This window comes from Cinclus cinclus, chromosome Z (assembly GCF_963662255.1).
Source record: "Cinclus cinclus chromosome Z, bCinCin1.1, whole genome shotgun sequence".
Taxonomy (NCBI): Eukaryota; Metazoa; Chordata; class Aves; order Passeriformes; family Cinclidae; genus Cinclus; species Cinclus cinclus.
In genome coordinates this window covers 16,677,505-16,749,593 of record NC_085084.1, presented here as the reverse complement: position 1 = coordinate 16,749,593, position 72,089 = coordinate 16,677,505, and positions in this window count along the sequence as shown.

Sequence of the window (72,089 nt, the reverse complement as noted above, 5' to 3'; positions counted from 1 at the left end):
TCTACCCTCTTTAGCAGGAGTCTTATAAAACTTCTCATGATTAGGGAAAATTTTAGAGCTGAAAATATTTCAATTATGCTCCTACAGAAATAATAGTTACTTATTTAAAATATGGATAAAAAGAATTTATAAGAAATAATCCGAGAAAAAAGATAAAAAATATTATGGGAATAGAAAATAGCATCAATATGTGATTATTTGCCTTTCCCATGTGGTGAAATCAGTACTTTTACTTTCATTGCTTCAGTTTCTGACTGGTCAATGTTTCCTTTCCCAGCAACAGCCAACATGAATATTCACCCTGGCATTCCCTTAAATAGCTCCAACTATCAGATATCTTTTGATAAGAAATACAAATTCTTTCATTCCCAAGTTGCTAGTAGTGGGAGAATATATGGAATTTTGCTGCAGGAAACCAGGACATTGACTATAAGTCTCAGAGGAATGAGGTGGGGAGCACTGATGAGAAAGGTGTGGCGAGGCAGTCCCTGGCCATCAGGAGCTCTGCAGCAGCTTGTCTCCCAGAGCTTCTCTCTTCTTTGCTGTTATGATAATTTTCTGTCCTGCTGAGAAATTATGTAGCATCAACCGTCCTCTGAGTCATTAACTCCTTCCCTCAGTTTGTGAATTGCTGAGTATAAAATGGTTGTAGCAGGATAGTTTGATCCTGTGAAAAGATGCCGTGAAAAGAAGCATCATTTTGTTCTTCCAAAGCATACTGCACAGCAAAAAGAGGCTGGATCCTTTTAAACCTTTTGTTATGTACTGTTGAATCCCATTCTGTGACAGTGAACACATATTTCCATACAATAAGACATAGATTACAGGGGAAAGCAAACTTTTTAATTGAACAGACAAGTGTGCAAAGTACATTTTTAATTATCAATGTAAGAAAATAAACTTTTACTTTCTAAAAATTACCTGTATCATCTTGCAACAAAAATGTCAGAAATGCAGAGCAACTGAAAACAAATATAGTTGTAAACAGGATTAGCTTACATATTTGCTTTTTATAAGAGATCACTTGCAGAAAGTAACTGGAGCAGAATAGCTTGCTGCTGTTCTTAATGTGATACATGACTTCTTAACTTCAGAACAGAAGGAAAAAGTCCTTGTTGTCAGTGTTTTGAGTCCATATAGCTCATGTAAGATGTTTCAGTATGTAATCAAACTGAGAATATTGAATCATATTTTAAGAGTCCATCTTTTATAAAGCAATCAAAAATGTGATCAACCAGAGATTCATTGGATCATGTGTGCCACAACATTTCCCAGTGTTTTCTGTATCACTCTTTATTTCAGTTAATATTTGGTAAGAAAATCACATATTTTGTTTGTATATTTGTCTCTTACTAGTAGTCCTGAGAAAACAAATAATTTTCAGGGTATAAAAAATATACTTATATTTCACATTATTCAATACCAGAATGATTATGTGACTCTTACCTAAATTAAGCAGTGTTGCTTCATACATCTCCAGTAGTCTGGTAGATAATAAACTTTTTTCTTGAGAACAAGCAATGTTATTGTAAAATCATGTACACATTAAATAAATTTGCTACAAGGAAACCGGGATGCAATAGGGCATCTATTTCTATAATTGTTCAAGCCCCAAAGGCAGATGACAGCAGACAAAATACTTACATTAAAAAGCTGTGAGAGAGGTAAATGAATCAGCAATAAAATCACAAAGAAATACATTGAATGACATTATTATATGTTAAATACGGATTAAGTGTCATAAAATGACAAAAATTAAAATCTCCATACAGATGCTACCATGATGTTGTATATATATTTTGAACAATATTATTCATAATTTAAATATTTAATTTGATCCAGTGTTTCACGTTTGGTAGTTTACATCCACATATTCAGATCTTAGTTGCTTATGTCTGTTGAGAGCCAGGATTCTCACGGCCACATACCCTTAAGTCAGAAATGCCTTGGAAAGAGGACAAAGAATACTTTTTTATTCACATTTCAGTTATGGCTTTCCTAAATGTTTAGGGGGAGAAGGGCTTTAGTATCATGTACATAGCCCAGCAGCTTCAATCAAGACATGAAAAGACACTTCATAATTCTTCTATCAATTATATTGGAATATTCTAATTCCCTTCTTTGAATTAATGTAATAAAAATTTGATTTTTAATATATCACAATAAAAGAATATGAGGAATATGTGTCTCAGTTTGAAAGACAGGTGTCTGCTAAGGAAAGTGACCCCCTCCCCTCCTCCTCCAAAGTGAGCAAGAGACAGCAACTGCCCCCCACCCTCCTTTACCTGCAAAACCAGAGGATGCCTAGCAATCATTTTTCTTCCAATAAAACTTGCTCCAAAACATTTTGAATGCAATCAAAATATAACAATAATATTTTTATTCTCAACAGAGAATTTTTCCACTTGTTATGGAAAATGTAATTGAATGCCACATGTATCAAATTTTGTTGTGAAACAAAATGGTTATAGTACTGCTCCTTGAGTTGTGATAATTGGTCTTGCAGGAATAAGACTGATCCATCTTGCTGTTAAAGTTTACATTGAAGTCAGTGTTTACAGTGCTACAGAATGTTCAAAATTAGATTAAAAAAATACAATTATTAATTTATTAAAAAATAGTTTGACTTTTTTTGACAAATGTCACTTGTCATTATAAAGCTCAAAAGAGTCATTATATTGTATTTGTATTTTATTTGTAGCACAAATACGCCCCTCAAAATTAATCTTCCCAGCAAGCCTGCACTACAACTTGAGCTGCAACATTCTAGGTTTACAGTTTTTTAAAACAGGTATCTAATAAAAAAGGACACCTTTCCCGCAAACTGCATGTTGCTATAGTGGAAAGACTTATAACGTTCCATGCACCTGATAGATTCATCTACTAGAAGAACCAATGCTAAGAACAAGTCCAAACCAAATACTAAATGTAAACACTTTTTCTAATTATCGAAATTCTAGGTCTAAGAAAGTAGTGTAATTCCTTTGCCTGAGTAAAAAGTCTTGGCATAGAGAAAAGAAATAGACAATGGTAAGAGGGGATGTATGAAATGTTGAAAAATATGAAAAAAGTACAAGGCTGTGATGTGCACCTTTCAAGCTGATTTCCAGGAATAAACTTTTAGGTAAACTCTGATAAAAAAATGTGAGTAAGTTTAGTCTGTTACCAGCAAACATATCATCAAAAGAGTCAGTAAACGAGTATCAATATTTAGGAAAACTCCAGAATTATCAGGATCATTCTGAAGGCAGAGAAGATTTCGAAAAGGGATTGACATGACATAATTTAATAAAAACAGCTATTTCAATATAAAAAATATTCTGAAACCTCCACAATATTAAAAATAAAGTATTTTCAAAGACCATAAACTGTTCCACAATGTATTTTACAATGAAAAATTAAGATTTAATCCTTGAAAATATTTTCAGTGAGAATAAAATTTGGGCTACAGCCCCAAGGGGGAGAATTAAGTGTCTGACTCGTATCTGACACTAATGTGAAAAATAGTTTCCACAAATGCTAGAAAAAGAAAATAAAAGAAAACATAATTGAAAAATTGCCTGAAATCAATGAAATGTCTCTCTATACGGATTTTATGAAAACACTAATAATCTGGCCACCATAAAGCATACAGAAAGTTGATAAGACGTTTGTGGACTTGAAGGTACTACCCAAAAAAACTCCCAGTCTATGAAGATATGACCAGATTGTACAAAGACAACTGTTTATAGGCAGCCACCGGTTTTCAGCAGATTTTTGGAAGTTTAATATTTTTAAAAACTCATTAAAATTTCAGTACCACTAAGAACATGAAAAAAGGAAGAGATATGCATCAAGTCTAGTGAGGAGAAGCAGTGAAATGCAGTGAAATCCCAGTGATCTGCCTACATATAATCTTATAGTTATTTGCTAAAAAAAGATACGTAATGTTTTAAATCTGTTTTATTGCAAATTCTATTTTGTTTGAATTAATCTGCCAAACAGTTTTTGTAACACAAACAGTACAAGTTCAAAAAAACCACTACTCCAGACTTGGTGATAATAAAATTCAAAGAAACAAAAAAGGGAGACTTTCTGAAGGAAAAATATGGAAAAAATAAAGAAGGTGGTCAAAAGAGTAATTTCCATTGCTTCTATGTATCTCTTAGGACTACTGCTCTGCCCTAACTCTCTTATATCATTACTTGATATTCTTTTGCCTATCCACTTATGTTTAATTATTAAGCAACTAATTAAAATCTTGTGTTTTCTTTCATACATCCCCCTGTATCCCCAAATATCTGTGGGTACAAATACCCATAGGTATTTGTAGCATTTGGGAACTTTTTTCTCAGCTTTTTCTTAATCATTACTGTGGGCATAAGCAGAATGGAAGCATTTCTGTTTTCAGAGAGTCGGTTGTTATTAGTTATTCAGCCTAAAATCTTACCAAAAGACACTGTGAAAGTAATGAATTAAAACATGATGCATATGGTCTGTGGAACAGCAAATGAAGGAAACATCAACAAAGAAAAGAGCTCTCATCTAACTGATGGGTCACTAAAAACCCCACAAACCTGGTCATAAAAATGATCTTCCAGCAGATCCGTGTATCAGGAAAGGAAGAGGAAATAAGACTATTGTGAATCCCACAGGGGTTTGTGGATTGTGCAAGACTTCTTCCAGTGTGTTATAAGGAAACTGTGAAACTGACCAATATCTATTATTTAGATATCTAACTGACCAATATCTAATATTTATGGGAAGGGCCACAACTGAGAAAAAGGAGGAACCAAGGTTTTTCCGGGAGGAAAATGAAATGAGGTGGGTTTAAAAAAGGTCCGTCTTATGGGTAAACATGCTGCTGGGCAATCTGCTTGTTTGTCCAATCTGTTTGCTCTGTCACCGCAGCCAACCTTATCTTAAATTTAATCCCACCGCTAGCTGCTTTCTATGCGAGTCTGCTCAGCTGTAAGTGTGGTTTGTTATCGCTTTTTATCTTCTTTTCTCTCTTCAGTCAGAGTCAAGATTAAAAGCACAAGAGACGGAATTTTGTATTTGGACTCAGTTGTTTATTAATTCTTATCTATAGGACAGAGAGTGTTACAGCACTTCTAGCTAGCAAGCTAAAAATGAATAAATGGCAGTGTACCTCGCTCATTACAAGGTCTTTTAAGGCTAAATAGTCCAATTAACAACTAGCACCTATTTTTTTTTTTTTTACTTTTGACCCAATGACCAAACACCCGTGACCCACAGTGCGGCATTTTCTGTCCAATTAAAAAGTACTACCTACACCCAAGAAGAAAAAGGTAAAGAAGAAAGAAAACTTCCTCCCTAATATCTCCATCTTGCCTTTTACTATATTTTAAAACCCCAAATTCCAAACCCTTCATCATATGATATTACACACTTCTATGCAAACTACACACCAGTGATTCTAGTTCTATCATTCACTTTTTGAAGCCTTCTCCAAGGCCTCAGGTCAAAAGCAGTGCTCCTCTGGGAATCAGTGCCTGACAGCAGAGAAAGTTCAATATTCCCAGTTTTCAGGGTTCCACAACAGTTTGTGAATGAATTCATTTGGATCAGTCCTCAAGAAGGAGAGAAGCTACACTTTTCAGCTGTCAGGATTTGTGTTGGAGTCTGGTTAGGGGGTATTTCTACATGGTTAATAGACAGAATGAGTTCTTGGGCACACCTGTGTGTGTATGAATAAAGAGAGCAAAGGTGTGCATGTTTTTCAGTAGGAAAAGGCAATCCTTACCAGAAAGAGGAACAAGAACTTGTCCAAACTCCTTGTGTTTGGGTTTAAAATGCTGGTCAAAATGCTGCTCTCCACATGTTTATGCCAGTACCAACACCTTTGGGATAGCTGCCCAGCATCACACACCATAGCAGAAGAAAGCACATTGAGGAGAGGTCATCCTCCATCTTGGCATCCTTTGGAGCAGACGTCCTTAAACCTTGATTTTTCTGCTTCTTTAAGAAGAACATTTCTTCTGCTTCACATCTCTGTGCAGATGTTACATTGAATACCTTACTTCATAACTTTACATACAAGCACAGAAAAAATACCTTTCTTTTTAATATATTTGCCATTTTTGTTTTAGTACAAAATATCTTCCTTAACTCTCTGTAGAACATTATCACTTTTTATGCCTGTAATTATAAGAAACAGTGGTAAAAATTCAAAGCAGCACTCTAGGATTATTTCAAGATTCCACTACAAAAATTTCATAAGTGGAATTCCCATTAATAATAATTGGTTTTGAGATCAATTAAACTCATTTAAATTCCTTCTAGCACTTCTTCTCCAAATCCTTAAATACTCTATGGAAATTACTGAATTTAAAATCTTGTTGATTTTAGATTATTCCACTTTAATTATTCCTTTTTGAGAATTTCTCTAGTTCTGATATAGTAACAAAACTGTATCATAAAAATGTGAGTACATATCCTTGTTTTTTTAAAAAAAGAACCAAAATTGATTTTTATCAGAATCTTATATTCTATTGCATCCCGGTTAAATATTCCTGCTTGTTCTACCATAGTTATGTCATGTTCCTTTCTTCTCAATGTTATATACTTCCTTTGGATTTTGATTTGTCAAATTTTTGTCTGTAATAGTTATAATTTTCACTTTAGCTTCCCTAGTTTTCAAATTAAATATTTGTTTATTGCTATCATCATACATAGCAGTCCATTTTTGCAAATTTTTTTTCTTATGTGACTTGAGTGTTCTCAAGCAGAAATAAAACAACAATTTCTTACATTCTTTTCAGCTATATTTTAATTTGTTAAAATCTATTTTAAAATGTTTAAATGAAAATGTAATTCACAGTCTTCAGCCAAGTTCCACACTCTTTCTCCAAAGCCACCAATTTGGACTGCATGAGTCTTGTCTGTGCGAGCATCATTACTTGCCATCTGTGAAAAAGAAAGAAAGCAAGACTTTTTAAAAAAATTATTCTACAGATAATTAATGGAATAAAATTCAGTTAGAAATATGGAATAAAAAAATCTTTTAGAAGCATTCAGTGCTTACCTGTGTGTTCTGAATATTTTCTTGATAATTACTGGTTTTATCATCAAAGTTGCCATTTCACCCACTGGTGAACTGGCCTCTTCATAAGTAGAAATATCAACATCCCATCTGAAATCCCGACTACTCTGGTGGATCATTTGCAATTTATTTAGGGACTACTGTGTAATTAGTTTATCTTAATTTGACATATTGATTTGCACATGTAGCATTTAAAATTGAGAGGCCAACTTTTAGTCAGCTGATTTCCCTAGCAAGATTTTTTGCTGGCAGAGTATTAGTATTTTTAAATTACTAAAGAGTACTGTGCTTTAAATAAAAACAAGGTTATCTACATATATGTCCTGTAAAAGTGCCTGTTTAAAAGGAAGAAAACTGATTAAGAAGAGTCATTTAAGTATGGGTGGGTGCATATATGTGAGTGTTTGTCTGTGTCTGTGTGTTTTTTTCATTAAATTAGCTTCTTCCTTCCTATGAAAGTCATTTTTCCTAAAGAATAGATCTCCATGACAGCCATGTATGGAAATGACAACAACAAAATGACTTTTAGCAAACCCTGGAGTACCCTGGGAAACTCAACTTTGTGGTGAGAACTTTTCTACTTTTATACAGACCTATAGGAACTTTTAGGTTACTACTCTACAACCCCAGTAATCTTCACAAGTTCTGTACTGTAGAAGCAGGACACATTTTAATGAAGTGGTCTTCAAAGCAGATAATGGGCTTCATAGAGAATGCTAATCAATATGTTCATTTTGACTGTAACTATTGCCAAAGGAGTCTTTGTGAGAGCTGCCTTGTGTCTATTAGGGAAGAAGTATTTTTTTTTTAAATTGAAATGTCAAATCTGAGTAGGCAGTGTATGTTCATTATCTAGCATTTCAATTTTCCCCTCTAGGGTAGGGAACCAATTTATTTTTACCAAAGTTCAACTCAGAAGTTTTATACCTACATGACTAAGCAACTGATAGAAGCAATTAGAGGAAAACTTTCACAGGCCACAACAATCTAAAAAATCAGAGAACAGAAAAAAATAACTGGACATGAGGAGATAAGAAAAGAGAAGGTGGAAATGAGTAAAATAATGAGCTCATGAAGAACTTGAAGGGATTCATTCCTATAGAGGGAAGCATTTCTATGCAGACAAAAGGATGGCCTCTATTATCAATTGCCTATAGTTAAACTGGCAGAAACATATGGACCACATCTCAGAACGTCCTTCTGGAGCATCTGCTGCAGATGGCCCACTCAGTAGCCGCTCAATAGGTTTTCCTAGATGAGCCAAGACCAGAGTAAAAATCTGCAATATGCAGCTAGTTCCCCACTTCCAGTGAAATCATGCATATATATGCAAGACTTCATCTATACAGCTGTCCAGGGCATTCCAAACCAGGATTTTGTTCTGTAAATATTATTTAAAATATAGCACTTTTTCAAACAATTCAATAGCTAAAAAAGAGAAACTATTTTAATAGTAAAACCTCCCAGCTGGAATTTGAATGAAATCATTAATGTGACTTATGAGCCCACATGGAATTTTTTGCCCAATCAGTGAAAACAATTAAGGGAAGGGAAGGGAAGGGAAGGGAAGGGAAGGGAAGGGAAGGGAAGGGAAGGGAAGGGAAGGGAAGGGAAGGGAAGGGAAGGGAAGGGAAGGGAAGGGAAGGGAAGGGAAGGGAAGGGAAGGGAAGGGAAGGGAAGGGAAGGGAAGGGAAGGGAAGGGAAGGGAAGGGAAGGGAAGGGAAGGGAAGGGAATGTTTCAGTCAATCAGGACTGACTGCATGGACTTCAAAACTATGTAGGGAGAACTGCCCTCAATAAAATTGCGTGTTTTTGCACAAACCTTGCTTGATGTGTTCAGTCACATGTCTGTCTCCAAAACTGTGACATTTAAGAACTTTGTTCTTAAAATACAAGAACTGTCATTCACATTCCCACATATTCTAAATGTAAGAATAAGACACAGGCAGCGGCAACTGTATGTATGGAGGGCTAGGAAAAAGAATAGCAGGGGAAGCTGGTGCTTAATTTGGCAACGGATGCTGAGAATAATAATAAGAGTTTTTGTCAGAGAATGAAGATTAAAAAAACATATCTGATGAATAGCATATCAGAACTGACAACTGACAGGAAGAAGGCTGAAATGTTCCATCATAATTTCTATTCTGTTTTCAAGGTTGCCATCTCTTCTCACATCTTAAGTTCCTTAACATCAAGGTAGGGATAGGAAAACAAGGAAGTTTGATGCCATGTGATTCTCCTGAACATGCACAAATACATTCTAAAGTCTTGAAGAAGTTGTCTGATGTACTTGTCTAGCCACACATTTGAAAAATCATATGAAATCTATTATTTCTTGCTAACATGTAAAAAAATCTTAGAAGAATCTAAAAAATCCATACAACCTCAGTTCCCTGCTAGCAAAATAGCTTGTTTCTCTCTATTTCTGTCTGGAACAGTATTGAAGAAAATAATTATTTAGAGCCCAGGTAAGAATTTGGACTTCACAATACTGGTTTGTATCTTTCTGAAATAGTTTCCCTGATATGTTATATTATTCCCTAAATACTTAAAGATTTGCTATAACTGATTGGAAAAATTAATTACAGGATTTTCAGTAGATACTAAAATCTCTCTACAGGAAAATGTAGTCTCTTCTAATTAAAATTTTCAAAAAAGAAAAAGAAAAGTAAGAAATAGACAAATCTAATTACCTACTTCAAGCTTATCTAAATTGAAATATTCCACATATTCCAGTCAAGTGCTATGGTTGATTTTGGGTTTGTCATACCCATTCAGTGTATCCTTTTGCTGACAAAATGCTTGATAGAATCAGTGTTTCATTTGTGTCATACTTTTCTTCTTTCCTAAAGTGTAGTCATCCTGCAGCTGGACTACAGCTACTGTGATATAATGCCGACTTCAGCACCGTCAACTACTGCAAGGCATCCCTGTATCCCAGGATTTATGAGCTAGCTGAGGAACATTTGTTATAAAGAAGAATATGGTTTTGTGGCACCCAAATGACAGACAGATCACACCTAATACTGCAACTCCACTGAACAGTAAATAAAATTGGGTCATTCTAGGATACAGGGTTTTAAAGATACCTTAAACTAGCTGAAATCAAGTATTTTTTATTTCAAGACTGTTAGTGCTCCCTCTTAGTGGACAAAAAGGAGTGCTAAATTGCTTTGTCTATCTTTGATACTTCCAAATGTCTCTAGGATCCATACATTCTAGAAAGTATGTGAAAATAACTAATGACTTTATTATCCCTTTGCTATAAGATATGCTTACTTACAGCTGAAAAAAATTAAAAAAGGTACCATGATGGGCTTTCAAACAAAAAATAGATTTTGGAATGAATAGGGGGGAAAAAAGGTGAGTGCCCTAGTTGCAAAACCTGTAGATTATTTTGAATTCTTTAAGGGAAAAAGTTATGTACTTCAAAGCATTGTGAACAATTAAATTTTTCCTACAGAAGAGGATGCACCCATCACAGAGGTTATCTACTGAGAATTTTTCATCTATTCAGATGAAGATTATATTTCAAATATATTTAGTAGCTCAGCTGTTTTAATACATGAATGAAATGAAGGTTGCCCTTCTAGTAAGTATGCAATAAGTTTCTGCAGAGAATATAAGGTTATTTGAAATCATTAAGATAAATGAGTCTACTGATAGGATAAAACTTTAATTTAACGTCTTCTTAAAAATGTTTTCAATTACTTTGCACACATAAATAACAGATACAGAAAATAAATAAGAGAAAAAATATATAAGGAAAGAAAAAGATAGAATTAAAATAATTAAAACAGGTTTGGAGGTGAATTAAATATATATCTGCAGATAGACTACATTAAAAGAATATAACTTGAGGATTTGAACAAATATAATGATAGAAAACAAAAAACCCAACAACAACAAAAACCCCAAAACTCACAAAAAAACCAAAACAACTGCAAGCATCAACAAAACAATAAGGAAGCAATAAAACAGGTATATTACCCTTTTTGCTGGTAATTCTCCTTTAAACTGCTGACATGGTTTTATCTGTTTGGAGATCTCTTTGGAATTAATAAATTATTTTACTTATTTATGTCCCAGGAAACTGGGATAGATACTTCTAGGAAAAACAACACTTTTATACATGTACAGTGTGTTCTTCTTCACTTCAGTGTTTTTTAGTTTTTTTGGATGGTGCAGAAGACACCCAATGGCCTTCTCCAGAAGACACTGAAAGGCAGGGATTGTTTTACTCAGATTTGACTGGGATGAGACAGGTGTAGAAATGTGGTGGCATACATCTACTTTGACTGCTGCTCTTACAGCAAGAATGAAAATGTTGAATTTAGTAGCAAGGGAAATGTTAATGCAAATTCAGGAGTCACATTAATTGTTGACACAGTAACCTTAAATTTAATACAAAAATCAAGGGTTGTGTCCCTAGGTGACACCTTTATAGGTGTAGGTTTGTCCTCTGAATCAAGAGAATGAAAGAGTGTGAAGAGCTGAAGACCCATGAGCAAATTGAAAGCTGTTTTGCTTCAGAGACTGAGGCAACAAAGGGACTGTCATGGTTGGTGTCAGCTACAGGCCTGTGGTACACAGGAGCCTGGTGACAAAGACCTCTTGCTTCAACTGCAGAAGGAAGAGGGCTCCAGCCTCTCATCCTGCTGGGGGACTTCTACCACCCAGAAATCTGCTGGGAAAGTAGCACAAAGAGCTCTAAGGAATCCAGGAGACTCATGGAATGCATAGTAGGTAATATCTTAAGCCAGGTAATAGCTTAACCAGAGGGGATGTGATATTGTGATACCACTGGTCAATAACACTGTGAGCTACTCAAGGATACTGAGACTGGAGGCAGCCTGGGCTCCAGTGATCGTGAGCTGGTAGAGTTTGCAGACCTGAGGGATATAGGTCAGGCAAATATTACTTTCTATCTTATTTTTTTCTCTTCTGTCAGACTTGGGATTAAAAGCACAAGAAATGGAATTCTGTGTTCAGACTCAGTTGTTTGTTAATTCTTATCTATAGTACAGTGAGTGCTACAGCACTTCTAGCTAGCAAGCTAAAAATGAATAAATGGCAGTGTATCTTGCTCATTACAAGGTCTTTTAAGGCTAAACAATCCAATTAAAAGCTAACACCAAGATTATTTTTACTTTTGACCCAATGACCAAACACCCATGGCCCACAGTGTGGCATTTTCCATCCAATTAAAAAGTACTACCTACACCCAAGAAGAAGGACAAGAAGGAAGAAAAAAACCTCCTCCCTAAAACATCCATCTTGTCCTATACTTGTTATTAGATTCTAAAAACCCCAAATTCCAAACCCTTCATCATATGATATTACACACTTCTATGCAAACTACACACCAGTGATTCTAGTTCTATCATTCACTTTTTGAAGCCTTCTCCAAGGCCTCAGGTCAAAAGCAGTGCTCCTCTGGGAATCAGTGCCTGACAGCAGAGAAAGTTCAATACTCCCAGGCTTCAGGGTTCCAACAGGTAAAGAGTAAACTCAGGACCTTAAATTCAGGAATTCAGGAAAATTCCATCTGTTCAAAGAGATACTCAATTGGGCCTCCTGATATTCTAAATCTACCCTCAAGGATAAGGGAGGAGAACAGACCTAGCTGGTGCTTAAAGACTTCTACCATTTTTACAACAGACGGTGGTCTGTAGACACAAGAAATCAGGCAAAGGAAGGCAAGAGACTGGCATGGCTGAATTGGGACCTGTTGGTCCCAAACTTTAGGGCAATAAGCAAATGTACAGGAGGTGGAAGGACAGGTATCCTGGGAACAGTGTGGAGGAGATATTTGGTTATTTAGGGATGGAATGAGGAAGCCCAAGAAGGAGCTGCAGCTGAACATAACAAGGAATATAAACAAGAAAAGTTTCTACATGTAGGTTAGACAGAAAAGGAAGATGAAAGAAGGTGTACATGTACCCATGACCCGCTTCCAAAAAATAAGGCTGTCAAACTGGGAACAACAGATGAGAAGGCTGAGGTACCCAGCAGTGGTTTTGCCTCAGTCTTCAACAGCAACTTCTCTTCCCATACTTCTTGAATGGGCGGATTGCTGGACAAGAACTGAGGGAACAACATCCTTCCCACTGGAAGTGGCCACCTGAGGAAGCGGATAGCACATGGACCAGATACGATGCATGCTAGAGTCCTAATGGAACTGACTAACGTATTTACCAATTCACTCTCCATGATATTTGAAGATTTATGCCAATCAGGTGAAATCCCAGTTGATTGCAAAAGGGAAACTTTCTCCATTTGAAAGCAAAATAGAATTTCAATTAAAGTCTTTCAGGGCAGAAAACTATTTAAATAAATGTGCTACATTTCTTAATCATCAGTGCAAACTCAGTAAATTAGAATAACTAAAAAGGAAAAAAAAAGACATAGTTTCTAAGGTTGGATAATACTTCATGTTGCAAATGGTGCGTGTGTAAGACTTTTATTAGGCATTTAATATAGCTGGATTCTACTGTTCCATCTGCTCATTACCAGTTAAAGAAATGATTATAAGACTGACTACTTAATTTGCACTATCTACTTTATGATGCCAGCCTACCAGCAGCAAACGAATTGTGAAGATGACATTCAAATAAAACAATTAGGTTGTCTCATAAAGTTTTGAGGCTAACATTTAGGCAGGTTCTCCTGACCATAAAACCTCTGAACACACATAGGCCGAGTACACAGAGTGTAATCTAGCCATGAAATATATACATAAACTAAAAATTGTTTAGGGAAACATGTTTGGGAAATTTTATGATCCACCTTTATGTATATTGAACACATATTAGTGCTTAAATATAAAAAGAAAATTTAACTAACTGTATATTGAGGTGAATTTTATCACATTAAGATGTTTTATGTGGAGTCTACCAAGATGTGTCACAGTTTTCTTATATACACTTCATAGAATCAATTATAGAACCATAGAATGATTTGGGTTGGAAGGGACATTAGAGATCATCTCATTCCAACTCCCCTGCCATAGGCAGTGGCACCTTTCATTAGACCAGGCTGCTCAGATCCCCATGTAGTCTGGCCTTGAACATTTCCAGGGATGGGGCTCCTACAGCTTCTCTGGGCAACCTGTTCCAGGTCTTCACCACCCTCCCAATAAGGAATTTCTTCCTAGTATCTAAGTCTATCATCTTTCAGTTTAAAGCAATTGTCCTTTGTCCTACCACTCTTTTAAAAATTCCTTCTTCAGCTGTTATGTAGGCCTTCTACAAGTATTCCATTCTCCTTCAAGGCTGTACTTGAGCTTGGAGCTGCCCTAAGCTAGGTTCAAGATTTTGTCCTTGTTGAACTTCACAAGGTTCACATGGGGCTGCCTCTCAAGCCTGTCAAGATCCCTTTTTCTGTCATTCCTTCCTTCCAGCATGTGGATTGCACCACACTGCTTGGTATTTTCAGTAAACTTGCTAAGAATGCACTGATCCCAGTGTCCATGTTGCTGAAAAAGAAGTTAAAAGAGCCACTCACAATACCAAACTCTGAGGAGCACCACTTAGCATGGATCTCCACTTGAACACTGAGCCATTGACAGCAGCTCTTTAAGTGTAACCATCCAGGCAATTCTTTATCCACTGAGTAGTCCATCAAATCCATGCTTCTCCATTGTAGAGATAAGGATATCATATCCTTATTGGTGCTTGCAAGCAGCACCAATCCTGAAATCAATTTTATGGGGTACCATAAAATCCTAAAATCAGTTTTATGGTTCCATCGCCTGGCCGAGTTCTGCTGCCCAATAGTGGGCCTGGATCTTGGGATCCTGAGTTCTCCCATTCCAGGATGACTACAAGACAATTCAGATGAATTTTATTATCTCAACATCAAAAGAAACCTCATTCCCTTGCAAGAATCTGTTCTGCCTCTGACATCTTCCTTCAGCCAGTTTAATCCCTTCTTGCAGTTTGGCCTTCTTACTGTTAGGGTAATTGTGCCAGATCACAAATTCCCACAACTGAGTAGATACAATTAGAATTTGCCTTTCAATCTTATTGGAGAGTGTTACACGTGTTTAACACGTTACATTTTTTCCGAAAAAGAGGAGCCTGACAAATCAGGAGCCTGGTGTTTGACGATTTTTGAAGAGTTTAGTGAAAATTCACAGAAGCAGAAGAATCTCAGGATAAGCACCTCTAAAGAAATACTTAACTGACTTTGAAAAATCCCCCTGTAGCACAGGTTACTAACTTTGGCAAAACATTTGTTTACCTAATGTAAGAATGGCATCTTACCTCACTACGGCTGGATGTGCAGTGCTCATGAACTTGGAACACTGATCATGAAGTTAACACATGAATAGTGTGTGGCTTTTCCAAGACTCATTTATCAAGGAACAAAGAAAGTTTTGGGCACAACGAGTCTTTTCAATACTTCTCCCATTGCATGCAATTTAACTATGAGCCACTTTATTCTGCAAATATTCCTGCCTAAGTGAGTGTTTGACCTTTCTTTTCTAGGCAGTGTGGCTGCATGGTGGTATTCTCCCCTGGAGTTAGGATGCTCCTCAGGGTTATCTTCCAGGTGGAGAGACTTTAAGAATGACAGATTTTTGGATAAGTCCAGTTTGAGTTCTGTCTCTATTGTAACTGTACTGCATTCCATGTGGCTCACCCTTTGAGCAGGGTATGCCTCTTGAGGCACAAGGTTCCTTACTCGAATGTAAGAATTTTTTCCATGCTCAAGAAAGAGATCCTTGGTAATTGACTTTTAGCACATTGAATTCATGCTAAAGAAATCCATTCAGTCAATATTAAATATTTCAAACCTTACATAGATAACTCCTTTTTATGTAAACCATTGTGCAAGTCTATATATTTATGATGAGGCAGTGAAACATCTTCCAAATGCAATACTTCAAAAATATTTTTTTAGATATTGCTTGCAGTACTGTTCTGTATTTCAGGCTGTCTGTACTGCCTCAGTATTTTCTGAGTTGACTTCTTTTATACTGTCAGGTAGATAGATAGATAGATAGATAGATAGATAGACAGACAGACAGATGATAGATAAACTTGAGTTGAATATTCATGAACATTTCAGAAAGTTTCCACTTGAAAAAATCAGCATAAATTCTTCTTGAATCATGTACTATTAATGTTTCAGTTTTATGGTCTCAGTTATCATTGAATAATGAGTGTTATCAGATGTGAATTTATTAAGGTACTCTCCTATACAATAGTCGACAGCCTACAAACACCCAATTATTATTATGTAGCTAATCACTTCAGGATTATTTTATTGTGTGATTCTGATCACTTTACAGAACACCTTTTATGAGTTTCTGCAGACACACTTGTTCTTTGTACTACCATTCAAGACACTGGTCACCAAAACAGTGTAACTGTAGCTATCCATTTAAGCAAAAATCACTCATGTAATACAAATTTCAGGAAGACTAAAAAAAAATCAAAAAAAATCAGTAGGCCTGAATTTTGTGTAGCCACATTCTTGAATAATATTTTCCACCTAGTTTTGTTCCAACTCCTGCATCTTAATTGATGCATTTATTAAGATTAGCCTAGTAGTGGACAGTTGATTTTGAATGAGTGCTCTTCAATGAATCCAAAACAAGAATCAGGCCAGAATGCTTCTGAATATTTTACTCTGTTACCTCAGATTTGCAAAATAAACAGTGAATATCTGTTAATGTGTATTTAAACTGGACATTTGATACCTACAGAAAAATAAGTGGGAAGGTGAATGAAACAGTGGATACATTTCTGAGGAATGAAGTCAGTAGATTGCAAGTGACAGGTTCAATTACTGGTCTGTGGACCAGTGACACATCTGCCTTAAACTCTGAGAAATGGGCAGTGGGAAAGGGATGAATAACTCTAAAGATCTGGAGAAAATATGTAACCATTCAGGCAGAAAATTAGCAATTACATTTTGTGCCATCAGTAATAAGTATTTCAACAAAGATCTTAGGTTAACGTCAGACCATGTGACAGTATATCAACCATTTCACCTGTGTTCAATCAGCAGTCACATCCCTCAATGTGATACTGAGCTGCTTAGTTCAAATGTTGCTTGTTCAGTGTTAAGTAAGATGGCTGACATCTGCTACAAAAGTATTCAAAAGCAATTCATTTCATAGTCTTGATGGTGACTGTTGAAAGATTTTATTCTATTTATTAAACATATGCATGGATAATTTATCTTTTCATGCTCTTGTTCTGGAATCCTATACTATTCTGCTCCAAACACACATTGTCACATATGTTCCTCATAAACTACTACAAATAGATAACCGTGTAACACATGCAAACAATATATTTACTAGTAATAACTATGTGAGTGATAAATCAACGTACTGAATTCAGGAAAATGGAACTCTCTTTTCACCTCACTATGAAATCTAACGTTATTATATGGAAGCTAATTTCATTATCCTTATTGAAAGAATAAAATTTAGTATCAAAAGCCAATTGAAGAATATCAGAACAATGTAAAACAACACATTAAATAAGATAGTTTTATAAACTCTAAAAATATTCTCTGTTTTCACTTTTTAAGCTAAATATTTCTGAAGGAATCTCAAAAACTTCTGAGAATATTTTCATCAGTTTTCATTAGAAAGGAGAATATATTCGCTACTTCTCACCACAAAAAAATTCTACTTATACTAAGGCATGTCCTACCTAAGCTAAGGACAGAAATAGTTTTTTTTCATGCTGGCTGGCTTTCAACATTGTTTGGGTGTTCTTCTTTTAAGTTTGTTGGGTTTTCTTTCTTACTGTATTTTGGATTTATTTTGGTGTGTAGTTTGGATTTTTTTCTTCTTATTAATTCATACTCTTAAAGTCTTTCAGCACATGTTCTTATTGCTGGCAGAAGTGAGTTTGCAGCTTTTGTCATCATACCAGGCTAAATCTAAAACACACTTGTTACTACACCCCTAGCACAAAGGCAATTCCAGCTATTTGTCTATGGGACTTGGAACACTACTCAGGTATGCCAAACTTCACACCATTAGAGTTTCATTGACAATAACCTTGCATTGAGACATCATTAAAGTGTGTGGTGCTTAGTCCCAGTATATTGCTCTCCAAACACATCTGAGTTTGTTTGTCATGAACTGGGATCACAAAAACAGAAAAGAAACAAATAAACAAAAATTACCTAAAACAAACACAGTAAAATGTAAGCAATGAAATATACGGAACACATTTATTTCACAGAGAGGTGTAAAACACTCCAATCAAATCCTAATCCCAGAATTTATGTTGCTCTTAGATGTGTCACAGGAAATGTTTTTACACATACACAACATTCCTTTGACTGTGAGGAAATACAAGAATTCCAAATGTTCTTTTCCTGTTCAGGTGTAGCAGATAAAATTAAATTATATGTGGGATATTTCTTCACTTAACTTGTACAAACTCCTGTTGTCATCATGTGTGTGAAGCCACAAACCAACAAAAAATAGAAAAAATATATTTTTTGCTACTATAGCAATTCAGAACAGAATTATGGGCATCATGTCCCTCAAAAAGCTGAGTATGTTTTGACAAATACAGCTAGGTGTCTCCCTTTAAAAATGAAATCTGGATTTTTTAAAAAAATTGTTTATGTCTAATTTGCTATCTCTACTTTTGTTTGCAAATGCTACATTAATCAATCCACTAAGAAAAAATTTTCCTACATGAGTGTTGTTAGTTGTATAATAAAACACAATTTTGTACGTTTGTATTGAAGTAGAAAAGGAACTGATTTTTGAACTTGTTAAAGTGTACAATAACAACAGACAAAGAATTTCAGAAATAAACACTTTTTCTTGTATATGGATTATCTTTCTAGGAGCTTATTCAATTAAAATTATACTTATATTAAAATGTGTGAAATGACAAAATGTGTGAAATGACAAAATGACAGAAACTGTGATCCTTTGAAAAACAATCTTTAAAAATCACTTGTTTCTAAGCTTGCCTTATTTGCATTTCAACTTTAGTTTGTTTTAGAAACATAAAGACTATGTTTTTTCAACATCTCAATTTATACTATGTAGCAACCGGAAGAGAAATGCTGGTTAGAGAAAGTAGGTTGATGTCTACCACCACTAGGGTATTCTCTGTAAGAGGTGGGAAGCAGTGGTTGGATGGGATCCACTATTGGTGGCTTAATTTGCAAACCACCTTGACATTACCCTTGAGGTTTCTCTAGGTCATGACATCTTCCTGCACAACATCTGTCACACAGAAATTGGCTTTAAGGACCTATGAATTTTTGTCTGTTGCCTTGCTGATTTTACCTTGCTTCTTGCTGCATGCCTGTGTGGTGGGTATGTGAGGATGAGGGGTCTTTTTGCCACCACAGATGTATAGGTGTTACACCATAGAAATTGGCAGTTACAAAAAGTTACTTTCTTTTTCTACCATTTCAGCAGCTCAAAAGGAGTGGAACCAGAGATGATGCCATTCACTAATTCATACAAAATCTTTCTTTTTACATAGTCACTTATTCAGCTTTCTTTTTCTAGATTCATAAAAGTGAATCTATCAAACTGTTTCAAGTCAGACTTTCAGGTTTAGGGCACATTCAATCTTTTAAACAGTCTGCTGGCTGGAAGAGGAATAAAGAAGTAGGTGCAACGTTCCTTTCCATTTTATCCATTCTTACTGTTCTGTGCCAAAGTTAGAATAAATTAAACTGTAGGTTTAATAACCTTCCTAGACACATATTGTCACCTATTATTATATTTTAGAGCTTTGTGGAATGTTAAAGTGATTTAGCTTTCTTATGAGAAAAAGAATTTATCCAAAAGCAAATCTTGAATTATGTAGCATTTGAAGAAACCACCTAAAGCATTACATATCAAATTGATAGTTAGTTCCCTTTGCTCACCATCAGAGACTGGACTAGCTGCCTCCTTCATCTGCAGATCCAAGCAGCTTTTAACTTCAGGACCAAAAAATTAAAAGGATGAAGAGAAAAAGTAGAAAACCATTGAAATCCTCATACACTCTGAAAATTTATTCTTATATGTGCAAAAAATCTGCTGGTATAATGGCATTAACATTACATAGCTTGCCATTCAATTACCAGCAAAATGCCAGTATGTTGCACCATACACCTCTGACATATACACAACCCTCCCAAAACCTGCAGCAATGCTCTCTGGTAAATTGAGTTGATGACACAGACATCTGTTTTCTTCTGGGCGCCAGCCTGCATTTCCCAGAGCAGCTAACACCAAGAGTCAATGTTCCAGCCCTTCACAGGGCATCACCTTGCATGCAGATAACCCTGAATGTGCTTGCAGACATCTTTTCTGTTCATCTTTGCAAGTTCCATGAGAGTCCATGTTTCATCTTTATTTCAGCTCATCTCAAAGCAGTTTTTCTAATGCAATAAACTTTTTTTTTAAAAAAAACCAAATGCTCTTCTGTCTGAAGTTTTTCTCAGTTATCAGATGATCTTCCCATTCTCACTCCTACCATTCATAACTGTGGTAGTAAGACTTCTAAGTGTAGATAAAATGTTGGTTATTAACAGCCAGATAATACAATGAACAAGTTCTCACTTGATTAAACATATATGAGTATGTGACGCAGAATAACACATCTGTCCTTTTATCTCTCCACTGCTGAAAAAATTGAAGATCTGTTTCTGGTATTTCTGTAGAAGTCAATGGGTATGGGATTGTGACACATCAGTAAGAGATTTATAAGCCTATAGCAGCTTTTGCTAAGATGTGTATGATGCCTAAATAATGAGTGATAATGGAGTGGAAGGACAGAAATGCCACAATTAATGCAGTTCACAAAAATCCTACTTCATCATGGGAAAATAAAAACTGACAGTGTGAACCAGATTTGTACAAGTATGAATAGCTGTTTAACCCTCTTGTAATACAGGTAACAGATATGAATATGTAATGTATTTGCAGTTTCTCTCAAAAATTAGTCTTCCATATGACTGTACCAATACATTTTTTTCTGCTATCAGACTTTATTTTCTGAAATCAAAGATGACAATTTTAAAGTATTCAGGTTAATAGTACAGTATGATTTGTTACACAGTATGCTGTTTTTATTTAACTTTTTATTAACTAAGACTATGGGATATATTCTGCTTAAAGAATATATTCAGAGTTTAGGGGAACTTTGTCTGCAAAACCAGTTTAGATCCACATCATGAAGACTGTAGCAGACACAAGAAAGTCACACAGAGAACTGTGGCTTCCAAGTAGTGTGCAAATGTTCTCCATGAGGTCTTACCAGCTGATAAGTTGTAATGGGAGAGAACAAACAGACAAGGAATGAAACACACATTTTTCCTTTACTCTTCATGGAAAAATCATAGGCTGATAAAACACTTTGGTTGGAAGGGACCTTAAAGGTCACTAAGCTCTGGTCCCCTGGGACATCCTCCACAAAACCACATTGCTAAGAACCCCATCCAGCCTGGCCCTGAACACTTCCAGTGATGAGACACCCACATCTCTGGGAGACTTGTGCCAGGGCCTTGCCACTATCACAACAAAGAATTTTTTCCCTAATATTCAATCTAAACCTACTCTCTTTCACTTTAAAACAATTTCCCCTTGTCCTGTCCCTCTCCAGTTGTCATGTAGTCCCCCTTCAGGTACTGGAAGGATGACCAAAGGTTTCCCCAGAGCTTCTTGCCTCTAGGTTTAACAATCCCTAAACCCACAACCTGTTATTCCAGCAGAGGTGCTCCAGCACCTCCTGGTTATCTTTTTGGTCTTCCTCTGGATTAGGTCCAGCAGATCTTTCATCTAATAACATCTTCTAATGTTATAGAGAACTCAGAGCAGTGACCAGTAATGTAAAAAAAAATATTTCATCTGTGCAATGGAACAATAAATATAGATAAAGAATGGGCTTCTTAGTGTGAAATATCTAAATATATCTTTTTCCACATGTGTACTTTTCCCTGACAAATAACTTCAAGCATCATTCTAAGAAATTCATAGGATTTTGCAACATATCTTGGCAACTATATTCATGGCGTATATTACTAATTTCTTAAAATTTTAATTTCTAGACATCACTAAAACCCACTTTGAACAGTTTTGAAAGCTTGTGTGACATGGCTTTTCTGAGTATTTTCATTCATTACATGTATTTGGTAGATGAATTGCAAGTTGTCATGCCAGCTCACATATGAGGAAGCAGCTGAAACATATAGTATACAAACAAAATCCAAAAGTTCTGTTAGAAGGCTCTGTGAAAGGTTCTTGAAGATTTATCAACTAATGAAGGTTTCTTGACACTCCTGCAAAGGTAATTAACTGTTGGCTGTGAAGTAACAATGCATACCCACAGAATTAAGCTATTCATTCTAAAATTATCTGTTGCATGATTCCAGCCTCAGGAGGATTACAATAATTAATAAGCACAAATGAGCTGAAAATGTCTCTTAGATCTCCGCCTGTGTTGGGAGCATAGAGGCTGTTTTTAAAGCAAGAGCTCATGTTATTTATGTGTTTAATTTTTGTCAGGTGACCAAATCCTTTTAAGTGTAATTAGCTTACCTTGGTTTATCATGGTACCTCTATCACTTAAAATCATTCAGGTTCACAAGAATGACAGTTAATTTATTTTCATTTATATTTCTGTGCCACATTACCATGTAATTCCCAGATAGGTCTGGATGTTTCTTTCAGTAATGAATAATGATAACTTTGTAATCTACCATTTTTAATCAGGCACTAGAACGTTTACTTTATTCAAAAAAGAAGAGGATTTTGTCCACCTCAACAATTCCAATGATTATACTGAGGAGCCAGATTCTTCATGAATCCCTCTACTCCTATCATGGTACTTATTCTTTATTGAAATAAGAAAGCATGAAGTCTCAAGGATGCCTTTCCCAAATTATATCAATCTGTTATGCTCCCTGATTATATACTCAGTGCTTTCTTTCACACTTTGCATTAAGTAGTCATTAATTCTCTAACTTTACTCTGTTCTAAATTCTGGGTTTTATCCAGAAAGGCACTTAAACATGGGCTTATTTGCCTGGCTTCAATGAAACTATATATGCACTTGTTCCGTCCTTGTTACAAGACCTTCTGATTATAAGCAGAATAGCAACAGGACCTTCTGGTTATAAACCTTCATTTTTAAGCCTGCTACAACTATGAATAATTTATCTCTTTTAATTTATCATTCACTTCTGGGACTCTAAATATGTAAAATACTTCACAGACTCCTGTCTATTTCAGAATAAACATAGGTTGCTTCTGCTGTTTTATAATACATGGATTTATTGGCTAGACAAAACAAATACAAAGTGTCATTTTCATTGAATTATTTAATAAAGGCATAAATAAATGAAAGGAAACATTTTTCTTTGATCATCAAGTGTATATGCAGCTCAAGAGACTTGAAAGAGCCAAAGATAATTTTGAATATGACACATGATGTTCTGACAGCAATTCATTATCATCTCAAATTTGAAGAAAATGGAAGGTCTTTACCCAATTTATAGAGGACATGTAAACATCAAGAATCCACCAAAACAACAGATGATCATTTCGGGAGAGAGTTCAAGAGCTTAGTCTTTCACATTTTTTTTCACTGCTTCTGAGTGTAGTCAGCAACTATAAATGTAGTGAAACAGAGAAGGAAGAAAATAGTAGTAGGTAATATTTACCTATTTAATCATTAATCAGAAACTCATTGATGACACTTCTAAAATTTCCTATCTGAATTTTTCTTTGATTGAAAAAGAAAAAAAAGCTTATCTTTTAAGAGAGGTGATGTGGTTTACTCTTAACAGACTACAAACACTGCAGCTTGCATGGAACATATGAGTTAAATTCCAAACAAGTGTTTTAGACACTCACATGCTCTAAGTCTCATATTTAAATATTTTGCCTTCCTTTTATGCATATAGAACAGATTAGAGTAATCAAAGATCCCACCCTCTTTTTAGGCTTCAAGGTTGAGCTTGGAGAACATTTTATGAGAAGAATGTACCCAGAGATTATGACTGGAAAGTGCCATTGTAAAAGGCCAGGTATTTAATGCCTCATTCTTTGTGTGTTCTTTGAAGTCTACATGAAATCTTCCATAAACTTATGCAGACGTGTACAGAACATTTAATTTATGGTGATACAGTCTCCTTGAAATGCCATTGCTGAGTAAGGACGATTGAAGCCCCAGACATAACAATAGGTTTACTTTGGGGAGGTTTTCTGTTTTATTTGAACTTCAGCGGTGATTCACTGCCCATGAAAACTGATAACTCAGAGGAGCATTTACAGTGACAGAAGATTCACTGAGGTTTGTCTGGTTTCTATGAGAACAAGAAAAACAATGCTTTAACACAAAGTCCAGAATTCAGTACTTGTCACAGAAATGAATTTGGTATCTTTTATCTTCTGCTGCATAGATATGGTGTGGTTTAATTTGTGTATCCCTTATGTTCTTATAAAATCATGTGCCACAGATACAGATTTAGTTTAACCTGTGCCCAGGGAAGTGGGGCACATAGTGTGCTATGTGTCAACAATTAAATTCAGGCTTATTAATTTTGGCAAAACTGTAGGACCACTGCCCCCTTTCCTTTCAACTTCTTTCAAATTTTCTTTATTTATCCATTTGTTTCTCAAACAACGTTTACAAAATTCTCAAACAAGTAACTGATCATGTCCTCTGGTGAATTATCTATAAATTGTTTACATATTAATGTACTTTGTAGACTAGCATGTGTTATAATGATGGGAGGAATTTATCTTAGTATGAAGACTTCTGATAATTATTTATATATATATTTATTTATTTACCTGAAATTTAACATTAGCTCTATATCCCATACTCAAACTGAGAAAAAAGTCAATCTAGCAATTAATTATTAATTAAATATTTAACAAAACTTAAGACATCGTGTATTTATACTCCAAATTAAGCATGTTTCTAGACTGTATCTGCTGCAACAAAGGGAATAAAAGGGCTACCCTTCAATTCTTTGAGTCTATTTATAAGAGGAATCTAAACAATTTAAGTATAATAAAACACAGAGTCAGATAATATTAACTCCCACTACCCCTTTTCCCAAGAACAATGAAGTAATATTTGAAGTTATGACCATGCAGTTATAATTTAAAACTTACTGGATACACTTATTATTTTTTTGTAAGTACAAATTCAAATTATATATAGATACATACAATGTTTATTTCTTAAGTGGATGTTGAGTTGCGGACATTTGAAATTCAAAATAATTTTAAGTAGTCTCTCAAAAGAAGTTGTCAGTAGGGACAGTGTTATTACTGAATTGGATAGTTTCTACATGGTTTTAGATCTCCCACACCCAACAGAAAAAGCTTAACCATTGTTACATTCATTATGTTGGTAAATCAGCTCTTTAGTGATAGAGGTTTTGATTACTCAGTGAAGTGAAGATTTCAGTCTGGGCTTTGTTGCTGGACCTATAACACTAAAAAAGCTATTAGGTATAGAATGCATGAGGTAGGATTTATTTCCCCTGAAAGTTAATTTGTGTATCTCCTGTAAAAGATAATCTAAGAATATTGGGAAACAACATTTTATTAGACATTTTGTGAAGGCATAAACTCTGTCTTGGGGAGATATAATCTTATTGTAACTTCTCTTTCAGTTTATTATAAATTAATTTTTGAACAAAGAGCTTTCTGAAGATTAAGTGCCTATTGTACTTTTTAAGACATCAAAAATAACTTGAAAGCTCTTTGAATATTTACTGTTCTTGCTGAGTAATTCTCACAAGAGAAAGCTAAAGCTTTTGAGAGCTATTTAAGAATGTGCTTGGCAATGTATTTTTTCTCCTTTCACAGCAGGCTTTATAAACCAGAATTATTCTTTCATGAAGAAAAAAGCATGTGAAGTTTATTGAGTTTTACTATATTTCCTCTTTTTCTATTCACATTCAGTCTTTTAAAAATATTAGGTCATACTATAAGTTTAGTTTGAGAGTCAGTATGAAGTAATTTAGCTATAGTTTTCAGATTTAATGCTTCAGACCCTTGTTCCTTACTTTATGCTTAACAATATTAGAAGTTCAAGTGCTTATTAAATGACTTATAATCCAACCTCATGTTTCCAAATTTCATTTGCAGTTATGAATTGTTACTAAATTTAGAGTAGATTGTGAGAAAGTTCATATTTAAACAGGTTTCATATCTGCTATCCTTGAAAGGAATGCTTGATTCTGTGCAGGTCATCAAACTTGTTTGGTCTTAGAAATAGGGAATACCAAAAAGAGAAAATGGTTTATGTAGCAAAGAAAGAATAATATGGAATCACCCAATTCCAACCAGCTGAGTTGGAAGCAACCCAGAAGGATGATTGACTATCTATCATTGAGTCCTGATCATTGAATCCTCATTCTTGAACAGGCTTGATGCTGTGACCATTGCCCAGAGGAGCCTTTTCCAGTGCCCAACAGGTCGGGGGGAGGAAGCTTTCCTTGATATCCAACCAAAACCTCCCCTGAGTCAACTTCAGGTCATACCCTTGGATCCTGTCACAGGTCAACAGAGTGAAGAGATCAGTGGTTGCCCCTCCTTTCACAACGAGGAAATTGCAGACTGGAACGAGGAAGTATAGGTACCTCCTGATTACTTTGTACATGTTACTGTGGTTTGTGGTTGGGATCTTTGGGATCCAAAAACAACTGAATATAAGCACTGGCTAGAGGTTTTGCTGAATATGTGCTTAGAAGTGACTAGAGGATATAAATGGCAGAAAATTTGTATAATGCTGATCAAATATTCTTGTTCAGCAATAGATATTCTGAGAAATACTCATCTTTAATCTGGATATATTCCACTGATTTCTTGGCAGTGGTATCAGTGGTGGCAGTGTTCTTCTTCTCAAGGTAGAGAGTGTCAGCACAGGCTGCTTCACAGTCCTCAAGAGTATGACAATGTGCTCTGTGTCATTTTGTGTTTTGTACCACAGAAGACTTCTCTGATTGCTCTGGAGAGGTGACACCATACTGAAAATCAGAGAATATGCTTCTATCACCAACTACATTTCCCATTCCACACAGCTTTTTATGTCCCATCTATAATTTGCCTCAACCTCTCAGATCCCCAGGTAACCTCCATAAAACAGAGCTGAAAGTTGTGACTGGCCTCTGATCTCCCTTTAGGGACTTCCTAGGTACTGATTGCCCTGTTTGCCCTAAGAAAACCCAGTGAACCCTGAACTGATGGACACATAGCTAGCATTAGTGAATTCAAGAGTAGCTCTCTAATACCTCCTGGAACCATTTGCTTTATTTTCATGCTGATGTTTCAAACCATGTTTCTTTTGTGATTGTTATATTTCTGTTTAACTAATGCTAATGCGCAATAACAGTCCAAAATAATTTTTATTTGCATAACTGGTAATTAGTACAGGCACTGTTCTCATCATCTGGTTGAAAATTACTAAGAATTCAAACATCTGCCTGATTTTATTTAGCAGGAAAAAGTTCAGGTATTACAGAGAGCGGCAGCAGTTATATCTGAATGAATGACAGTGGGAAAGAATTACATATTCTTCTTTCCTCTCTTATTTTTTGTCTAGCCAAATACTACTGAAAAGAGATGGAGAAAGTGACCATTCTTGTGCAGATCCCAACTATCATGACAGCTTAAATGAATCAGTGACTACTGGACTTCTGTTCTGTTGTTTAAACATTTTAGTTTATACAGTGATCAGCTAATTAAAACCAGATTTTTTTTTCTCCTCTTCACCTTACCAATATAAATAACATAATATGTCTTGCAGCAAATCTATTTTCCCAGGTATGATTCTATCTTCTGCTACACTTAAGTTTAAATTTTTTAACAGAAAAAGAGATAAAGCTTTTTGATTTAAACTCTGTGTTTAAGGATTTGAAAAATTGTAGCTTACTGATATATGGCATAAGTTATTCTTTTCCTACTAAGATTATTTTATTGTACTTCACGGCTGAAGACTACTCAGCATCAAAACTCAAAAATTACCTCCATCAAAAGTCTGTACTATCTTTAAATCAGTATGCTGAATCAGTTGGAAAAACATAAACTCCTCCAAAGAAAGAAATATGGAATTACATTAAACAGAACTGGATTTTCCCAACTTGATTTCAAAATGAAAAAGCATGACTGAAAACACTTTTGATGATTAATTTAAGTTTGCTGAAACCTTGTCAGATTCACAAGTGTCCTCACCTTCCAGGTGCAAAAAAAAGATAATAAATTACCATTCTTTCTGGAATGAAACAAACTTTACTGTCTTTAGCAAGAAAATAATTGATTATAGTTTTGTGTATCATTTAGGGGCTTTAACATACTATCTCACACAGCCTTTGTAAAAACAGAGAAAAACCTCCTTATGTTTAGAAGTGATGGGTGTTTTTCTTCTTGAATTTCTATGAACTATTATATATAAAGGATAACAATAAATATTAGCAATATGAAAATATGAAAAAAATAAGTATATGAGCAATTTAGGCCTGAACAGAAAATTTTTGGCTTAACCATTGTTAAACAAAAATAGTTTCTGAATTTTATTAATTTGCTTATTCTATAGGGTTGGGGTTTTTTTATTATATTGAATATTTTCAGCAAAGTTATATAATCACATTATCCTTTCACTCTACATCTTTACATTAAATGAAAAGGCAGAACACCTATTTTTAATTGAAAATTTATGAGAGTATATCAAGTGCCAGAGAAAAGCATACTGTACAATTATATCATTCTGAAAAAAAAATATCATTTTAGGTCAAATTTGACATGGATTAACCAGGGGGGCCTGACTTCATTCAGTTTAAAACCCCCATTTCCTCCTCTAGAAGGTAGAAAGGATTTAAATGAGAGAATGGTTCAGTTATTTTCCTGATTGAAAGCAGGAAGTGATTATTTTATATTTACTATTCAGAAAGACACTTTTGTGTCAAAAACTTTCTCTATAAAAAGTGTGGCTAAGTACGGGAAACTTTTGCATCTCTGTTTAAGTTTCATTCTCTTGCCTTTGCTTCCTCTCTCACTCCTGCTTGGGCCAATTAGTTCCCTTGAACACAGTTTGTTTCTGAGTTTCATTAAAAACATTGGTGTGAACCAAGAACCTGGCGTACAACAAGCATTTTTCTACATCTGCCATAATTTTATGTCTACCTGAACTAGTATGATTATTTCACCATTAAAATTTTTCATGTTAATTGGATAACTTATATTTTCAGTTCATTTTTTCTAAGAAATAATGGTAAAATATGCGTACATTGATAAATGCTCTGATATTAGGAGAGTTGAATACTCAGAAAAATCTCTTGATTATGTCTTTCATGTAACTGGTTAAAACTTTTCTTTCTTTTTTTTTACCATGCTTACTGTGAATAGTTACTATTTTCTTTATAACAATTAGGTAAGCTGAGAGTGATATATCAACAGAAAAATGTATTTTAAATATGTAAACTTTATTTAGGCTCTCAAGTTTAAACTTCACAGTTACTGAAGTTTAAGAAATAAAGATAGAAGTAATATCTACATAAGAGAATTAATTTCTTTGGAAGCTAATTCTTCAATAGAATTTCATGCCTGAAGCAAAGATGACATAAATTGCTTAATCAACTTGTCTCAAGCTAGACTTGCAAAGAAGAATTTGATATCTTGGATTTATGATTTTGCTTTATCTGTCTCAGAACACTGTACAACCAGAGCAATTTAATAGCAGGGAAATAGCAAAGGAGAAGAACGGAAAAATAAGAGATACAAAAAATTGCATATTCCAATGAAGGCCTGAGAGGATGCAGTACCAGTGTTAGAATATTAGAGAAAATATAATTTTCAGAAGTTGTTTGATTAATTCCTCTAAAACAGAGTCTTCTATTAAATATAAAACTACCTGAAACTCAAAACCACTTCTAATCACATGAAAAATCTGTATGTAGGAATGACTACTGAGCTCTACAAAGTGTCATAAAGATGATGATATTATAATATTGAGTAATATTGACCATTACCTTTCATGTTTCTTTCATATTAACATTTGCCAATCATACAATTTTGAATAATGCACAAAATTAATTCTCATACTATTTACAGTCTTAACCACAAAACCTTAGTCAACTTGAAGTAGGAAAATAAAAGTTCATAAATGTACGATAATGTTTGGTGGTCATCCCTCAATAGCACAAAACAGGCAGTAATTTGGAGACTGAAGTACACAGAAACAGCTTGGAGAGGAGACTTCAGGTTTTAACTGGTAGCACATATTAGCCTGAGGGACTGAGTCAACATTTTATTTGCCATTACTGTAACTAAACAAAGTTTTCTGATTTCATGAAAATAGTAGAAGTTCTATTTTCACTCTCCCACAAGTGAACAGAAAGGGAAGAAGGAAGTCAAACACAAGGCAACAAAACTAGATCGATCAAAACATGAGAGATTTTGGATATAAAATTCAAGAGCTTAATTAAACACATTTGCTAGAAAATACATAATTTTGCATGGCAGATTGCAGTCTTCAGTCTTGCACATTTAGTACCTGCAAAAAAATCCCCCAAATATCAAGAATCCTTCAGAATCTCTTGCACAATGTAATTGGTGTTTAAAATTACTTCAACTTAAGATATGAAAACACTCTTGAGACCTTTCACATATTGATTGTCATCCTGATTCCAAGCCAAATCATTACAGAAAAAAAGGCTCTCAGTAAGGAGCAAAATTGCTCTGTTCCGCTCACCCATAAAAGATTAAGTCACACACACAGGATCACTAGGTTAAAAGAGACCTTCAATATGTTGGAGTCCAACCCAGCCCAACAACTCAACTAGACCATGAGTGCCACCAAGTGCCACATCCAGTCTTTTTTTAAACACACCCAGGGATGCTGACACTACTGCCTCCCTGGGGAGACAATTCCATTGTCCAATCAGTCTTTATGGAAGAATTTCTAACTCATGTCTAACCTGAGCTTCACCTGGTGCAGCTTAAGACAGTGTCCTCTCCGTTGTTGCCTGCCATGGGGATTAAGACCTACCTTACACTTTTTCTTTTTTTTCTTTTTTTATTTTCCCAAATTTTTTTAAAAATACCTTTTTGTAATGTTTAATGTTCAGGATTTTGATCTTATGCTGATTTTAGACTTAGCTACAACAATCTCATTGGTAAATCTTCAAAAAGTCTCAATGGAAATATGTGAACCCATGTCATTCTTGAGAAGTCAAGTCCTGATTTTCACATTACTATCAGGAGAGAGACCACAGTTAAAGATTTATTTTTTTGTTTCTAATTGCCTTATATTTAAATATTGCTCTGGACCCTTGCTTTACTAATTCTTCCATGTCTCAGTCTAAGGGCTTCAGCTGTCTCAGGAAAATAATATTATTATCTCAAATTTTCGAGAATGTATTTCAGTTTCAAAACAATTCAAACTGAAAAGCAAAATAGCATATTTTTTTGTGCTTCCTTTCAAATACTTGGGGTTATTTCCACTTTTTGCTTTCTTGTTTGCTTCATTTTTTTGTTCTGACTTGGTATTTAGCATATATTTCTTTACAAGTGAAAAGTTCTCATAGTATGTGTTGTTTGAGATGGATTTAAAACCATTAAAAATAACCATGCTCTATGTGGCATACTCTCTGTGACCTATGTCATCTGAAACACACTCCTATGTAATAGTAGTTATTGAACTTAAGGAAATATTTTCAATGCACTGCTTTTTGTCTAGTTACTATGACTTCACTAGATAAACTAACGCATCAGTTTTCCACACTTGTATTTTGCCCCAGAAAACTGTGCATACAGATTTGGGTTCCTGTCATGATTTGACACTGGCACAATGCCAGGCACCCACAAAAATTACTTGCTCACCTTGCCCTGCCACAGCTCACAGGGAAGAGAAGAGAAAAAAATAAACAAAGGGTTCATGAGGTGAGATAAGGACCAGGAGAAAATGCTCCTGGAGCACAACAGGTTCAAAGTTGCAAAGTGAATTTATTACTAACAAAATCAGAGGAGGATAATGAGAAGTGAAATAAGCCCCTAAACACACCTTTTGCTCCCAGCCCCTTTGTCCTTCCCACCGACAGCTCAGGGAGACATGGCATGGGGGTTTTGGTCAGTTCATCACCGAGATTTTCTTCCTCTGCTCCAGGAGAGCAGTCCTTCCCCTGTGAGGCCGTGGGGTCCCTCCCACGGGAGACAGATCTCCATGAACTTCCCCAGCGTGGGTCCACTCTCAGGAGAAGCAGCCATAGCACACCTGCTGCAGCCTGAACTCCCCCCACGGCACACAGCCCTCCCAAAACTGCTGCGGTGTGGCTCTCTCTTCCCACGGGGTGCAGTCCTCCAAGGACAGGCTGCTCCAGCCTGGAAGCAGGGTCCCTCTGTCCCCCGGCTCTCCCACTGGATCACAGCCTCCTCCAGGCACCCACCCGCTCCGGCATGGGCAGCTTCTCCACGGGCTGGGGTGGATCTCTGCATTCCCCGTGGATCCCATGGGCCATGGGTGGATCTCTGCATTCCCTGTGAATCCCATGGGCTGGGGTGGATCTCTGCATTCCCCGTGGATCCCATGGGCCGTGGGTGGATCTCTGCATTCCCCGTGGATCCCATGGGCTGTGGGTGGATCTCTGCATTCCCCGTGGATCCCATGGGCTGTGGGTGGATCTCTGCATTCCCCGTGGATCCCATGGGCTGAGGGGCACAGCTGCTTTCCCGTGGTCATCACCACAGCCTGCAGAGGAATCCCATCTCCAGTGCCTGGAGCACCTCCTGCCCCTATGTCACCACAGAGGCCTCTCACCAGCCTCTCTCATTTACCCAGTTTTGGCCAGCAGCATGTCCATCCTCAGAGCCATCAGGGATTGGCACTGCTGGACATGGTGGAAGCTTCCAGCAGCTTCTCACAGGAGCCACCTCTGTGGCAGCCCCAAAAACCTGGCTGTGGAAAACCAACACACTTCCATAGAAAGAAGCCATAAGAAGTCAATTTACTGTTTTAAAAAATGTGGTTCGTAAAGACTTTCTCAGTGATTGATTCAAAGCACCAGAATGCTAGACTGTTATTTTAATCCGTTTTCAAGATGTTGTCCAGGATTACCAGATGAAAGCTGCCTGCAGATTGAATTTTGTGATTGAAATATTTAATATATGACACAGAATCATACCTTAGATCATTAAATCAGATCTAAAGCCTACTGAAGTCAGTAAGACTTATTTTTACAACTTTTGTACCTGGCTTAGTTATAACAGACACTTTTTACATGAACATGCTTTCTCTAGATTAAGAGACCATTTTTCTTAATATTTCTAATTTCTGATTTGTGCTAATCATCTTTCAGGCTCACTGCTGAGATTATCTGTTTGTCTTCTCTCCTTTGTGCTAGTTAAATTGTACCATTCTAAAACATTTCTAATAATATGTACCATCACATAAAGGATTACTGAGTTGACTTACCCAATTAGAAAACCTTGGGTTCTCTGACTCCACTATTTTTCATGAAACAAAATTTGAGGTCACCTACTTAATAAAAATGAACCATTTAAGACTCTTTCATAATGGCTCCAAAAATTAGTTATGTAGAAATGAAAGAATGTGAAAATACAACTTTTATAAAACTAACTAAAATTCTATATAATCAGTGTATGTCAATGTAGCTGAAAATTAGAGAAAATTTTTGCATTGCAAGTATATGTGTAATAAATAAGTTATAAGTACCTTAGATTCAATAAAGTGACTTGGCTAATAGGAGAAAACCACAGATTATGTGAAAATATTTTACTTTTTTTTTGCGGGAAATGCTTTAAATGTTAACATAATTTCATTTATTGTTAATTTTATGCAATTCTCTGTCCTTCGTTACACTATGTGAATACGAAAGTTGTATTCCAAATCTGGTTTCAATATCTGGAAATCTTATGGAATCTTGTGAAAATCTTTTCGAGGCAGATATGCTGGGATTAGAAGAGCCACTGCAAATTGAAGCAGTAATAAAAATTATTTTCTGAATATTTGATGTTGTCTCTTTACTGATGGCCCAATACAGCTATGTAATTTTCTTTTTCTGTTGCCTCTCACCCATATGCACACCTTAATTGCCTGAAAGTCTGGCAATTACATCAACAAAGTTATAAACTGTATTTATGCATAGTAAGGAGGGACGATTCTAGCTGCCTGTCTGTTGTTTTGTTGAACATTCCCAACCCTTTAAGACAATGGAAATACAATGAAAGAATGCATAATTTTTATTATTTTGTTTTCATAACTTACTCAACTCTGTGAGCAAAAACTAAACAATTTGTTATGCATACTTGATATAGATATTCTCAAGAGCTACCTAGCCTAAAGTCTAAATATATTTTGAAACAATAATACATCCTTAGGAGCCCTCAATATCTTGTAGGTCCTTTCTGTTGATTGACTACCAATACTGCTAGTCCAAATTCTCCTTGGAATCTGTAGCATATACTTTCTTAGTACTGCTGGAAGGGAGGATTCTAGGAAGGAAGGAAGGAAGGAAGGAAGGAAGGATTCCAGGAAGGATTCCAGGAAGTGTTCCAGGGAGGGAGGGAGGGATTCTGTGCCAGTCAGCTCATGAAGCATTTAAGGTCTGATGACCAGACACAAATGAAGCATAAAGAAGCTAATTATAGGCAAAGGAAGAGTTCTGGAAAGTTCACAATAACAACCTGAGTTGGGATGGAGCCTGGAAATTGAAAAGGAGAAAAAAAAAAATCACAAATAAAATTCCTGAGTCTTCAAGATAGCAGCAGACAGATAGTCACTAGCTCATAAGTATTCCAGTTCTGTGTGCGGCATTGCTGGCAAATAAAATCAGAAAAAGCATATTTTATGGAGGCTTTCTGTGGAAAACCAACCCATCAAATATGTAAAGAAGCCATCTTAAGCTAAAATTCAGGGAGTTATTTATTTCATTAATGTAAATATTAATATTTTTCTGGTATTTTCAAATTCTTTCAAATTCATGCCAGTCTAGTTTCATTAAAAAACATTACCTTGTATTAATTCTCAAGTATTCATTGGCACCACCAGATATGCTTTAGACATGGTGTCTGAAAGCTTATCATTCACTCCTCATCCACAAGTTATTTATTTGTTGCACAATGTCTGCTACTATCATGATCTTCCCCTACTTGAGCTTGTCCTTGCAGACATATTAATCTATTTCTCAGGGAAAGTAATGTATTTTAAACTGCAACAGGAAACACAGATATCTCTCACAAATTGTACTTAGTCAATCCTGTAGTTTCTTTCATGTTCTTTAGTTCAGATTAAAACTCTGTTGAAAAATTGTAGGGCCTTTTTTGCTGACTCTGTATAAATCTATTACACACAGAATTTTGAGGATGAGTTGAGGTATAATGTTATGTTTTCTTCTGCCTGTAACTTCTTAATCAAAAAGAGGAATACACAGAGGAAACCACACTTTTGAATGGGAAGAGTCAAGTGGAGTATCTTTTGTTCTTCTGCTCACATTTACCTAATGATATTAGAGGACCACAACAATGTTTTGAGTCAGCATATTAAGAGCTAGCTGCAGTTAACGTGCCAACACATGGTGGTTAGTTGTAAAAAATATTTCACCACAGTTTATATCATAACTCTTGTGGCATACTTGGCTTTATTTAGCTGAGTTTTTAGCTGAGTTTTAGCTGAGTTCTAACCTTTAATGCCTAGGACAGAAACCTCACTTGGTCTTCAAATCTGTGTTTCAATTTATATCTCTCAGGCTGCATCAGCACCACTGCTTCATCAAAGTGTTATTACAGATTCTTAGGAAACACAAGCATTCTTTGACCATGAGGAACTGAAAGCATGATGTGAAAATACCATCTCTTCCATCAGCATGACATAATTGTTGTTGTTAAATTGTTGTTAAACTGAGGTCTTGAAATTTACACAGTACACGTGCTATTCTTATTACTATGGAACATATTTCAAATTTTAATTAAATTCAGTTTGGTATAATTTTAATAGAATTTTAAGATTTCCTCCTGCAATGTATGAGCTTTACCCGAGGAAGGCATGCAGTGAAGAGAGCATTCCTTCACAAGTTTCTGAGAGTCTGTTTTGCACTGAGGCAATGTAAATTATTTTGACTTCTTAGTAAGAAATGCATAGATGCTCAAACTGAGCTAACTAGCTAGGATGGAAGTTATGGGAAAGGTAATGGCAATCTCACATGCCTTCTGCTTCTGAGTGCTGAGTGCTGCAACACCAGATGAGCTCCTCCTCACATACCCTGATGTGCTGTGCAGAGTTAGCATTCATACTGAGATCAACCAGCTCCAAGATTTCTTGTATTTCTTTGGAGTTTTTCTCACAACACAGAAATGAAATTCACTGATGACAAACATTTTTATGTGGACTTAAAAATACTCTTGAACAGTATGCCCCAACACAATAAAGCCACAGCTCCCCAACAGGTGCTTATTTCATATCAATCAGGTAATACACAATTTACAGCATTGTAGTCAAGTACACATCTAATTAATATATATATATATTGCTCAACTATGCACTGCTTATGTGTACACTGCTTAATTTCACTATTCAATAGAGCAGCCATATGCTACTCATTACATGGAGGAACACCCCTGATGCTCTGCCCCACCTGGCTGGTAAGTTGACACAGGCTGTTTATGGCACACCTGTATACACAAGAAGAAACCAAGGATGAGGATCACCAATTCCTTGTACTATAGTCTTGAAGAATGAACTGCATACTGAAAGAGATTCACCTAAAAACTCTTCTTTCTCCTTGCCTGCACATCTAAATCACCAGTTTTTCTGCAATCTTACCCCTTTTTAACTGTGGGCCCAATTCTACACTAACTGATCCATCCTGACTCTTTTAAATTCAATAAAATGAAATATAAAATAAAATAAAATATTCAATAAAATAAAAAGGCTAAAGTATCGCAAGATGGATTCAGTGTGCTTCAAAGAGGAAAAACATAATTTCATAGGTGGCTTTGCGTATTTTCAATAAATGTCCTTTCAAATGTATCATAAAGTCTTGCAATAAACCCCATTAATGTCTAAACTATGAACCCAGCTATGGGTAGATCTGGTATATCTTGAATTAGGAAGACACTGAGCACATTTCCTACATAGACCAGGGAAAGATTATGGTAATTGAACCAACTGAAATAGGAGACATAAACCTGAGTCCCTGGCAAATCGGACACTGTGAAGATGTTAATTGGCACATTCCAAAGTAAATCTTCTTCCTAGCTCTAATTCTCAGTTGGTCTGAGGTGGTTTTTTGCCATAAAAGGCAAAGTTCTTTGGGATTGGACCTTTGCCCTCATGTACTCCCTATGTATTGTGAACTCTATCCCCTGACCCTTGTCTCTGGTGACTGCCTATCCTTGGATAACATTGCTTTTGGATACTGCTTTGCAGACCCCGTGGGTTAAAGGACATCTTTGTCAAACCATCACACCCTCCTGTTTATTAATACAGCCACACTATTACCCGGCTAAACCAGCAAGACGGTCACAGGCGGAGAAAGCCTGAGGAACACAGCAAAAGGTCATGATGGAATCATGGAATTCATTAAAAATTTAACCAACGAGTAAATTTCAAAGGCAGAGTACAAAGAGGCATATTTCATAGGATTTCACCAATATACATTTTGCTTTCCACTCAAGAAGTGAACTGAGATTAAAAGTGAAAAAGTTAATTTAGGATAAGTGAAAAACATTTCAGAAGAGAATCCAAATCTGCAACCCAAAAAGTAGAACAGCTGGGTAGCAAAGCACGAAAGAAGCATATTTAAAGAGCCAGGAACAGGAGTCATAATAGATCAAAGACTGAAGGAATTTTTCTGGTAGTGCTGCAGAATAAACAAGTTTCATTAATATATATATACTTCAAAACTCTGCTTATTTTCATAGTAGACCCAAAAACAGAAAACAAAACTTATGATGGGAAGAGTCTAGCAGGCAGTAGCCCAAGGAAGTTGAAGACATAATATTTACAGAACACTATTCTCTTAAAAGGATGTAAGCAAAACCTTGACACTTCTTTCTTTTCTTTTTCCCTTGTCTTCATGTTTATCTTATTCAATACAGCATGGCTGGAGTGACAGTACTGTATTTTGACAGCAAATGTGTCACTCAACTTAAGCTCAACTTAATGTCACTCAAGTATGTCAGAAGAAATGAGACACATATTACAAAACACATTGTAAATAAACTCTGAGGAAATATTGAACTAGGTTTAAAAAAAAAGTTAAAAAAATATCAAAAATTTAGAAATCCTGTAAAGTGTGGCAGAGTTTCATTCTTCTGTATAGAAATAGAAAGAATTTCTATTTTATAGAAGTTTTTATGTGAAGAATGTAAATATTAATTGTTCTTTCTGGCCACTAAAGGTAAGTGCACTCACAGTAATGGTTATGGGTAAAAGGGAAGAAATGGAATTGTAACTTCACTTACGCTATGCTATGTTGTCAAAGTGCCAGTGAATTAAGAAATTCCATGCTCCTGATACTGAAGAGGGAAGTCGCATGTGAGTACACTGTGAACAAAGAGCTTGTCCTTCGAAATGTATAGATGCATGACTTCTAAGTAAGCACCACCGATTAGATAATTTGTGTTACTTTTTATATCCTTTTTCAATTTATTTTCTCTCTTAGATTGTTAGTCTTCACTGCTATCATCCCACTGTCTCATTTGCCTTGTTATACCCAAATTCAGGCATTTACATTACAGTCATTTTAGCATTCCACTTTAGCCAGGATTTGCAAAGCCACTTTTTAGTTTATAGGGTTTTGTTGGTTTTTTTTGGTGGGTTGGTTTGCCTTTAATTTTCCTTCTCTACATTGTGTGGCCATTTCTCATACTTTTAAATCATCCGGGTTAGTTGTCCGTATGGACAATATCTTCTTTTTGATTTCAGGAAGGATTTGTCTTGTTAGCATATATAGATAGTAAAAATAGACCTTTGTTCCCATAGCAGAGAACTTATTTGATATCAAATATTTTCCTTAAGATTTAGATGAATCTTTCTGACAAAGAATTAGCTAACAATTCAACTGGCTGTAGAGTGAGTTTGTTGAACTGATCTAACCAAAAATTATTCAAGTATTAAAAAATGTTTATTGGTTCATATTTATCTTTCAAAAATTATCAAAAATGCTTTCAAGACTGTAACTCCATGTTTAGAATCATAAGATCCAACATTTGATACAGAAAAGCAGCTTTATTCTATGGAATTACTAAGCAACTTTTCCAATACTACTTTTTTCCCCTTTAAAATCTTCAAAATGGGTTTTTGAAGAAAAATTTCATTTTCCTCTAGCTATGCAAAGAGATGCAATCAATATAATTTTCATTCAGCCTTTCTATGTTTACAGTATATGCAAGTGAGATATTCCATAAAGACAAAAAAATCCTAACTTTTAGGGCAAACATTAGAGTGCAATAAAATAAAAAGGGAACAAGCTGTAAGAAACACAGATGGTATGTCTTTTTCAGATCACCTTATTTACTGCGTAGACCATCATTTAGTTACTGGAACAGATGTGCACACTGCACATAGCATAACCCCCATTTCCCCTCGTCCATTAATACTGTCAAGTGGACAGATGAATAAAAGACACCTGAGTTTCTTTCTAGAACTGGTATAAACAAAAATGTAATTTACTGCGGTGAGTCAACTTATTTTAAACTATGGAGTTAGTTATGATAGTTTGACCTAGTACTACTGAACATCTTACATTTCATATTTGTTAGTTGGTCTGTACCAGCTGGTACAAGCAAATTTGCTTGCAATTGCCTGTACAGTGTACCAAGCTACCTCCAAATTCTGCTCACTGTGATGATGGGAAACAGATGGGTCAAAGTTTTCAGTTAAAATTGTTTTGACAGAAAACTGGTTTACAGCAGACTAATTCTTGTTTGTGTGAAAAGTGTCTGCTTCCTGTGGAAAATATCATCATTTTGACTATAAAAAACAGCTCTTCAAACATGATGATACAGAATATTTTCCTATAGAAGTCCACAAGCCTGAGACATGGGATTTACTGTGCAAATGCTTTGTATGGTCAAACTTCTGTTTGGGACATATCCCCCAGACAGATTATATTTTCTATGATGCAATAAAATTTCATGAGTCTTCACTGGTTGAAAGTGAAAGGTCTGTAGAATTACATTAAATAAAACATGTGCTGAGGGACTTCAGCTGATAAAAAAAATGTATGCAAAAGATACTTCAACTGCTCTTTTCATAGATTGATTGAGCATTTGCAAATCAACATTCCTCCCCCTGCTATTCCCACATACATTATTTTTTCTCAAAGTTTCCCTTGTATGGCCCATATTCCAGAAATATACATTTGGCAGTTGAACAGAAACATTGGCTCCTTCTTTAGAAAGATCCTTCTGTCTCACCTCCTAATCACATTTGCATTTCCTTTGTTTTAAAATGATATGACTGCTGTTCTTACATAAATGTGTGATTTGTAGATGGATGAGAAGTAGGATCTATAAAATTATACATATTATCATTCTGCTTTAGTTTCCTGAAATCAAACCTTTAGTTTTGACTTTAATTTTGCTTGTTTTTTCTACTCAATCTCCTTCCATTCTCAACAACCTTCTCTTGTTGTACTGATATAGTAATCAGGTTTGTTTTTTGAATCAGAGAGAATGACAAACAATGATTATTTATTATTTGCTTTTAATTAAAAAAAAACAAATTGGACATTCATTTTCAGCTAGTATAACTTAAGTAAATTATTTAAGAGATATTGGTAAGAAAAGTTGAGAGAAAGCACTATCTCGTAGCTCATCTACATAATGAAAAATGCCATTATTCAATGTTTTATTTAACCTGTTTCACCAGTAAGACTTTAAATAGCAACATTTTCCCAGAATGTTTTAGTGATGTTCTACCATATGTTAAAGAAAGTCAAGCACTTTTATTCCTACAAGCCAATAAACTTACTAAAATATTTTATTTAGAATTGTATTTCCTCTAAAACTAAATCTGCTAAGGAAACAGAGAATGGAAAATCAATAATCTTCCCAATATAAGTTTCTTTGTGAACTTTCAGTAACCTATAGACAGGTAAATATGAAATATTTAGGAGGTTAGGTTAGCATTAGTATTTTTCATAGGATAACTTACTAGGTATTGAGGGAAAAATTGAGAACAGCTGGAATACATTTAAACTGTTGTCATTACATGTACAGGGAATAGCATTTGTGAATTTAAATGTCTTTTAACTGGTTTGCTTGTTTCAGTCAAATAGATGAATTTGATGTCAAATGCTTTTAGTCAACCAGAAATAGGTGTATTTAACTCTGAATGATAAGTAGTCACTGAAAGACAGGGTGTCAGGAGACAATACCAAAACCAACTGTAGCAGGCTGACCCTGCACCAGATGCCCACTGAGTCGCTCCATCACTCCCTTTCCCAACAGGACAGGGAGAATAATATGGAGAACAGCCCTCAGGGTGAGATAATTCAGTTTTATTACAGTAAAAGAAAGAAATAAGTATGTGCATGAGCTGAAGAGAAAAAAAAGCCAGTCTCTGCTTCCTATCAGCAGCAATGTTCAGACAATTCCTGGGAAGCAGGGCTTCAGTACAGGTAATGGTTGCTATGGAAGGCAAACACAGAAAAAAATCACTAATACCCCCCTGCCTCCTCTCTCCCTTAGCTTACATATAAGAGCTGACATCATATGGCATGGAATATTCCTTTGGCTAATTTGGGTCAGCTGGCCTGTCTGTGTCCCCTCCCAAAATCTTTCTCACTCCCATCCCCTCTGATGGGGAAGGGATGTCAGAGGGACAGTGCTGCTCAGCAGTAGCCAAAACAGTATTCTGTTATCAACTCCCATCCAGTTACCAATGCAAAGCACAGCACTGGGAGGGCTGTGAACTTTACCTCAGTCAGACCCAATACACACCAACAAAACTAAACCATGTCAAAACAAAAAAACATATTATTACTCTTAGAGTAATTTTTTCAAGTTCAGTTTTTACCACCAGAAATTTTAAGACAATCTCAGACTGTAATTTTCCCATATTCTTAATTCAGTTATTTATTTCATGAGCAAAAAGGTCTGCATAAATTAGGCTAGTTGTCAAGTACTTTACAAGCAGAAAACCAAATTCATTATTTGTTCTATGTGGTTTGTATCATACTAGTCAACACGTAAGTCACAATTCAAAAATATTTGGATAAACCATGATAATTATTTCATCTTTGCAGGAAGTTCACTGGGCTATCAGTTTGGTAAGTGTCTTGTTCATCCTATCTCAAATGATGATACTTCATTCCAGTAAAATGGTTATCAGGATTAACGGCGGTGTATGTTGAATTCCCATAAAAAAAAAATGCTATCTACTTCTTTTGATTTATTTATCCAGGAAAATTATGGATTAGGTTGTATCTACTGCTAGGTGACATGAACAATAGGATGAACAAGTCAATTAAAGAATCACAGAATCACTAGGTTGGAAAAGACCTTGGGGATCATCAAGTCCAACTTAACACCTCCTCATCAACTAAACCATGTCACCGAGTGCCACATCCAGTCTTTTTTTAAACACACCCAGGGATGCTGACCCTACTGCCTCCCTGGGGAGACAATTCCATTGTCCAATCAGTCTTTATGGAAGAATTTCTAACTCATGTCTAACCTAAGCTTCACCTGGTGCAGCTTAAGACAGTGTCCTCTCTGTTGTTGCCTGGGAGAACAGACCAAAACCTCACCTGACTACAAACACCTTTCAGGGAGTTGGAGAGAGTGATAAGGTCACCCCTGAGTCTCCTTATCTGCAGGCTAAATACCACAGCTCCCTCAGTTGTTCCTCACAGGGTTTGTGTTCCAAACCCCTCACCAGCCATGTTGCCTCCTCTGGATGTGCTCGAGCATCTCAACGTCCTTCCTAAACTGAGGGGACAGAACTGGGGACACAGCACTCAAGGTGTGACCTCACCAGTGCTGAGTACAGGGGAAGAATGAGCTCCCTGCTCCTGCTGGCCACACCATTCCTGATCCAGGCCAGAGACCATTGGCCTTCTTGGCCACCAGGGCACACTGCTGGCTCATGTTTGGTCACTGTTGACCAGTGCCCCCAGATCCCTTTCTGTCTGGGCACTGTCCAGCCACACCATCCACAGCCTGTAATGCTGCAGGGGTTATTGTGGCCTAAGGGCAGGACTTGACAGTTGAACTTATTAAACTTCATTTTTTTGGACTCAGCCCATCTATCCAGCCTGTCCAGGTCGCTTTGCAGAGTCCTCCTATCCTCCAACAGATCAACACATGCTCCCAGCTTTGTGTCATCTGCAAATTTATTCATGGAGGACTCAATCCCCCTGTCCAAATCATCAATGAAAATATTGAACAGGAATGGCTCCAGCACAGACCCCTGAGGGACACCCCTGGTACCTGATCCCAGCTGGATGCAGCACCATTCACCACCACTCTCTGGGCTGGCTATCCAGCCAGTTCTTAACCCAGCACAGAGTGCTCCTGTCCAAGCTGTGGGATGCCAGCTTTTCCAGGAGGAGTGCCAAAGGCCTTGCTGAAGTCCAGGTACTCAACATCCACAATCATCCCTGCAATCCACCAGGTGGGACTCATAAAAGGAGATCAGGTTGGTCAGGCTGGACCTACACCTCCAAAACCCATGCTGGCTGGGTCTGATACCCTGGTCATCCTGTAGGTGCCACGTGATGGCATTCAAGATCATCTATCCCATGATCTTACTGGACAACAAGGTCAGACTGACTGACCTGTAGTTTCCTGAATTCTCCTTCTGGCCCTTCTTGTGCATGGGTGCCACGTTGGTCAGTGCCCAGTTGTCTGGGACCTCCCCAGTGAGCCAGGACTGATGGTAAATGATGGAGAGTGGCTTTGCAAGCTCACCTGCCAGCTCCCTCATCACCCTGGGGTGGATCCCATCTGGTGCCATAGATTTATGAACATCCAAGCAGCTCAGCACTTCTCTGACTGCTTCCTCCTGGATAATAGGGGGACCATTCTGCTCCCTAACACCATCTACCAATAGGAGGACAGTTGTCCTGAGGACAACCTGTCTTTCTGTTAAAAATAGAGGCAAAGAAGGTGTTCAGTGCCTCTGCCTTTTCCTCATCTATTGTTACTGAATTTCCTTCTACATATAATAGACTATGGACATTGTCCTTGCCTTTCCTCTTGCCATTAGTGTATTTATAAAAATATTTTTATTGTCCTTCACAGAAGTGGCCAGATTGAGTTCTAGCTAGGTTTTTATCTCTCTAATTTTTTCCTACATTACCTAACAACTCTCTGAAGCATTTCCTGTGATACCTGAGGCTCCTTCCCAAGGTGATACATCCTTTTTTTCTTTGCTTCCTTCAAAAGCTGCTTGCCTATTCAGTCTGCACATATTCCTTGTTGACTTATCTTTTGTCACATAGGGACAGAACGTTTCCTGTGCCTTCAAGGTTTCTGTTTTGAAGCACACCCACCCTTCCTGGGCTGCTTTGTTTTTAATAGCTGCTTCCCAGGGAAAATCTCTAAATAAATCTCTTGAATAAGCCAAAGTCTGCCCTCCAGCAGTCCAGTATGCAAGATTTATTGATGCCTTTCCTTGTTTCACCAAAAATCGAGAACTCTATAATATCATGATCACTGTGCCCCAGGCAGCCTCCAACCATATCTCCCACCTGCCTATCACTATTAGCAAATATCAAGTCTAGCATAGTCCCTTGTCTGGTAGTCTCACTCACCAGCTGTGACAGAATATTGTTCTCCATACACTCTAAGAACATCCTGGACTGCCTTTTTGTCAGCTCTATTAAGTTCCCAACAGATGTCTGGTAGGTTAAAATCACCTACAAGAACAAGGGCTGATGATCCTGAAACATCTTCCAGCTGCTTTTAGAATAAGCTATCCACCTCTTCTACCTAGCTGGGTGGTCTGTAACAGACTTCTGGTAGGCTATCACCCTGGTTGGCCTTTCCCCTGATTCTTACAAATAAGCAATCAACTTTATCATCATTAAACTCAATTTCTATGGTATCGAGAACCTCCCTAATACAAAGAGCCACCCCTTTACCTCTTCTCCCTCTCCTGTCTCTTCTGAAGAGCTTATAGCTACCCATTGCAGTGCTCCAACTTTGTGTGACATCCCACTACATTTCCGTGATGGACACTATGACAGAACACTCTTGATGTACCATGGCTTCCAACTCATCTTGTTTGTTGCCTTTTGTTACCCACACTGTGTGCATTAGTGTAAATGCACTTCAACTGGCCTGTTGATTTCACCCCTGACTCTGGCTTACCACCCTTGGGCTTGTCTCTGGAGAGTGTAGTTGCATCCCCTTCCCCCTTTGAACCTAGTTTAAATCCCTCTCAATGAGTTCTGCCAATTCATGGGCTAGAAACCTTTTGCCCTTAATAGATAGATGAAGTCAATCTGGGTCTAGCAGGTTAGGTGTGATGAAAATTGCCCCATGATCAAAGAACCCAAAATTCTGCTGAGAACATCAATCTTTAAGCCACTTTTTGATAATGTGGTTTCTCATGCTCTTTTCATCATTTGTTCCTGTCACTAAAGGGACTGAGCAGAAGACCACCTGTGCTCCTGCCCCGTGAACCACTTGACCCACAGCCCTGAAGTCCCTTTTAATTGCCCTGGTGCTCTTCTTTTCAATCTTATCAGCCTGTAATATCAGCAGTGGGTAATAATCAGAGGGCTCCCTGAATTAACCCAGGGAGTCTCCTGGTGACATGCCTTACCCAGGCCCCAGGGAGGCAGCACACCTCCCAGTGGAATGGGTCTGGTTGACATGCTGGGCCCTTTGTTCCCCTCAGAAGGGGCTCACCTACTACAACTACATTTCATTTCTTTTGAATGCTAGAGACAGTGGTCTGTCTGACAGATGAAGTGTAATTGGAAGGCTCTCCAGGCAGATTATCTTCTTCAATGTCATTTGGCTGGATCCAGGACCTCGTATGTATTGTGAAGTGGGATCTGGGTAAGGGATAGGAGTTGGGAAGAATTTTTATTACCTCCTTGATTAGGGACCCATTTCCAATCCCCTTCATCAACTAGGTCTCCTCGTACTGCCTTATGGTAGGAGGCAGGGGAGTTCTTTGACTCCTGGTGAGCTTCTCTCTGGGATAGAAGGGTGAAACTCCACCAGTCCACTTCCCTTTCACTTTCCATAATACTCCTTAGTCTTTCTACTTCCTGCTTAAGTTCAGCCACTAGACAGATGAGATCATTCACCTGTTCACACCACAGGCAGGCTGCTTCTTCATGGCCCCTGCTACTTCTGACAATAGTACTTACAAGGAAGGTGTCTGGACAGATGCATCATTCTTGGGGGGCTCTCTTTGGGTTGGTACACTTTTACTAGCTATAGCATTTGGTCATTTGGAGGTAATTGCTGAAAAAACCCCAAAACAAACAAGTTATGAAGATTTAGGGATATAATAAATAGAAAAGTAAGTTCATATCTTCCCCATACTAATGAGTCTAATTTGCTGGTTACACTCGTACCTTTTGTGGTGGTTGGTTTGTTTGTTTGTTTTGTTGGGGTTTTTTTTAATTTTTTTTTTTTTATATAGCTCACAGTTGTAGAACCTAGAAAATTAAGGGAATTGTACAATGCATACAGTACAGCTTATGTGGTGGACAGTTGAACCCTTCAGAAAGAAACTTGAATTTATACATTGACTTCTTGCTGAATTACCATATATTCGTGTTTTGTGAGAGTTCAGTTTCAATCTACCTGAAAGATGAAATTAGAATAGTCTGTAATAATGAAAATATTGGCACAAAAAATTACTGATTCAATCTAAAATGTCTTTGGAGATTATCTTACAGCTATATTTTTAAACTATATGCACAGCAATCTGTTCTTCTGTCTAACACAATTTTAATCAATTTACAAGAAGAAAACAGAACAGAAAGAATCTAAGAGATTGATGGGCAGCAAGAACAACATCCTGAATGGCAAAAATCTTGCCACAAGCAGCAATGTCTATGGGCCTTAGAAGCTTGCCCACAGTCACTTGTTTGAATTAGAAAAAAATTAATTAGAACATGTTGTTAGTCTACTGGCAGATAGACACAGGTCGATATTCCATTCCTGTGCTTGCTTTCTTTCTCCAGCTCCAGTTTGCATATCTAATCGATCTCTTTGCCTGTATGATTGATCAAAAGAGAGTGCAGTGCAAAAGGAGATGCCAGAGATATAAGCAAAGCCATGTGCTATGAAAGGTGGAAACTAATGTCACATCATGCAGTAATTTCCTGGCACCTTCGTCTTGTTTGGCTGCATTACAAAAAGTTATATGTCTTGCTAATGCATTTCTGTTATGCCTTCTGTTAATTTTTGCATGACTTTATCATTCAGCACTCTGTGATGAGCTGTCTCCTTTGCTTCGTGGGCAATGACAATACAAACAGCTCTGCATTGATAATAAAGACATGACCTAGATTTCCATAAAAATACCCATGCTCACACACTTCTCTAGACTGTGTTTCACAGTAAGAAAGACAGTAAGTAAAGGAGTTGTAACAATAACACCTTTTTTCTTATGGGACAATCAGAAATACCTTTTCATGTCCTTAAATCACAGTGTAAATGCAATGCAGTTATTTCAAAGAAAATACTGTAGTAGAAAGTGTTAAATAAAAAGTCAGTAGGGGCAACCTAAACTCTACCCAATACTGTCTGAAGTCCATGTGAGAGTCATGGACAAGGACTTGCCTGTCCTACAGATAATTTTTTTTTTAAACAGGAAGCCTCCTTTAATCTCACACTAAAACAACTATGCTAAAGATGCACAAATAATTGTTTTAGTTAGGAAAATCTAACTATTTCCAAACTTATACATTTATGTATTATACCTCCTGATGTCTGCTTTTTTTTTTTTTTCCAGAAGTATGTTTTTTATTCTTTGGCCACAAAACATCTCTTCACAATTTGAAAAAAGGCAGCCAAGGAATGTGCTTATGGTTCATGCTGCCTTTCTGATAGTGAGCAGTCTCATCTTGTCACACAGGATGGCAGCCAAAAATTGACTTTTCTTTGCATTTATTCTTTTTTTTTTTTTTTTTTTTTGTAAATATAAAAACAGGAAAAGTAATCTCAGAAACAATTCTCATGTGAGAAGGGCTATCACAAATTCTGGAAAATAAATCTTGTTTGAAGTTCTTACTCAGCAGTAAGTAATGGCATATGTTTAAAATTATTTCACCCTTTCTTAATTGATATCAAAATCTTCAAAATTTTATACAATGCCTTCTATCACAGATATTTCAAGACATGAAAGACTCTTAAAATTTGTCATCTTATCCACTAAAATATGTATCTTAAAGTTCTTTCCACATGATGCTTCACCAAGCTGTGAGGAATACTGTACTGGAGGACTGTGAGGAGCAGCAGTGGTGGCAGTGGTGGCAGTGGAGGAAAACAGTATAAGGAATACATGAGTATATAAAGAGGTAAAGAGGCAGTCTTCCCTGAGCTGGTCAGACCAAACTTACTTGTTGTTCAAGCCAGCAAGGGACTCAGCCTGCACTGATCAGTTCAAGTGACTTAAAGAAGATTAAAAAAATCTGTCCAGTTAATTTTAATAAAAGCATACATATACATGTCCCATCAAGCAAGTATGTGGCGACATGATGATTTCCAAAAAAAAAAAAAAAAAAAAAAATCCTGTCTTCTGCTTCTCCAATATGGACATACAGACAAAGCACCTGTTAGGGCATGCAACCACCTAGTTTTCAGGTTCCAGGGTTTGCCTAGAGATGGATGATAACAGGAATGCCTTTTGGAGGTAACAGGAACACCTTTGGGAGGTACACTCAGGTAGATGAACTGTTCTAGTTGGTCACTGAGCTTTGGGAAAAGGGGGGCAGACTGAGGGATATATCAGAATATTACATCTCCTGAGAAGGAGATAGATCAATGGTCTGACATTTCTGATACACACAGGTCAATTCAGCATGAGTATGTCCAGTATCTGTTTTGTGTCAGGAGGAAGATGATATTGCTAAGGAAAAAGAAGAAGCAATTAGTTTGTGGAGCTGCCAGAGAAACACCTCCTTACCCTTACCCTCTTACACCTTTACAGAATAGGTATTAGGCTCTGTGAATGGTTGAGGAAAGTCCTGAGAAGGTAGAGAAGGAAGAATGTGTGTAATTCTACTAAGGCCAGATTAACCAGCCCCTTTCACCAAGAGCTGCATTAAGACTAGCACTAAGAAAGGCCATGTTATAGTCATAGATGGCTCCCATCTGAGCAAAATAGGTGGCATGTACCTGGAGATTGGGCTATCTTTTCCGGGAACTCTTCTGTCTCCCTGGGATCCAAATCAAGGTTGTCACCAGACAACTGATAAGCACAGTACAGTCTTTTGATTATGACACACTCTTGCTCTGCTACATGAGTACAAATTACATTGCAGTAAGAAATCAAAGGTCAACCAAAAGAGATTCTGGAGCCCTGGGAAAAAGTATGCAGGACTACAGGTGATGTTTTCCTTAATCTTCTCATTAATGAGGAGAGACGTTGGAAGATACAGGTGTACATCAAAACCCAGCTCCAGGACTGGTACTTCTTCCAGAACTTTGATTTTTATATTGACAGAAAAGGCTTTCATGTGCAGTGTCCTGGGCCTGATGGGATTCCCTGGTCCCAATGGGGTAAATATCCCTTTGCTTGTAAGATGGCAGGATTGATTAACAGGACTTCAAACTACAATTTATGGGGAAAATTAATAACATCAGGAGAACTAAAGGTAAGCCAGAGTTTGGTATGGCCTCACCTCAGGGTGACAATGCCAATGGGAGCATTTATACTTTTCCAGGGAACACCTAAAACAGTCATAGACCAAAGCATATAATATGAGATTCACACAAACAGGACTGGAAGTGTTGGACTATTAAAAAAATCTGTTATATCATTGATATTAGTGAGAGTTGGTAGAATAGTCCCATGATTTGGAGTAATGAGATGGAGAGCTGTTAGAGGGATAGGCAGCACAGGTGAAGTAGAAGAATTCCACTATATGCAAGGGAGAGTTTTGACTGTACAGTGCCTACAGTTAAGGGTTATATGGTTGAAAGCCTCAACCTCTGGATTAGGAATAAGGGATGGAAAACAACGTGAATGTTGTAGTATGTGTTTGTGACTAATAACCAGGCCAGGACTGATGAGGTATGCTATAAGCAATTACAAGAAATTTCTGCACTGGTTCTTATCCTGTATGGGAATTTTCAACTTCCAAGACATTGGCTGGAAATACTATACTTCTGTGATAAACAAGTCTGGAAAATCCCAGAAATTCACTAAAGATAATTTATTGTTACAAATATTCAGTGAGACAACTAGCAAATATTCTGTCTACAACTTGTTATTTGTGAAAAGAGAAGGATTCATGGGAGATATGATGGTATGTTGGCAGTCTTGGCCACAGTGACCAAGAGGTGGCTGAGTTAAAAGAATTTTATTGTAAGGTGGCAAAAGGTAAGCAGAGTTGCTATCCTAGATCTCAAGAGAGCAAACATTAAGCTATTCAGGAAGCTACTTAGCAGTGTCTTCTGGGAATCTGTTTATGAAGGCTTGGGAGTCCATAAGTACTGATCAGGTTTTAAAAAACACTTTTTAAAAGCAGAGGAGCAGACAACTCCCTCATATTGCAAATCAAGCAAGCAGGAAAAACAAAATAGAGATTTGCTAAAGGAGGAACTCCTCTTGAAACTCCTCAGAAAATAGAAATTTTATGATTTCTGAAATAGAGGTCAGGTTTTGGAAGAGGATTGCAGAGCCCTTCAGGGTGAAGTAGAAAAAAAAAACCAAAAGCAATTAAACAACTTTTTATCATATTCCAATCAAATATAACAAGAAAGTTCTTCTCTAACTACCTATTTTGACTGTACTAAATAGCTAGCTCAATTAAATTTGTGTTTGAAACACATATATGATGCCAATAAGGCCCTTTTACCAATTAGGCTTTTTAACAGAAGTTTATAAATGTTAATATTTGTGAACTAACAAGAATAGCTATAAAACTCTATAACTGTCAGCAGCTCCTCCCAGTTTTGCATTGTCTGTGAACTTGCTAAACTTGTGGGGGGGAAAAAAAAATATATATATAATAAAGGCATTGTGGTAAGCATCATGTGGAAACTCATTAGGAATGTTATTGTGAAAAATAATAGAACTCAATTATATCTAAACAAAATTTTAAATAAAAACATTAAAGTAAAAATAAAAAAACCTCTCAAAATTAATGTTATTTTGCTTTGGAAATTTGGCCCAGCTCATTTTTAGACATTGTATTATATGTAGTTTGGTTGTGGATTTGCTAGAGACAACAAAGGGGTTATAAATCATTGTAAACCTGACTGTACAGTCCAGTCTGTCTCAAGCTCCATGACAGTTTAGCCACAGACCTACAGTATCCATCATTGATTTTCTCCATCACAATAACTTACATCAGAATTATATCTCATTTTCTGAAAAGAATTCATTACAAGTAGAATAAAATTAATTTATTTTCAGGTGGATTTAGGTACACGTATGAGTCCTAATAAAGTATAAACTTCTTTTTACTACAATCTGTGAGTTTCTCGTGGGTTCTCTCTTTTACCTTTCCAAGCCTCCCCTCATCCCAGCAGTGTAGGGGGTACTGAGTGAGTGGCTGTGTGATGCTTAGTTTCTGGCTGGAGTTAAATCATAACATCCAAGGAGGGAAAGATACAGGAGTCGTTATTTCTGTGACTATCAAAATATCTTGTGGAGGAATATAATTCTTTGGTTTCATGGCACAGGTCTGAGCTTGCAAACATTGGCCACTGTGTTGCTGTCGGGATTGCTGTTGGGATGGTGTTTGCAGGTAAAGAAGCTGGAAGGACCTTTGCATGGGTTCCACAGAGGTGTTTATTTCAGCTATGCATGTGGACAGTCCAGGGTCAGATGCAAAAGGCAAAGCCCTTGTGATAAGGGTCCTGGTTAAGTACATGGGATGAGCGGGGACGGGGAAGAGATATCAGGGACCAATTCCCAGGGGACATGGGGGCAGCACAGGGGTGGGGTTAGGACATGGGGGACAACAGGGGAACAGAGTGGGAGTGACAGAAAGACTGAGGGACAGGACAGACTCAGGGCTGACCAGAAAACAGAACAGGGATTTGCTATGAGAGAAGACTCTTCTGTCTCTAACTGGGGAATGCCTTTTAGGGTCTCCACAGACCACATCTGTCTGTCTCACTCATAAGAAAGCCCCATCTGTCTCACTGTAAAATATGTTCTTTTGTTTCTTTCACTTTCAGATTAAAAAAGCATTTTCACATTACTCACTTTTTCTTTCTACCATATATTTGGCGTGTTAACAGTAATAGCATTCCTACATACATCTTTACCAGAAAAAGACATTATTGTAGGAAGAGAAGGTGGGAAATATGTTACCAATTAGTCTTTCAGGAGAAGAAGTAGGAAGAGACATAGAAAATAAGTAGTGAATGCAATAATGATGAACTAGTCAAGTTCTGAAAAGAAAGGAAGCCAAACACTAAAATCATACTAGCTGTTTGTCAGCTATAGCCATAGCAATAAATGTTGCCTAGAAAAAGTGATTCCTGGATTTTTTTTAAGCCTTTCAAAGATTGTTTGAAATGTATTTTGGTAGCTGACTTAATGCAATTCTCTCCATTTCTCTCTTGGTTTTAGTAATTCCTTGTTGCTCTGTTTTCTGTCATTTAGACCTCCCTAAGTTCGCCATGAGGGCTGAAGAGTTACCACCAGCCCTATGAGGAGAATCTCTCCTACTTTCATAGAACTCTCTGTCCCTTGGAACAGAAGCAAAAGGAAGAGAAAAAGCACTGTTAATGAAGATGTAACAGAATTTTTGTGTTCAGAGTGGTAAAGAGGAAAGACCTGCCTTTCCCTTGGTACCCAATAATGTCTGCACCTCTGGCCAGAAATGGATTCTGCACAGCACAGAAGCATCAGGTAATTTTCATCTGTGGCTGTACTCTGTGTATAACACACAGCAGGATAAGCAGCATGTGGTTTTACAAAAAGAAATGAAGGACCCTTGACTTATGATGACAATGTACGTATGTTTATGTATATGTGTATATATGTAAAAAGCAGACATTTTTTTCTCTTAGCAAGTTTTAGTAGCCTTTTGACCTCTAAAAGATTCTTTTTAGATGCCAAAAGCATAGTAAGTTTAGAGAACCAACATAAGAATCTACTCTTTGATTTTCCATAATTTCTCAGTGATATTACTTAAAAGAATAATAACATATATACAGTACTGCTGTGTCTTTCTAGGACACATAAATGTTAAATACAATGTACATGAAGGCTGGAATAAAAGTGAAAAATAAACATTGGCAATTTTTTATGGAATAGGATTAAGAAGAAAGTAATAAAAACAATCCTTAACATGTGTCTAAGGTCTGTTCAACTTACAAATGTCAGATTCTACTTTTCACCTGAGGAAATATTGAAAAGAAAAGTCATTAACTGAGGCAAATCTTGGAAAAAGAAAATAGATCTTAATTTTTAATAATATTATTGCAGAGACATCCTGAAAGATATGTTTTAGTTCAGTATTTTACAGCTGACTCCAATAGCAGAGTAATTTTGAAAGGAAAGGATATTTCTTTCCCACATGAATGACTTAAGAGTGAAAATATTGTTAGAGTTATGAAAGAAGTTACTCAGTATAATGACTGACATACTAAAGTCTATAATCTTGCCTTTTTGTTTGAAGGGATTTTTGTTTGTTTCAGAAGAGAAAGTAGGAAGAGACAGGATGCCAACCAGACAAGACATTTAGTTGCAACTAGAAACAGCTTTTTACTGCTTCATTTTTTTTTTTTTTGTTATATCCACACAGACAGCAAATGTAATCTTTGTGACTTTAAAAGATATGGATTTTCTATACAGTTTTAAATACCTACTGTTCTCCTGTGCTAAAAATGTTTCCAAAAGCAACTTGAAGTGAAATAAATTTACCTGAAATTCTTCCTGCACTGATAAAATTAACCCTTCTCTGTACTGAACACTTGCTGTTGCCATATTTTTATGAAATTGGAAAGAAACCAAGCTAGAATGTCAAGACCTTGAGTCCACTGTGACAATTGTCCATAAATGACAGTTTCCATTGTTTGGCGATCCTTTTGCAATTTTATCTCCCTACTATAATAAACTATTCAGAAGTAATCATTGTCTTTCCAGTTAAAAGTAAATTAAAGTATCAAGAGTCTGAAAGTTAAATGGGTGATGATAACCTACTGCCAGTGCCATAGTGGCTAGCAGCAGTTATCAGAACCTCTTCCAAAATGAAGACTGTATTACTGCCTCCCAAATCACACAGAGCAGCTGCAGTTATATACTTCTGCCCTTAAGCTTAACTGAGACAATATTTTTGAGCTCTAAAATGCTCCAGTAGGCTCCTGTATTCAGGCTTTCAGATGCACGTCATCCAAAAGAGATTATTGCTTTAATGTTTACCAATGATTTTATAATTGTTTGCAAGAAGTCAGGTTTAAGTAAAAAAAAATAAAAATTACTTTTCCCACCGAAGTTACAAAGATTTTTAAATAAACAGGTGACATAAAAGAGAAGAAAGTAATTTTATCTGTTTACTCCAATGTCAAATCTGAAAGAACACTCTCTCTTCCTGTTTCATCCAGATGAGAAGCTGTAGATAAATTACCTGAGTGCAGTTTTCTTGTTCCTCTTCAATACCAGCTCTGTTACCACTAAAGAGAGCAGCTGGCTGGGGAAGAATGCTATTCTTTATACTTAAAACCTTGCTTGGGATTTATTCCAGGTTTCATTTAGATTTTAATCTTACCAGAATTATTTTCCTTTCAAGATTATTGATACTTAGTTTATTTCAGGTGTCACTTTCAGCCCCATCATCTCAGATTATGTACAGACAGTTTAGCTACTCAAATCTGTCATCTTAACAAGTGTTTTACTCTACAATGGGTACAAGTCTTCTTTCTGTGTTATTGTAACATGTCAATCCTGAGTGTTGCCTGTCCTGTACCACTTTACATAAATGTGCAAATCAACCACTATACCTTCCCTGCTAATTATTAATTAAAACCAGTCAGAAGAGTTATGCATTACTCTGGAGTAATAACCTCTTTGTGATCTTCAATCCACCCTGTCTCTCAAGACAAACAAAACACAAAAGTACATCTTGGAAAATTCAGATTTCCAACTGAAATAATGTCTGAAAACCCTAAGTACAGAGGGTGAGGCAGCAGAAATCTCATAAACTCTTTAAGATTTCTCTTTACCTGGGCTTTTTATACATATTTATATATCAGCTGTAAAACCAAATGAAGGACTCCAAAGACTGTGCAGATTTGATGAGTGAAAAATCCACTATAGTCATATACAATATAATAATATGCTGCCATGTGAAGGATAATATTCTTCCCCAAATCATGGGAAAAGAAGGAAGTCAGATGGCTTACAAAAGGAAACAGAAAATTAGTTCCTTCAGCTATGAATCTTCCATCTTCTCTCTCCCTACACTGAATATGAGCTAAGGAAGCACAGTCCCAGTTATTGCAATAAATTCTTGTGATGCCCAAAATATACACCATGTACCAGTTTCTGGAAATGTTTTTCACCCTATCCCTATTCCCTAAGAACAACATCCCATTCTTCTTGCATCTGTTCTGCTGAAAGCCTGACAGCATTGAGTCCTCTGGTCTGCTTCAGCAGATGCTATGTGACAGGAGACATTGCTGTTTGCCTAAAGCACACTTTCTCATGCTATGTCTGATATTGAACCTCTGATGTTTACATCAACTTTTACATCATGCTGGCCGAAATAAAACATTCTATACCAACTAACAAATTAAATTTTACAATGAGGATTTTGGGGAAAAAATGAACTGGTCACACTTGAATGAAAATTGAGCTTTGAAATGTAGTAACATTTGATGAAAATTCCAGCTTCCCTGCAAAAATTTTTGCTGAGCTAATATTTTCCTAGAAGATACGTAATGCATGATTAATTGTAGTTATCTCATCTAAAATGCATTACAATATATAGTAAAACTAAGGAAATTGACAGCTCCAAGATTATGCTTACTTTAGTGAATGCTTCATCTTACATTTTAAATGACTCAGTAATAGGATCCATAAGTCTGTTTATGTCTAATTTATTAACATGATAGATTTAAATGGGCAACACTTTTTAAGAAATGTGTAGATTATAGCATAAGACTTGATAACAAGACTTTGAGAAATATCATGCAAGTTAAAACTGGCACAGTTCTTTCCACTAACTTCACTTTTGTTAACAAAATTTTAGCCAACACAATATAGACTTCAGCCAGGTTAGGATTTGCTGTCAGTCAAAGGTCAAAATAAATTAATCCAGTGGAAGGACCAGAGGTTAAAGTATATGTGTGCCTCTACAAATGAGCTTGATTTCACCAGTTTATTTTACCAAAACACTGCAGAATTATTTTAACTTGGATTACTTCTCATTAGAAGGACATTTTGTGTATTAAAAGAAAAAGTTTTCTATCTCCTTTTGTCAGAAACAAAAATTCCAAGTCAGTTAGTGAATGCTGCTTTGAATATTTTATGCTGAAAAAATGTAATAACTTACACCTAAAGATAATCAATACTCAGTAAGAAATACTACTCAGTAGAATTGGTTTGCTCTTTGTGCTTTTATCTGATGAAGAGTGAAAATTCAGTGACATTGCAGGAAGAGGTCATTTTCTGCCTTGAGAAGTTCCTTGTTAAGTTTCAATTATTTTGCCAGTTTGTGCAACAGTATTTTAGTCTTCCTTACATTTCTAGCACATGTAGGTGGCTAATGTCTCTTCACATACATTTCACAGCAGGTTGTGAACTATTAGAGCACTTAGCAACTAAAAGTTCTTTTCCAGTAGAGCACGTAAATGTGACCCCTGTTGGGTGATGTTCCTATAGTACCTGATAAGAATCACTTAATCATGTACTGCATTGATAGAGGTGAACAGCAAAAGAAACTGCTCTTATCAAATCACATTACAAGCTATAATAACAAAGCAAAAGTAAGCCCCACTGTAAGTGCATTTAAATGAAGCTGTCTGTAGCACTGACCATGATACCTACTTCTTTGACACTATATTTTGTGTGTGTGTGTGTGTGTGTGTGTGTGTGTGGTAAAAAGGTTGAGATTTCACACTTTGTGCTTGTTTGGATTTTTTAAATGGTTAGAAAACCAAGACCAAACCCTCAGCTTTAGTTTGTTTGCAAGTTGTGTGCAGGGGGATAATCAAAGTTCGTCTCCTTCCTGGCTAGAACTCCTGTCTTGGGTACAGGAAAAACAGATCCAATGCTCTGCCTAAAACATTGCAACAACTAGTTTTTCCTTATCTTCAATAATGAGGTCATACATCAAACTCATGAATCTTCTGGGCTCTTTCCTTGTGAGCTTGATCTGAAAGGTCAGCCTACTCACATCAGACACCATCATAACTATAATTTCTCTAAAATGTACAGGTGAAAATTCCTTGCTAATTCAATTACTTGTGTTAAAATTGAGCTTAGAGTTCTGATATAAATTTGTTATCTTTGAACATATGTGCATCCACACTTTCCCAAATTTGCATACCTTCCCACAAAAAAAAGTCCCATTACTTTACATTTTACAGGAGTTTAGTTTTAATCTTCTGTCCTTTGTAAAACATTGATTTTCTGATTGCAAAAGCATGAGTATATTTACTATGTGACTTTAGGAGCTTTATAAAGTTCTTGTCAACAAAGTCCTGTGTCAATATGTTTCAATTACACATTAAAATCATCCCCACTGTAAGAAAGAAAATAAAAAATCCATGTAAGCACTTAAAATCGTCACACAACTAATATGATAAATAAAATAGAACACAATATAATGAGTTAATGAAAACTCATGAAGAGAACTCATATTAAAACAAACAAACCAACCATTAACAAAAGTAAACAAACAAACAAAGAAAGAAAAAAACTTTAAGATTTCTCGTAAAGTTAAGGTGACAAGGATGTATCCTTCAAATAGAGGTAAAAATTCTCAGTATCAGAGGAAAAGTACAGTACCTTGAGGATGCTGCACATACTTCATCTAGTTTCTACCACATACTGATTTAGACATGTAACAGATGTACCTCTCCTAGTATCCCAAAAACTTTTGTACCTGATTAAGTGTTACAAAAATCCCACCAGGTAAATTCTGGAAAGCAGAAAAATCAAGCACTATATTTATTTTTTACATTTTATATGAAAATGAAGAACACAACTAGCTCCTTCAGAGAGTTTTCATATGCTAATTTGTGAGAAAACAAGTACAGTCATACAAAAAGACCAAAGTATCCTTCTTCTTTTTTGCTAATATTTAGGTGAAATATCAAGCTAAATATTAAATTCTGGATACAGTTTGATCTTAGCCTAAAAAACGACCCTGTATTTCTTTCTCTATAAATATATTTTAATTATCTCATGTAAATGCAGAATGTTTCCTTAGATACAATAACAGTAGAATAACATTTGAAATTATTAGCATATTTTAGCCAAAATTTAGAATAAAATGAACCTCATTCTGTGCTACCATTTATCAACCTCCTAATACTATGTTAACAGCATATTTCCCTCAGAAAAATGTTGATTGAGCACAAATACCTGCAAAAGAACAGGTGGTGTGGCAGAAGAAGGGACGTGTTGATGTAACGACATAGCAGTAAACATACATTACAAATACAGGATTTCTTCTGGATACTTCTTTCTTTCTTTCTTCAGGATTCTTCTTGTTTCCATCTGCTTTTGTTTCTCAAACCAACCAACCAAAAAAAAAAAAAAAACCAAACCAAACCAAAACAAAACAAAAAAACCAACCAACCAACAGCAACAAAAAACCACACCAAAAAAATCCCACCAAAAGACCTCTAGAAAAACAGGTTTTATCTAGGTTAGTAAAATTCTTATGTGGGATCACCAAAGTCATTAAAAGGCTAAAATACAAAATTGAGGGGATCAGGCAAAACGCGAGCTTTGAAGACTTAAATTGTCTTACACTGTCACTAAAGATTTAAAAAATGTTTGAAAGTGTTTTTAAAGTGTTCAAACACTCCACTATATGAAAACATGGAAACAACTGGATTTCTGAGGTTGCTGATTCCAATATTTCTCCCCAAAATTGTGGTATCCTGAAAGATAGATACACAAAACAAATGAATTATTCTTCTTTACTTATTTTATACTCCATTCCACTGACTGAATGAGCTACATGATTTTGGTGTTAATCTTGGTAAAGAGGGAGTAACCGAGCAGAAAGGAAGAACACCTAAGCAAAACCCAAAAAATGATGCAAGTGTTCTCAAAAAAAACCCAAACTATAAAAACAAACAAAATAATGAAAACTCCTACTGCTGAAAGTTGATGTTTTCCATCAGATTGTTATACTCCCTAGTAAGTCTAATTCTGTTTAGACGTATTCTTCATATTTATTCTTCACATATTAACCTGTGAAATATTTTGATCTTTAAAATTCACTCTCTGAGACTTGTCTTTTCATTCTAAAGAACTCTGAGATTGAACAAAAGCAATGCAGAGCTTTTGTTCAATAGTCATCTAAAAAAAATAGTAATCTAAAAACCTTCCTTTTAATTTCTGAATTTATTTCTGTTCCTTATTCCCCAGATACTAAAGAATGAGATTTTTTTTTTTAATATTAAAAAGTACCATTCACATGCAAATAAATTTTGATCTCTGAAGAGTTTCATTCTCAAAACTGTTGGTTCTGGATTTTGTTGCAGAAAACCACTAGAAAAAGATAGGCTTGATTAGTAAGTCAGATGTAGATCAAAGAAATATTTTCCCCAGTAGTCCTAGTACTTTTTCCCCTTCACATTTTGTTCAACATGGTCTGGGTCCAATATTAAAAGTATAAACTGTTGATAGTGAGGTTAAAGACAAAAAATGTTATTTTCTATTCTTCCTAGTGACAGTGTGTCCACCACTACTCTTGAATCCCAGGAGTAACTTTCAAACAGATAAAGATACAGTTTCTATTGCTGAATTAATATTTGTTTGGTTTGTTTATTCATTTAAATTTTTTCAATATCTGGTCTAGATACATTGATCCTTAGAGGGCTGCAGGGTATCCCTTGTACTATTCAATATTTCTTATTCCTTTTGTTAGGCTGCCTTAAAGCTTTTGAAATTCTACTGATCAGTCTTAATTTGAACTTTATTCATTCACATTCAGTTTATAAAGATGGTGAAAGTCTATTCTTATGCTACCTTATGCTACCAATATTTGATTCTTCACTAAGATTCAACCATTATTAAGAAATCTCATTTTGATCGCAGATGATGCTATTTTTTCAAAATACTGTAAACTGTAATAAAATAACAGGGATAGTATTGAAACCATACGCTAGCACAAATTAAGATGAAGATACTTCTTATCTAGACTGTTGCCACTATTTGTTGAAGTAAGTGATAATGAGAGTGTTACAAGAACTGCTATGAATAATCATTCGGAATACTGCTAAGAGTAATGTTATTTGTTTGTTTGTTTGGGTTTTCGTTTTGGTTTAAGTTTTTATCAGTACCTAGTTTCTTAGGAAGATTCTGCCATTTATTTTTTCTTTCTTTTTTTTTTTTTGGTTTCATTTAGAAGACACCACCTGTTACATTTGCTACTTAAAATATATACTTTATTTACTGCTTTTTTTCCTCCCATTGATTTAAGTTATTACCATTCAACAGTCAAATGAATAATATGATAGCAACATCAGAATGGAGTGCTGGTGTTGTAAATATGTGTGTTTCTGTGATAGATAAGCAGCCTGAAGGTATTGGAGGCTGTCTTCATACTGATATGTTAATGTCATTTTGATTAATTGACTCCTTCTGCTGTCATTATTTTGGGCTATTGTGGCTTAAAGGACAAGAGTATTGAAAGCAATCCTTAAAAGTCTAGTCATTAATTTTGTTCCTTTTACTATAGAAAGTTATAAAATAAGCCTGAGCCACCCAACAAGAATTATTTTGTTTCTCATTTATTCTAGTGTCTTTCTCTGGAAAGTTTACTAGCTCTTAGACTAAGAATATTTCTTAAGGCATCAGAAATAATTATTGTCTTGCTGATCTTATTTTTCAAATTAAATTATTTTTTTGATTGTCTAATATTATTTTGCAAGCTTTTGCTTATAGTCTAAGTGACAATTATGACAAAGCTCAACAAAAGTCTTTGAATCTAGCATGTTTTCTTTAGTTAAACAAGAAAAGCTATTCCAGAATTGCTGAGGGACTGGAGATAAGGAATACAAATAATGTTAAAAATTTTATATCAAATTAACTTTGATAGTTTTGGTCTTCTAACCAAGGTACTATTTGCCCCTTTCCTTTAACGTATAAGCTAAATATTTCCATTTTAGAGAGAGAAGTTAAAATTAAAATAATATTTCCATAGTCTAGGGTTGGGGGAAGGGGAAGAAAATTTAAAAAAAACCCCAGGAATTAAAAAATAATTTCTCATTTTATAGACAATCTCAAGTAAAATACTGAATAAACTCTACTGAATTGGAAGATTGCTTTTCCCTGATGTTGTTATGCACTTCTATTTGATCTTTTTTTCATAGTTGTTTGCTTCCAGCAAGAAACAGAATGATTTGTGGTAAACGCTGTCAAACTTAGGGACAGAAATGGCATTTTGTTATTTATTTAGTTCAGATAATTGTGGTTTGGGGGTTTTTTTGTCATTATTTTTCTTGAGGAAAACCTTTCCAAAATGTAAAAAAAAAAAAAAAAAAAAAGTCCCCCACACCTAGTGTAGTGTAATATTTTAAATTGTCTGATCATCTCAATAAGCGGCTCTTTTAATAATATTTTAGCTAATGGTCTTTTAATATTTCTGATATTTCTTTAGGTAATATTTAGCTCATGAATCATGAATTTGACTCATAACAAATATGCAGTATATGCCAGAAAAGCATGATTTTTTTATTCATTTTAGTAATTGTACAGACTAGATTTTCAGCTAATTTTAATGGTTAGAAAACATTCCAATATTTAAATATTAATACTTTGCTCTTTAGAAACCATTTTCTAAGCTATCTTTTGCTTTCTATTATAGATCAACAGGTATAAAAATCAGTTTCTGAAACATCTAAATGTTAAAGTTCTTACAGATTTGTAATGTTTCATTTAATGAATCATAAACCCAAAGAGGTATTAAATTTTTCTTGAATTACTTTTTCTATAGGAGGTTTATTTTAGGCCCCATTTTCCTTCTGTTGGCTAGGATATTTAAGAACTGCAACTTCCAGAACCCACATCATCAAAAAAGACATACAGAACAAGAATGATCCCATCAGAATGATGTCCTGACTGGGTACGGTGAATTACTTAGCCACTGATTATGGAGAAAAGCTAATTGAATACTGCACAAGTTTTAAATGAAGTGTTTTGACACAAAAGCCAAAAGGAATATTCTAAACTATTTGTCCTGTATAATGTTAAAATACTGCTATATCCAGAGATGCTGAAGCTCATGTACCTCCATTCACTTTAGATACTTTTGAGGCATACAGTCTTACCCAGGAGCAAAAGATGCAAATGAACTTGTCTGTATTATCTCAAAAGTGTCAATTAACTAGTCCTAGAATATATTCCTCTCCAAAACAGAGAATGTTTTCTGTTAAAAAAAAAATCATTTGAAGTGTCCTCCGATGATTTTTACAAGTTCTTGATTTGTCCTTGTTTTGTGTCTGGACATGTTTAGACTGCTTGCAATTAATTACTTTTGCTCTTTACTCTTTTTAAAAAGTAGGCTATTAATAAACCGTCGTGTTGTAGATTATAATTCCACATGACATTGGAGTGTGGTTTATTCATAGCTGCTTGTTGGATTAGGTGTCTATAGTAAAAGCAGTAATACTGCTTATTTATACTTCATATGCTGCAATTTAGATTGTGCAAATGTACTTTGTTACTGTTTTATAAGTGCTGCACAGAGACATTTTTGAAGCTGGGTTATAAAGCATTACTGTGTTTCAAAGCTGCTGTTCTTAAAAAATGCCATGTAAACCTTTCTCTGGAGATAAGTGCATTGTTAAGATCCTGCGCACAAGTATCCTACAAAAGCATCAAACCTATTTTCCACACTTTTTACTAGCTTGCAGCAATATGATTTGGTGAGTTGACATTTTCTGGGCACCAGGCATGAATCAAGCTGCTTTCTTACTCCCCCTTCTCAGCAGGACAGGAGGAGAAAATGTACTAAAAAGCTCATAGGTCAAGATAAGTGCAGGAAAATCAACCGATGAGTACCAGTCTGAGCAAAGAAACCTAACTCAAACTGAGGAGTATTAATTTAAATAATTGCTAATTGAAAACAGTAGCATACAAATAAGAGAGTGTAAGAAATTGAAACAAAACTAAATACTTCTTTTCCCCAACACTCCTTCTTCCCACGAGCAACTTCATTTTTAAAACTTCCATGTTCTTCACCTCTGAGAAGCACGGGAGAATGCAGAATAGGAATTTTGGTCAGTCATAACAGGTCCCCTCTATCTCTTCTTCTTCCCCACATGCTCTAGAATGATCCATCATGTGATCCCTGTTATGGGACAAAATCCTTCAAGAACTGCTCCAGTATGGATTCTTTCCATGGCCTGCAATCTTCAGAAAAAGAGTTCTGCAGCATGGGACTCACATGGGCAACAGTTCCTGCTCTGGCATTGACTCTCCACAGGCTGCAGTGTTAATATCTGCTCCTACACGGTTTTCCATAAACGGCAGGGAAACTTCTGCTCTAGAGATGGAGTAACTCCTCCCTCCCACCTCTCCCCCCTTAATACAGTCACCTTAACATTGTTTCTTTCACATTTTCTTCATCCTTTTATCTCACAGATGGTGTATATTCTTTTGAAGCCTTTATCAAATATTTTATCACAGAGGTGCCACAAACAAGGCTGACTGGTTCAGTTTGAGCAGTACCAGATCCATTTTGGAGCTGTATGAAACTGTTTTTTGCTCATGTAAAAACAGCTCCTAACGTCTTCTCCTGCAGATCCTACACTATAGAAACTTTCCATGTAACCCAAAACATATTACCGATTCAAAGTCTGTGCTTTCACTTTTTTTCCCTCCTTATTTTATAAAAGCATCCAGGATATAAAGTTTAAATGACTGCTTCACTCTTTGGCACAAAAAAAAATATGAGTATCCTAGATGTTAAACTCATCTTTGCAATTAGAGTAATTTCTTTAAAATTATTTTCAAAATTACTTTTATCCATGGTAAAAGAAAAGAAAAAAAAGAAAGAAAGAAGAGGTGAAAATTTATAACTTTTGACAGAACCAGATGAAGAGGTTTTTTTGTCATGTCTCCTAATTCTGAAAACAGTCCAAAGAGAAAATTAACAACAGGGGGATACAGTGAGAAAACAACTAAGAATATATTTTATATACTAATTTCTTGGATACCATTGCAATTACCTGAAGTATTCTGCAGATTTACTATAAAATTTTAGAATCACCTTAGCATGCAAAAATGATGGTGGTATGACAAAAAGATAAATGAGTAAAATTTCTGAAGTATTTGGTGGTGGAGAGTAACTTATTAGCTTTAATGGTAAAGACTGAAATATTCTTGCAAGATGCTATTGTGATAAGGAAATAGCCTCACATCATTTCCATTTAGGCTAATCTGGGATCCCAACTATTGTTAACTCAAAAAAATATTTAAGTTGACAGACTCTGCAGTAGACAGACACACACACACACACAAATACTATAAAAATATATAGCTGCATTTCCCGCTTTATGTTAAAAATCAATGAAAAACAGGTTTAAACCTCTCATATTAGGAAAACATCTCTCAACAAATACTTTACTTCCAAAAATAGAAAACTTTCCAGATTCCTAGAGCTATGCTGTAATCCAGCGTATAAGAAATAAGAAGCAACTAGAGAGCAACTTGACAGACAAAAGAACACCTCCTTGAAAATTGGGAAATAATTTAAATCTGTGTGTTAACCAGAGAAAAACCTGTTAAAACATCAAGCTATCTGTTGAACCAGCAAACAGGTAGAGAAGCAGAACCATGCATTTCTATATTCATATACTGTATTTGAGGTAACTAAATGCATCCATTTTTCTTCCCTTTTGCAGGGTGACATCTCTTCAGCAGCATGATTTCTTCTCCACGAAAACACAATTTTTTTTTCCATTCATTTGTGTAGAATTTCTGTACATGCTGTGATATATTCATATATATAGTCAATCCACTGGGATAAAAAGAACTACTCACATCATTCCTTCATCTCTAAAAGAAAATATAATTGGTGGCATGCATTTTTAACTTTCATAGCACTACTTTTACAGTTGGGAACATCTCTTCTTCAGACACCGTCTTTGGTCATTCAATCACATAACTTAAGAGAGCTCACACTTCTTCACAGCATTCCTAATTTAATTTAAAGATGTAACATCAATATACAGATAAAGAATTTGTGAAGCTGCAATATGATGTACAGCAACTCTGTATGTAAGCAGTATCTGAAGTTTTATTGTCTTTTATCCTTTTACTGAAATTCTTATGGCAAATTGCCATCTGTTAAAGGTTGGGATATATTGCTCTGGCTTGCAAATTAAGTGCTCTGTCTGATCTTTTCACAACAGATACCTCTGACACCTTTATTCATTATTTGCTGAGAATGTTTTTAATCAGCCTTCTTATTTTAAATGGAGAAACTATTTCAGTGGTTGTGGTTTCCTAGCAACACAGAGACTTTTCTAATTTCAAAAGATCTGTGTTCAGAATGGTTTTCATGGCTTTTAGTTCTCTGTATAGCCTCAAAGACATAATGACTCCCCATATCATACCTGATTTATTTTGCTGTAACCAACAACATATGAAGCCCCAGAATAACTTAAAATGACCACCACCTAAACTCACAGTAAACAAAATTCTAAATGGAGAAGAGTATTTTCTTTATTTTTTATAGATTGCATTTAAGGTATGTGTTTTGATAAAATTGTGTTCTAAACTTTATCCTGTTGGATAAATAAGATAGGAGAATCATGTGAAAGCCCACTGTCTCACAATATTCTGCAGTTTACATCTTTTTAAGTAAAAGTTACCTTTTTTAGCGTATACTATTACATGAAAATATCTGCACTTTTTAACAGCTAGAGATGGTTTGTGCTAGTTTCATCTGGAATTGATTTCATTTTCTCCACAATGGCTGTGTTTTGGATTTGTGCTTAACACGGTTGATAATTCAGAGATGCTCTTGTTATTGTTGAGCGGGAATTGCAGAGAGCCAAGGCCATTTCTGTTTTTTGTACAGACTTGCTGGTGAGAAAGCTGGGGATGTGTGGGAGGTTGGGAGGAGACACAGCTGGGACAGGTTACCCCAACTGACTAGGGATATTCCAGACTATCTGATATCCTGTTCAGTACATAAAGTGGAGGGAAGAAAGAGGAAAGGGGGTCATTTGGAGTGATGGAGTTTGTCTTCCCAAGTCACCGTTACATGTGGTGGGGCCCTGCTCTGCTGGGAATGGCTGAACAACTGCCCTGCTATGGGAAGCTGTGAACTCATTCCTTTTCTTACTTTCCTTGTGTGTCAAGCCATTGCTTTCCCTATTAAACTCTGTATCTCAGTCCTGGAGTTTGTAATTTTCACCCTTCCTATTCTCTCCCTATCCCTACTGATGGGGCTGTGAGTGACTGTCTAGGGATGGACCATGGGCTGGGGTTAAACCATGACAAGTGGGATTAGAATAAGGGCTTGTCAGAAGAGATTTGGTTGAGTTTTCTCCCTCTGGAACTGATGCTATTAGTTTGTGTAATTGCTGTAGTCATCAAACATGGTTTAACACAAATGCAAATCTTAATGAAATATGAGCCTTGACTTCCAGTACTTGTATTTCTTAAGAAATGTTTCAAATTATGGAGTAAAAAATATTTAAGAGCAAAACCATGCCATATTATTAACTTGTTAATTAATTACTTCAATTATTTTGCAAATGCAAAATTATATCTCAAAAGGGTCACTGTAGTTACAGATTTTTCCATCGTTCCAAAATTTATGTGAACCAACTGAACTATACACTCGTTTAAATGCAGGAAATGAATGTGAATAAAGTGAAAAATAGTATAGTAAATGTGAATAAAGAAATTAACTGTCTTTCTATAAGAAGAGCATGAATACATTACTTTGGAAAGGCTGGACAGTAAACCATAATCTTTCAAGAAATAGTGTTATGCTCAAATATAGTTGTAAATCATGTTTCTTGTTCATTCTAAATTATATCATAAAATACATGCAGAAAGCTTTGCAGCAAATGTAGACAAAGAAAATTAATGGGAGTATCTATGAAATCACTGATTGTGTCTTTCCCAAGATTAGGATATACTCTTTTCTTATCACAGACAAATCAGTACAGTATCATTGGAATATCAAACTAGTCAGCAGATGACAGTCTACAAGAATGCTGCAAAGTGAGAATTAATCCATCCAGTAGAAAGAGAGAAATGGAAAGGAAATAGTGAAGAACAGAACATTAAATTGAGAAGGTGTTCTGATGGCAAGAAAGAACAAAAACCAGATGAAATATACTCCAAATGTCCTTCACTAATGTAAGAAAAGCAGAGGATTCTCTCTTTTCAAGTCAGAACTGTAATGATATACAGGCAAGACTAAACCAGGAACAGCTGTCTGGGCATTAATAGCAATGCCCACCTTAGCATCTGGGCAGCAAACAGAGATAAGAAATAAAATCTATTATGGAACATTAACTGCTATGTTTACAAAAGTCTGCATCACTACCACTAGACAAAAAAATAAACTAAATAAATTGAGGCAGAGGAAAGAAGCTTCTGGAAATGAAATGCCATAGAATATTTTTCATGTAAATAAAGCTTTAAGCAATTAAAAAGAATACATTATTAGCAATGGCAAAGTTTTTTGTCATCAGAATTCCTCCCCACTGTCCCAAAATCAAGTAAAATTTATTAGCCTTCTGTGTAGATTCAGGGCTCTGTTTCCCTTGTGATATGAGAGAAAAGCAAAGAAGATATCTGAAATCTAGCTTTTCCAGTCCTGAGTTTGTGTCAGATTTCGAGCATGAAAATTCTGAGACTGAAAAAAATGTTGGGGCAAGTTTATCTTTTTAAATAGGGTTCTGAAAGATTTTTCTTTCCTGTCTTCTGACTCTGGTGTGAAAAGACTAATTTCAGTATCTGATATGCTTCATGAATCAGAATTTTTGACTCCAGGAAGTCAACTAACTTCAAATGGTGTATATAAAAGCAGAATTTGTGCAAAAAATGGCTCAATATCAACAACTGGGACCAATAAGCTGCAACCCACACAGTGAGAAACAAAAATGTATGGATGTGTTAGGGTAACTAATGGTTTTAGTAAGACCACATTTGTTATTGGTGTTATGAAAGTTGTAATCTATTTATAAATTAATGCCATTGCTCCTAACTCCGTTTAGGCTGGTGTGCTAATTTTGCTTGGGGCAGGGTTAAATTCCTCCATAGTGGCTTGTATGGTGCTAATTTTTATATTTGTAATGAGAACAGTGGTGTTAACAGACCAGTGGTTTAGGTGCTGCTCCACAGTGCTTACACAGCACAAAGGCCCTTTCTGCTCCTCAAACTGCCAAACCAGCAAGATGGCTGGGAAAGGGGATGAGTGGGACAAATCAGCTGTGCAAAGACTTGTCTCATACCATATGGCATCACACGCAGTGGAAAAAGTTGTGGTAATGAGAGACAAATGTGGAAGTGGGGTTACTGTGCTTGTCTTAGAGTAAGAAGAAATCAGTTGAGGAAGACTAAGACTCACCTGGAATTAAATCTTACCAGGGATGTCAAGGACAATAAAGAAGGGCTTCTTCAAATGCATCAATAACAAGAGGTAAACAAAGGATAACATGGGACTATTACCAAGTGGAAGGAGGACCTTGGTAACAGAGGATACAAAGAAGGCAGGTTTAAAATCTTTCATTATTTTGGTCTCCACTGTCAAGACTAGCACTCAGAAACCTCTGACCTGGCAGACAAGGGGAAAAGAATGGTGGAAGGAAGACTTTCCCTGTTCAGGAAGGATTGGGTTAGAGAAAACTCAGGAAAACATGGTATCTACAAGTCCATAGGCCCAGATTCTCATTATCCACAAGTGCTCAGCATCCATGTGCTTTCCATGATGAAGCTGCTCATGACCATCTTTGAAAGGTTGTGGACACTGAGAGAGGTTTCTGAGGACTGTAAGAAAATAAATATCATCCCTGTTTTCAAAAAGGGCAAAGAAGATCCAGGGAACAACTGACCAGTCAGCCTCACCTCAATACCTGGCAGTGTGATGGAGTGCCTCATTCTGGAGGCCATCTCATCTGTGTGGATGACAAAAAGATGATCAGGAGTGGTCAGCATAACCACTGAAGGTAAATCATGCTCAATCAACATGACTTCCTTCTACAGTGAGACAACCACCTGGATGGATGAAGGGAGAGCAGTGGATATTGTCTACCTCATCTTTAGCAAGGCTTCTGGCACTGTCTCTCACAACCTCCTCATAGGCAGCTCAGGAAGTATGGACTGGGTGAGTGAACAGTGAGATGGATTGAGAACTGGCTGAATGGCAGATTCCAGAAAATTCTAGTAAGTGACACAGGGTCTCATTGCAGGTCTGTCAATAGTGATGTTCCCCAGGGGTCAAGTCCGGCCCCAGTATTGTTTAGCTTACACATCAATTCCTTGGATGAAGGGGCAGGTGCCTCCTCAGCCCGTTTGCTGGTGACACAAAGCTGGGTGAAGTGGCTGATGTCCCTGAGAGCTGTGCAGCCCTTCAGAAGGATCTCAACAGGAGAGATGGCCAGAGAAGAACTAGATAATTTTTAACACATTGCACCTGGGGAAGGACAACCCCAGGCAGCAGCACAAGCCAGGGACTGACCTGCTGGAAAGCAGCTCTGCAGAGAAGGACTTGGGAGTCCTGGTGAACAACAAGCTGTCTGTGAGCCAGCAGTGTCCTGGGGACCTTGAAGATGAAAGAGCTGGGGCTGTTCAGTCTCAAGAAGAGAGGACTGAGACCAAACCTCATCAATGTATGTGGTTTTCTGAAGAGGTGGATGTTTCAAGGCTCTTCACAGAGGTGCCCAACAATAGCACAAGAGGCAATGCACAGAAAATGATGCACAGAAAATTCCACGTGAATGCAAGGAAGAATTTTACTATGTGGGTGCCTGAGTACAGGAACAGATTGCCCAGAGAGGTTATGGAGTTTCCCTTGCTGGAGTTATTCCAGAACCTAAACACAATCCTGTGTCATGTGTTCTGGGATCACCCTGCTTGAGAGGGAGGCAGGACCAAATGACAACATTGTGGTTTCTTCCAAATTTATCTATTCTGTGAATCCCTGATTTTTTCATGGACCCTTGCTTTACTGAAGATGGCTTAACTCCTGACTGCTGATCAGAGGAGATAACAAATTGTTTTGTTTAAATGCACATGCAGATTTTGGATTACTTATTAAAATGTCTTGATCTTAACCTACAATTTTTCTCATTTACACTCTTCTGGTCCTTTCCCCTGTTCCTCTAGGGGAAAGTGAGCGATGAGCTTTGTGGGGCTTAGCTCCCTACCAACGTTAAACCACAATGCTTGATGCTCCATCTTCATCTGATTAATTGGTTTTTACTCTGTTTAAGTCTCCTGAAGGTCTTTCTTCACCATGGAATTGGTGCTGAATGAAGAGGCAGCCAGTTTTACCCTAGAGGGTACATCAAATTGAGTCCACTGAAATTTTGACATTGATTTTGAGGGAGAGCTGGAATGTGACTCTTTTTAACAAAGAGGTTATCATTGTCTTTTCTTTCTAATGACTGTTGAAAAGGAAAACGTCTTTCTCCCAGAATGTTATGTTCTTTGGAATAAATTCTTCTTATTTTAAGGAAACCATAATCAAGATTTGTACATCCTGATGCCAAGCTGTAAAAAGTATCTTTTTAATGTGGTTTGCTTCTGGTTTAGGTTATTTACTTTTTCTTTCCTTTTCAGTGTAACCATGCAGTGTACTTATTCCCCAAAAATATAAATTATAAAATACAACTGGATATTGTTTTATAAAATTAAACAATCAACAATCTATTTGCCGTGTATAAAGTACTTATTTTAAAATACTTTTTCCAAATCATTTTTTGAGAATTTAGGACACATGACATAGGACCTCAGAGTAAAAAATGCACTCAGAATTTAAGATGTGAAAGTATTAGTCAGAGTTTGAGATTTCTTCCTTTACCATTCCTTAATTTAAATCAGAAACCAAATAAATTTTGGCCCTTCTGTTACTTCTTCTTATTTTTTTTAAGTATTTGAATTGTAGCTTACTTTTATGTTTTTATGTCACAGAGCGCTGCATGTTTTCTTCAAAAAAAGTGTTTGCACAAGCTTCAGAAATTTTCTACAAACCTATTCTCATAAAACAGTCATGATGTAAATCTGCGTAAAACTCTACTAAAGATCATTACATTACTCACTCACTTAAAATAAAGTGAAATTCTGTTTCATCATGAATTAGAAAATTAACCTTCAGGGTTAATAGTTAATGCTATCTAAATATATACAAGAAAGTCACTATAGTGTATGTGGTTAGAGTGTGAAGCTCTATTTAAGTGCATTATGATTTATCCCAATTTCTTTGCCCACAAAATGTTTTCTGTTTCTTGCTTTGCTTTTCTTTGACAGCTATTATATACAGCTATGAGTCTTACCCATCTTGTTATTATTATATGCTAATTGCAATCAAGCTTCTTGGAGCTGTGTGGAGATTAGGGTGTATTTGCATTAAAAAAAAAGATTTTGTGATAAACTTCTTTTGAATGTTATACATTGTCATATGACACATCCTCCAATTACCTGTTAAAAAGCAATGTGAACTTCCTAGCTACATTACTGAAAAAAAACTAAACAGCATAACAACTTAATGTAAAATAGCTTGGAAGGTATTTTTAATCACACTTTTAAAATTGAATCAA